At 41.5% G+C, this 72,089-nt stretch overlaps 2 protein-coding genes and 1 long non-coding RNA gene across 4 annotated transcripts; 1 reads left to right on the top strand and 2 right to left on the bottom strand.

Moving 5' to 3' along the window:
- Positions 1–563: 563 nt before the first annotated feature.
- On the bottom strand, positions 564–18,637 carry UBE2QL1 (ubiquitin conjugating enzyme E2 Q family like 1). The gene is made up of 2 exons (XM_053999920.1): positions 17,236–18,637; positions 564–1,896 (listed from the first exon to the last, which is right to left on the bottom strand). The coding sequence occupies exons 1-2, from the start codon at positions 18,022–18,024 to the stop codon at positions 1,765–1,767; spliced, it is 921 nt and encodes a 306-aa protein (XP_053855895.1). The 5' UTR covers positions 18,025–18,637; the 3' UTR covers positions 564–1,764.
- Positions 18,638–30,531: 11,894 nt separating this feature from the next.
- Positions 30,532–35,152, bottom strand: LOC128812424 (uncharacterized). Of its 2 annotated transcripts, none has more exons than XR_008438709.1 (3): positions 35,039–35,152; positions 32,748–32,863; positions 30,532–30,831 (listed from the first exon to the last, which is right to left on the bottom strand). It is a non-coding gene; the product is annotated as an uncharacterized LOC128812424 (long non-coding RNA). The 2 variants fall into 2 exon arrangements; XR_008438708.1 differs by having other exon boundaries at positions 32,748–32,869.
- A 102-nt stretch (positions 35,153–35,254) lies between these two features.
- On the top strand, positions 35,255–38,975 carry MED10 (mediator complex subunit 10). Its single transcript, XM_053996022.1, has 4 exons — positions 35,255–35,420; positions 35,596–35,679; positions 37,013–37,115; positions 38,167–38,975. Exons 1-4 carry the CDS (start codon positions 35,299–35,301, stop codon positions 38,260–38,262), a joined length of 405 nt encoding a protein of 134 aa, XP_053851997.1. The 5' UTR covers positions 35,255–35,298; the 3' UTR covers positions 38,263–38,975.
- Positions 38,976–72,089: the final 33,114 nt, after the last annotated feature.

Here is a 72,089-nt window from a genome sequence, read left to right on the forward strand (position 1 = left end):
CAGAGGAGAAAGAGAAGTGACTACTGATGGAGATCAGAAGCGCAAGAAACGAGGTTCTTGCAGTGCCCACAAAACTGAGTGGCTCTACCTGCATATTCCTTTTGGTGAAGGCTTTGATTATTTTTCTCTCTATCTATCTGACAAAGCTCGACAGCCTCACTGAACAGTGTTTTTGCACCAGCACTGCAAGGATATCTGCTCTGCTGCTTCTTCTCTTGTGTTTGAACTCCATTGTACTCCTTTTGTTCTTCTATGCTGCGTGTAGTTTTAAATCAAACTTCAGACCCCCAAGCTCTCTGTACAGTCTCCAATGTTGCTGTAATACAAACAGAAACTGGTCAACCATTTCGATTTGTTCTTGCATTAGCCGTATAATGGAAAGTGCTTCCAAACACACACTGCTTTCCCCCTCCAAATCAGTCTTACAATCAATACTGTCCTACTTTCAATTAAAATACCACCACGACAGATACATCTAAATGGTGCTTAGAATCTCACAAAAGAAAACCCATTACTTTGAATACAAAAGCTTGCCAAAATGATTGAATTCCTGAGGCAACAGAAACGATACTGGTGATTTTATTCAGCACGTGTCCAATACGATTTTCCATTCGGAATCCACATTTTTAAATGCTTTTCTATACCATTCTTAACATTACCTTCAGCTTTTATGGAGTCCCTTAGAAAGTTGGTTTTTTCAATCTGTTTACCAGAAAACTTAAATTTTAATGATTAAATAATAGGACATTTATATACATCAGTGGGTTTTCTCAGATACTGGGCTCTAAGTACATACAATGTCTATTGAGTAAAAATAAAAAAGAAAAATTCCAGTCATGCAAGTCATCTTACAAACCATGTTCCATTTGTCTTGAAAATTTTTACTCTGTTACTGGCATATCATTTCAAAATTAAACAGATAAAATTTTAAGGTTGCTTTGTCCATTTCCACTCATTTGTTTTGCTGTTTTGAAGAACTGACAGGCCACATGCTACTGCAGAAGGTACCACCAGGGTAATCATTTTTCTGCTACCACCAACCAACCCCTCTGAGCTCTGGTGTGGACATGTTTTAAAAAACCACCTAACCTTCAGCTAACTGCACTGGTTTATTTCTGAACAGCACATCACAATATCAGCACAGAGAGCACATTGTAACCGGTTGGGTGATTCCACTTAATAATTTTTCAACACTAGGACCTTTCAGCATTTTAATTCTGGTCTCATTTATGAATTAAAGGTCATATATAGAGCACAAATGAGGTCTAAATTTAGTCACAGCAGACCACAGTTCCACATAAAGACAAATCTTCAAGTTATGTTGACCTGCTAGGAGACAAAGATAAACAGCACAGCAAACATGTACCTGCAATGCACTGCTTCCCTATTAAATATTAACTGTTTCATTTACATTTAAATGAACTGAGCAGTAATGGATAGACTTTCCAGTACTGCTGTTTGGTGCTGCTGTCATGGAAAGAAGCTGAAGACAATGTGGGCTGTATGGGGGCAAATGACGCAATCTCAGCATCCGCTCAAGTGACTTCAATGATGACCATTCTCCAGTCTTGAAATATAATCCTACACAGCATTTTTTTTTTCTCTCCCTCTGTAAACACATCTGTTCATAAATAACTTAGATGTCTCCTTGACATTCATGGTATGTAACTGAAGCTGAAGTAGAAAAAGATGGGCGGTGTACAGCACTGAGGAGATGTCACAGTACTTTTATTCAGCATTTTTGTCAAGTGCAGGTTGCTAACATCAGCCATCAGAGACGGGCGGGGTGACCCACCCATATTTTTCATGGGTCTTCACCAAACTCTTAAATGTTGCTTCAGCTTCCTTTCGACTGAATGACTTTTTTGATTTGCCAGCTTTTCTGCAGATACGGCCCTGCACCAAACACAAAAAGAAAACCTTCATTAAAGATGTGAACACACATCTGGAAACCACAGCTTAACTTTTCAACTCATCAGGACGAGAGGCATTCATTTACAGGTTCCAGCAAGCATAGTTCCCAAACCTGAACAGACAAATGCATTATCAGAGATGTTTTAAAATGATATTCAGTGAACGGGTAAGAAGATGGAAAAAAAAAAAAAAAAAAACCAAGAAAAAAAAAAAAAAAACCAAGAAAGAAAGAAGGCATCTGGGGGGCTGTTCCTTCCCGGCGAGCCCCTGTGCTGGCACGCTGCCCCGCTTGAAGCAACCCGCGGCTGCTGCTGCGGCCGTGCCTCGGGCTCGCCTCCCTCTCGGCTGCTCCCGGACACCCCCGGCACTCCATGCTTGGCTGAGGCCCCTCCTGCCCACCCCTCCTGCCCCGCCGGGGGCTGGCAGACAGCGACTGCCCGGGCACGGCTGCGCTCAGGGCTGTCCGCGCCTCACCCCCGCTGCCACCGCGCAGGGACACCAAAGGTGCCATCCATCCCGCGGGACACACTCCGTCCTTCTTCCCGCGACCGACTCGTGAGAAACGAACAGCTCTGCCCCTTCTAAACGGAGCGCCTTAAACCAACTTGCCTCCATCTTAAATCGAAAGTTCTAATTTGTTTTTTACCCCTTCATGCCAAGTTTGATAATGAATGAAAACATACCCATTTGCATATACTGCATTTTTATTACCCTGCTGTTATTATATTATTATATTACCTCTAACTGCACAGCTGTATGAAAGTTCAAACCCTTGTTTGGCAGTAGAGACTTTTACTGAGTTATCAATATCTTACCTTATTTTTCACACTGGTCTGTGTCAATTACCAACCAACAGAGATAAAAGAAAGAATTACAGCTGCAGATTAATACCACTCTACAACAATGAATACCTTTAAACAAAATAATTAAAATAAAATAAATACCTTTAAAATATTTATGCCTACTGGATTTGTTACAAAATAGAAGTTTATTAAAGTCACTAGTCTATTAATTTTAGTAATTGTTTGACAGACTGCACTTTTTAATATTGAATTGTATTTGATGAGCGGATACCATATTACAGTGTTACAATTATTAAGAACCAACTTAGTATGTTCTCATTTTTTTATGTTCTTTAGCTCAAAAATCATCTTTTACTTTCCTGATTTTACTGTCAATTTGGAATTTAAACCAAAAATTGGCATTTGCAATAGCATGCAACAAATACTGAGAAAATAGTCAGGTATACGGAGAGAAGAAAAGGGAGGAAATGGGGAAAAAGAAAGCAAAATCTGTCCTCAGAGTATCAAATTTACTTTTACAGACTAAAATGAGTAAGATTAGTCTGCAGTGTGGACAAACAATTTCTATCTAAAAAGCTGTCACAATATTGCACAATATTGTGTTCAGCACTGCTCCTGTTACAGTAAAACTATGGACACATGAAACAAAAAGCTGTTTCCTACTCCTGCTCAACAAATAATTTTTCGGTGCAGTTTGAGCTCTCTCTCACAGCATACCTTAACCAAAGATTACAAATATCCTCCAATTCCCACCTCGATTTACTCACAGTCAATTTATACCCATTTGTTTTTCCCCAAAACATCTGTTTTACCTGTCGATGCTTTTCCTTGCCTTTCTCCCTAGCTGCCATTTACGGACTAGAAATCTATTTCCTCTTTAAATTCCCTTGATAGACCAAACAGCAAGATACCCTCTACATCTCCACACAAATTCAGCAATTAATATGTCCTAAATAAGGATGATCTGAATGGTTCTCAACTGAGTCTCGATCATAAATTTTCTAACTAAAAAATGCTCATTTTTTAGTTGTGACAGATGGAATAATTAAATAAAGCTGGGTAACATATTTTTAAAATCTTATTCCATAATTATAATACATAATTATATCATATATAATTATCAATCATAATTATTCTGCAGGAGTATTTTTGTTGTTACAAAACATTTAGTAATTTCTTCCTAATCTGAGCTTTTGTTGGAAGCACACTCAGAGAAACATAGGAAAAGAAAAAACAAAGTGCAACAGAAGATTAAATCAGCACAGAAAATGCTGTCCTCAAAATCTCATTGATGAAATACTTTTGAAAGAAAATATAAATTTACTCTGCTTCCTAATTTCTGGATTAGATCCATTTGTCATCTCCTGTGTTTTGCACATTATTTCTTATCCTTTAAGTCTTTGATACTTTCTGAATTATATGCATAGCACCTAGGACAGTATGATTCACATCTCACTTAGCTTTTACAAAATAATAATACTAAGTTGTACCTAAAAGTAGGACTTTTGCATTGTGAACAGCTCACGTTTGGTTTCGACTATGCACAGCTTTCAAAGCAGGAACGTAAGAATTCTCTGGTGTCATAATGATGCGGTAAAGATCATCATATCACGTAAAATGTTACTGGAGCCATATCAGATGAAAGAAACATAATTTCATGAGTTTATTCTGAAACCTTTCTGTTATTAATGCAACAGATCATTAAATCGACTTCCACTCTGGTACCATATAGAGGTTGTATGTGAACTGCACCATCAAAGGCCAGCTAATTCTACCCTGCTGCAGTCCATGTATTTCTATGCTTATACAGGAACTATGGGTGGCATGGTCAGCACTGTCTCTTATTAACCAACATCCTGTCAGCTGTTTATAATTTGGATAAAATTTAATGTCCTAGACTGAAAGATTCTCTATTTGCTGCCTCAAGTAAACCTGGGGTAAAAAGAAAGAAGGCTGGAATTTCAGCTGACCAACTTCAGATGTTTTCAAGCATATACTTGGGTGGTATCTACTGTCTTACTGATTTTTAGTTTTTTGCCATTCTCAAAAAATTCTTCCCAAATTTAAGTAAAATGTCATTTTGGACGCAATTATAGAAGAAAGTGTCAAATGTTTTACCAGGCACCGCTACCAGCCCTGACTACAGTTTATTTTCAGCCTGCTACTTAAACATGCAGTCATTTTAACTCTGGACAGGAGCCTGTGAGCTGCTGCATTATGTAAACATGGCAGTGATGGTAAATACAGTATGTAAATATGTGCTGTCCACAGCTCTGTTGGGCACAACTGCATTTTGACCAATCCCCAAACCACATGTGTCACTACTGCTGGGGTAAGGAATACAGATCATTTGCATGGCCAACTTTTTATGTGTCCAGCACCACATCAAGGAAAGATATCAAACTGGTATCTGAACAAGATCAAAACATTCCACAAGAGGTTAAACACAACAGCAAAAACCCAAGAAAGCCTTTCATAAAGACATCACTGTCGACTTCGGCTCTGAGAAGTTGCTCCAGGAGCTTATTTAAATACTCGCAATACTTTCAGACACTCGCAGAGTGCCTTTCATAAAGGAATAACTGAAAACCTAATTAAAGAGTTGGAGAGAACGTTTCAGATTTTACCATCTGCTGTGACTTCATGTACTTATCAAGATATAATTTTAACAAGCTAGAAACATATGAAAGGTGAAAGCAATGCCACAGCACCCAACTGGTTTTTATGCAGCCGCGCTGAAGCGCAGGGGGACGTGTGCTGCGCTCAGCCTCCTCCCTCGCTCGTGCTCCTGCTGTGGCCAGCCTGCGTGGCACAGTGAGCGATCGCATGCCACTCATCCGGGCTTTGCCCAAACTAATGAGCCTGCACAAACAGCTGGTAAGCATCCAGTCTATAACCCTGATAATGGCGGGCAGAAAGACCTCCTGGAACACGATCTGCTGTGGGCAGCCTTCTCAGGACCCCAGCTGTACCGAGGGACCAACCACTCCCTCCTGCCACGTTCAGCAAATGACCCAAGGTGAATCTCATGATTTGTCCCCCTGTCCTGGTTCCAGTTGTAATAGAGTTCATTTTCTTTCTAGTAGAAGTGGTGGTTTGAATTCAGCATGAGAATGATATTGATAACACCCCTATGTTTTAGTTGATGCTGAGCAATGCTCACACTAAGCCAAGGATTTTTCACAGTGCCTTGTGCTCTACCAGTGCGCAGGCACACAAGAAGCCAAGAGGGAATATGGCCAGGACAGCTGAACTGAACGGGCCAAAGGGACGTTCCACATCATAGAACATCATGCCCAGTACATTAACTAGGGAGAGTTGGCTGGGAGGGGCCAATCACTGCTTGGGGATGGGGCTGGGCATCTGTCAGTGGGTGGTGAGTAATGGTATTGTGCATCACTTGGTTTTCTTGTGGGTTTTTTTTGTGTCTCTCTGTCTTTAATTACAGTTGGGGTGTTTGTTATTATTATTAGTATTCTATTTCACTTAGTTTCAGTTATCAAACTCCTTATCTTAACCCACAAGTTTTTACTCATTTTTTCTGATTCTCCTCCCCAGCCAGCCAGGGGATGAGGTGAGGGAGTGACTGTGTAGTATTTGGTTGGCAGCTGAGGTTAAAACATGACGCATTCACATCTATGGACCTCTGTGGGCAAATCTGGCAGCTTCTTTACTTCCAAGTGATGCCACAGTAGTCTCTGTGAACACATCTCCCCTTCATAATGTTCTGTGACACTGAAGCATATCCTCAAAAATATCCAACTCAACAACTATTAGCCCTTTAAAATCTGTCAGTACCACTGTCAGCAATGTGCCATGTCAATTCTTCCCCAGCATCACCAGATCACAAAGTAGTCCGAAGACAGAGTTATGTCCTCTACAGAAACAAAATATAAAGCCTGAAACTCTTGAGCCCACTATGACCATATATTTACCTTACCCACAGCTGGCCTATGGTGTCATGACAATCAATCTTGCCATTTCTTCTGGTCCTTCCCGAGTCAGGACAGCCTCAAGAGGATTTCTCTGGGCAAACGGAGTTCCCTCTCTTGTCAAATAAATGATAGTAACTCCCAGATCCAAACCCAATGACTTTAGGACAGTACCAGGTATGCTTCTGTGTGTGTCCTGTTGGCACTCCCTAGGAGGACAGGGCTATGTAACAGAGGTCAATCTTCCACAGGATCATACAATCACCAAAAGTATGGCTGAAAGGGACATGTGGTGCTCTCCAAGTCCAGCTTAGATGCTTGGAGATGAACTGCCAACACAGGTCACTGTGGCACTGCACAGCCAGGTCCTGAACCCTTCAAGGTTGTGCTCAGTCCACTCCTGATGCTACTCCCTGCTTTATTAGGTCCCAGATTTTCAGAGCTTTAATGTACACAGCCATGAGCCCTTACAGGCCTCATGTTATTGTGGAAACAATGTAAGCTTCTGTGCTGTGGATCTCTGAGGTGTCACAGCAAACCTTCAGTCACATCCAGGCGTTTTACCTGGACCAGCGAACAAAAAGCTGTGTAAATTTCCAGTAGTGCACAGCTAAGAGACTCAGAAGCAGGCAAACCTTCGTGTTGTTAGCACAGCTCTTAATGCAATCTCCTCAGCCCTGTGTACTTTCCTTCGTCCTGGCAATGCAAATAACTCCAGGTTGGTCTCCCAAGGGCAAATCGCACAAGCCTTCTGCACGTGGGGCTAACCTTGGCCCATCATGTAAGCTAGCGTAAGGACACATGGATGGCTGCAATTTCCTTTTCTGTCTCCATCTCTTAACAGATCTCTACAGCAGGTTCTGCTGACCCAACCCTAGGTAAATGTCAAGAGACGGAAAACAAGCAGAGAGAGAGAAGCACACAAAAGACTGCAGAGAGTCACTATGCCAGGCACAGCATCTATGGCGATCCCACCATGGACAGGACCCACAACGATATGCCCATTTTCCAAGTCTGTTGTGCCAGGTTTCTCCATGTATGACACAAAATCCATGAATTTCCTAAACACTGAAGCATGCTATGAGTTTCCAGTATGTAACATGTTCCATAATGTGCCAGTGACTAACAGCTTTGGGCCCCAACTATTCTATACAAACATACTCAAACATTTTCTGATAAGGAACAGAGGCACTCAGTGCTTAAGCCTGAACCAGCCTCATCCTAGAATATTTAAACAAGCTTTCAGAGGAAAATATTTCCACTGGCTTTAGAGACACATTCAAAAGCAGAGTGATGCTGAAGTGAGTACTGTCATGCTCTCAGTGCAGTGATTGCAATGTGTCACAACATCGCTGTTAGAGCGCAATATACACAGTCTCTCCCCCCAATTACACGGTTTATAATTTTTTTCCTTCATCTACTGATGAGGCACAGTTAATCATGTCTCAAAAACTGCACACAATTTATATTGCACTGTATATGATTATTAGCTATAGCTAAAATAAAGCAGTATAGAAAGTGATACAGACAAATACTCATAATGCTGTTGCATAAGTGAATTAAAACAAGGAGGTTTTCCTGCAAATGTGTAATTTACAAAGCAGGAATTCCATGCCTTTTTTGGTCTCCTTTTTAAGAATTATCCATAAGAGAAGTGAAAACATAGCAAGTTCTAACTTTAAAGCATCCTTTAAATTGTGCCTTCTGGGAGCATAACTGTTCTTTGTCCAGGAAAAAGAAATCTGAGTTGCAGCTGAGTAATTATTCATGCTCATTTGTCTGTGCCAGTAGCCTGGTGCCAGTAGCTCTTAATCGATACAAACGCTTACAGCCCCAATCTCTGTCTGACAGCTACAGAGCACTGTGCTGCTCTCCCTCGTCTTTCCCTAAGTCAGCACCGAGCTGGCAGTGTGATTTCAGCACAGATGAGGGTTAAGAAACTCCCTCCCTGCATTTTCTGGGTGGGACAAACTCTGTGCTGGCAAAAGAATAAGAAAATTTGGGTGGCTGGCTACGTTACTGGTGACTCAAGCATCTCCAGGGCTGAAGGTATGACAACATGGTGGGCTTCTGTCAAAAGAGACAGTCCCTGTTCCCTGCCATCAGAAGTGCACTTACTTGTCTAGGTGACAGAGGGATGTTTTCTCTGCTATGTATTCTCAGTCTTTTGCTGAGCTCCCTGGAGTACCCCTCTGTGGAATCAGGCACTGGCAGAGTTCCTGAGGGCCAGTCCAGGTGAGAAGGATGGGAACATGACAGCAACTCTGCATAAGCCCACAGATCCTCCACATCAGGAACCTGAAGCCACCCAAGTCAAACACAGTCATGGGTGTGAACCCAACCAAAGCAAAGCCAACCCAAACATCCTTTGTGACAGGCTGTAAAGGCAAAGGCACCACAACAATGCCTACCTTCACATTCCCCTAAGTTTTACAATGCTAAAAGAAAAAAAACAAGAACAAAACAGAAGTAAAAAGCAGGTTGCCTCTGGGAACATCTAATCGAGTTAAACCCAAACTTAGTAAGATCAGAGTCACAAGTGGATGTGCTTTTCTACTGCTATTTATATGAATGTGCCAATCTCTTGACTGCAGTATGTTTCATACTGATGCACATGGACATCTACTCAGAGAGCCCTCTCAGTGCTTCAAGCACATATCCTCAAATAACCTTTGTGTCATTTATAAATTTGTCTGTACTTTACGTGTGGGAAAGAGGAATATAGTGAAGTTATATGACTTGCCCATGACTACACTTGAAGTCAGTGGCAAAACCTGGAAGATAAACTCAGATCACTGTTTCACAGGCTAAGTGCTCCAACGTCCTCCCACAAATAATTATAGAACACTTCGATGCCAGGTATATTTTAATGGAAATAATACTGTCAAATTTACAGAAAATCTAGTATTTATAAAAATTCATAGAAAATTTGAAAAACTAATTTCAATTTCTTATCTTTCGCGTTGCTTTGGTTTTTTCATGGACATGTATTACGGAAACAACTCCTTCTCACTGCAGCTGGGGGCTTGTTACCATTTGCAGCACAAGCCTAGAAACATGAGAAATACCAAGTCATTCCACAGCTCATAAAGCCTGACTATGACAAGCATCTGAGCTCCGGGCCATTTCATAACACAGGCTTATGTCTTCCTTCCTCGGGTTTATCTTCACTCATCTTTGAAAGCAGGTTTGGGATTATAACTGACTTGTAACTCTATCAAGGAGTCACTGCAGTTCCATGGGTTTCGGAGAGACTGTGCAGCAAAGGATTAAATCGATGAGGATCATCGATTTAAACAAAGAAAATGCACAAGATCGTGAAGCAGATAAAAAGACATTTTCCAAGGGCAGACTCTGCACGTGCATGAGCCAGGCACGCATCTGCCACGCGTGGCTGGGGACAGACATGCCTGATGTATCCTTCCTCAGCGTGACTTTTAATGGGAACGGGGCAAATCAGACTGGCACCTTGATCCTGTTTCAGAAGAGGAATCACCTGAACATCTGTAGTTTGGTGCCTACTTACCTGTTCTGTGCACAGCACTAAAGACTACAAATTCACTTTCATCAAAGCACACCTACGCTTCTCCCTAGCTCAGGTACTTTCCATTCCCAGTGCATTTCACTGTGAGCCGGGTTAGGTAACAGTATCACATTGTTCCTGTAAAGCTTGTCCTGAGACTTCCAGGATCTCAGTTACTGCAGTTTCCAGATGGAGTTAAAGGCCAATGTGTAATGCCCAGCAGCATCCAGAAATGATCTGTGGAGTACAACACAGACCAGACCTCGCACTTTCAAAAAATACAGTGACATCCAAGAGAAACCTGCTATTCCATTTACAAGTGCGACAACTGGATCCTGTGCACCTTACAGTTAAGACACACTTTGAGCCATTCAGCCAGCATAACTACCACAGCATCTGAGGTTCTCCCTGTTTAACTGCAGAGGAACTGCACCCAGCAATCCTCCCACCGCCCATCTCCCTTTGCACTGAATGTCAGCATTACCTTTTTTGGCATTTACAAGAGAAAACTGGAAACTGCATGTGAAGGACTGAATACGTCAAGGAAAAGAAGAGCCCTTCACTGACTCCCACCAGCCCAGAGGAGCTGAGACGGGAAAAAGAAACGCAGTAAATATTATGTTACTTAACCACCGTCCCACTTTGTGAGAGCAGATGCCCACAGGGGGACATGCCACAGATCATGCCTGGCAATCAGACTCCCAGGATATGAGGAGCTGAATTACTGTGGAGTTACCAGTCTTCAGTCTGAAGTATCTGGTCATGCATGGAAATCCATGTGTGGATGCTAGGAAAGCTGCATATTTTCAAGGCTAGCCTGTAAAAGGAAAAGTAAATCCTCCTCACAATAGAAAGTGGGTTATTTAGGTTACTCCTTCAGGACATCACCCTTCGTGATGTCTGCACGGCTTTCTGCATTTGAAAAAATACAATTTTCAAAGAATTATCTGACAAAGCACCCCAATACTACATGGTTCTCTCTGCCTGAACACTCACACTGAAGAAAATGAACACTTCTTATATAATTCAGGGAAGAAGAATCTTGCTCTTTTCAGCAAATTCAATTTTCTCACAAAATCCAAAGCCACAATTCTTTCAAATTTTTATTTAGGAGATCAGCTAAGTATTGCCAAGAAGAATAAAAACATGTTTTAAAATTAGTATTTGGCTTAATTTAGGGATTTCATTTATTTGATAACTATTTTAACAATAATAGGGATAGTTGAAAGTATTTTAAAATTTTCATTTTTATGCTTTGAAGGAGAAAAATGGAGATTATGGTCCCTCTGCTTTTTAAAAGAATTAAACCAACCTCCTATTTCAATGAGTTGGAATCCTGGTGTCTTCATTCCTCTCAGTTGAATATTTACATAATAATAGTGGATGGTCAGAACATCAATTTATCAGAGTACACATTAACAATTATTTTTTCCAGCCTGTTTATCAGGTCCAGCATCTCAATACATATGCTCCCACTTAAACTTCAGCTTCCAATCCTATGTTTCTCTAATGGAATGAAAGAGACATCTTAGAAGGCCAATACATCTGATTTTCCTCTGTAGACAAACAATATTCTGTTATCTCTTTGGCCCAGCATTTATACCTTTTCATGGGAAACAAGTGCCCTAACACAGATTTGGTCTCCTCTGTCATCCTTGTATATGACTCAATGTTTTTCACCCATGGACCTAAAGCAACATTTCCCCTCTTGAGGATAACCATCATAGCTTTCTCAGGCAACTAATCAAAAGCAAAAAGTAAAACAATTCAATTTTTTAAGGTCCTAATAGGACACAATGGCTCCAGATAATTCAGAGACCACTGTGCTCTCTGTACATTTCTGCAGCCTTTGAGATTAGCTAATTTATTCATGGCTACACTGCTCAAACCCAGCATCTGGAGTATGAAAACCCATGGATCTGCAATTAATTTCTGCTATACATATTTGAAAGACCCGGAGTCTGCTGACCTCCTGGACACCGTGCAAGTCCCATCTGCCATCACACTTTTGTTTGGAAGGATGAAGAGGGAGTAATTTAGACTATGATTAACAGCTACCTTCTCTAGCTGTTTGCCATAAAACAAGCCAATTTCTGCTGTTTTAATCTGGTAAAACTCAGCTAGGATATTTGAATCTTTAAAATGGAGAGACAAATCCATTCAATAGTCATACAGGGCACACAGCATTTGAAGCAAACAAAGAGGGTTCCACTGAGGTATTTCTGACGTTACAATGTAGGGATCAAAGACACCAACAACTTTTATTTGAATTCAGGAACTTTTCTGATACAAAAGTAAAGCTTTACTATAAACTATCTTTTGATTTTTATTTAAATCATTATATAGAAGCCCACAACAGCAACAATACTCAGAATTAGGAGTATACTGTTCCTATTGTAATATGTCCTGGCAAAATTTCTATGTTTCTTCTATTCTCTGCAAGAATCCTGAAAAATTTTTATGCTCCTCCTATTCACTGAAAGAACAAGGGAGTGCTTCCCTCAAAACGAGGACCTTTTTTTCATGACAATCTGCAGAGCTGACAGTTACCTGACAGCTGCCTTGTCTGGCAGTCCAGTCCCCAGCCTCCATGGACAGAACAAGGGACTTGTAAAAAAGAGGACAAGGCATCTACTGGTCAGCACTACTGCAAGCTTACATCTGAAGTCCCCAAGACATCAGATGCAGCTCTGTTTGTTGTTCTCAAAAAAAGAAAAAAAAAACCAAAACCTTGATACATTACTTGGACACTGGTGTATATAGCTTTGTCCTCTTTTAAATGTCCATCAAACCATTCTGTCCAGTGAGAAACAACATATCTATTAGAAGACACAAAACCCTCTCTTAGTTCTGGACAAAGTCCGCCCCTTTTCCTTTGGGACCACATCATCTACCATGTTTTCAAATGAGAGAGGTTCCTCCTCCCTGAAACCTGGGCACTGGTCTCATCTGTGTGCATTATCACTCAAGGAGAGCCATGATGAACGTCCTGCTGTGACACCCCTCCCCTACAACCAGTACCATTCCTCCTTCCTTCTTTCCTTCAATTATTGATATTATTATGACAATGACACCATTATCTGGAAGTGGAGAGCAATTGACTAATTTTTAAACCTCTCTCTGAAATGATGAATAAATCATTTTAAAGGGCTAAGAAGGAGTAATGCTCCATGGACCATCTCAATGGCCTGGACAGACACAGAGAGACAGTCAAGGGAAGCTCTGCCTAGACAGACATGTCAAACAGTTGCCTCCAGGATGATAAACAACTGGTATTTAAATTATTTCATTAGCATTACCCCACCTCCCTGGCTGGCACCCCAGCTCTGTGGCGGCTTACGGCGACTGTTTCGCTGGCTCAGCAGGGTCAAGCTCTTGCCTGTGATGACAGGAGCCAGCGAGCAGCTGACTGTGCAGGAAGCAAGTACAAAGTCATCCCTTTAAAAGCAAGGCTACAGTTGAGTTAAGGACAACACCAAGTTTTTTAAAATAGTATTCTGGATCCCAGACAGATAAACAGTCTTTGGCCTTTGATGTACTGAGAATTCCCCTCAAGATACCGACTAGAGCTGTGTGAATAATTGATTTTCTCAGCTGAATAGCTGAAGCAACCAACCAAACAAACCCCAACTTGTTTGTTAATTAACATTTTTTCCTTGAAAACTGGGGGGAAAAAAAAGTTCAATTTGGGGCTGTTGAATTGTTATATTCAAACAAAAGTAATTTCTCTTCCATTTTGAACATTTTTATTTACAGACAAAAAAAATCTAAAAATAAAATGCTAGATTCATGATGGGAAGCTAGAGTGTGAATGCCATAAGGTAGGGCATCTCTCAAGCAAGGTCACCTGAGGCGTATGGTTCCTGCTTGGTGAAATCTAGAGAAACAGCAACCGTGCTTTAAAATCCAAGCCCTGGGAGGCATGCTCAGGTCTGGGAACTTGGACACAGGTTTCGCCATTTACAAGTACAATGCTGAAAAGTAACAGAAAAGTGCTAACTCTTAATTTCTCTGTTGCACGCTTAAGTTTCTGTACAGACACAACTCCTGAGTGACATCCCATGAGATGTCAGAATGACTTATCTCAATTTCTCTTCTACTCTGCTAAAAGATCTGTGAAATCCATGAAAAAACTTTTGAGTTTGTCAAGAATCTTAACTGAGAATGCATTTTCAATGTTAATTTTATCTGCTTTTGGATTGCTTTGTCAAAAAACAGAAGGTCATACATGCTCACAGCTACTACTAGCTCTACCAGGAGACCAAGAAGTGCTGTTTCTCCTCTAAGAACCAGCAGAGAATGACAGTGCCACAGCTAGCTCAGCAAAATGGGACTGATGAGAAATGTCCAACGAAATGAGCCACCTTGGTTCGATCCCCTGAACTGCCCCAGGGAGGAAGGTGTGCCAGCAGAACACTCAGCCCTGCCCACTCACACTGGCACCCGTGCCAGCCAGGCGCACTCTTGGATGCGTCACAGGCTGGAGTATTCATGGTGATTTCATGCTAAATCACTGCTGGGAACCAGTGACATTTCTCTGGAAGGTCCCTTTGACTCACTGGTGGATGCAGTGCCCCATCTCCCCCTGAGCCCAATGGCTGCTTCCATTTGCTCAGGCAGACTCATTCTGAGGCGATGGAGAATGACCCTCACCCTTCCAGTCTTGCTGATGAACCGCACCTTGAATATTTCATGCTATTGCAGGTTGCAGGCTGCTTACAGAACCTACACAATTAACCTGGTGACAGCCATGGCTATTTGTTCAGGATGGCTCCTTGCAGGCACCAAGACTGCCCACGGCATGGCAGGAGTCACCCAAACCTGGCCACACAGCGCTGGGGAATGCAGCACCTCAGCCCTCGATGCTCCGTTGGCTCCATTTTTATTTTTAAAAACTAACTGGTCTAAAGTGGATCACCTGTAAAATGAAACAGGGATAGGGGAGCGCCAGTCGTATTTTGAGCCCTATTATGCAATGGAGTGGGGATTACATAACGAGAGGAGTGCAATTACAGAAACGTGGCTCCCATGACACAGAACCCAGCAACGGTGACAGGTCGGCAAACCCATCACAGGCAAGATCTCTCTAACCCAGAAAATAAATGTATTGGCTGCACTGCCTAATAACCTTTCCACTTGGATTGAACAATCTGAGAGGTTGACATGTGCCATGTTATATCAATTTAACTACTAAGTTACTGTCAGCAGTTTATTTCTGCCTTTTTTTTTTTTTTTAATCCAGTTCTCTTTTTGTCATAATTGACTTTGCAAACTTCTGGAAGAATGTTATTGAAACTCTTGCTTTTTAAATGTGTTTATTAATGATGCACACATGAACATCCTCTGATAATCAAAAACTGCTATGACTTTCTGGAAATCTCATAAGTGATTTAGGGAAGAAAATTGTCAGATTATATAGCTCAGAATTTATTACTAATAAAACAATTCAGTGCTTCTCTTCACTGAGCCATTTTATGATCCCAGTAAATATTCACTGAACCCCTTTAACTTCAACACTGCAGAAAGAGGCTGAATTGTTACAAAATGAGAGAATTTAGAATTGTACTTCTTAATTTTTGTAACAAATAACAAGAACTACGGCCTCTCTAAAAACTGACAGGTTAACAAACAGTGTAATGCAGTAAGAGCAGCTACAGAACTTCAACATATCTCAGCCTCTGTGTTAATTAAAACTTTCTTTTTTTTCTTGGTAGATGTTTTTTTATATCCCAAGGTGACCTAGGAAACTGACCTATTGAAATGAAGTGCAGAGAAAAACACTATCTGATTTTTAAAAAAGGAGCAGTAGGCCCAAATCAAATAGGTTAAAGGGAGGACAAGCCACTTACAAAAGAGCCTGTTGAAAAATCAAAATTTCAGTCTTAAGAAGAAACAAGCCTTTACTTCTGCTCAGGCAAGCAATTCCACAGAAGCAACAGGAGTAACCACATTTTCAAGCAAATAAAAAGTAGGTTATTATTTACTCTTTCCCCACCTCCTTCCGAAGATAGAAATTTAAGAAGTTACTTAGTATAATTTCCTGACAGACACGGAGCTGTGCATGTCCCCCGAGTTCAAGGGCATTCGCGAACAGGAAAACCACCCTGTCACAGCCATTTGTGCACTGCCCACTACAATACAAAGGGTAATATAAGGCATAAAGAGCTACTGCCTACCAGCACTATTTGCCCATTTATTAAAAACTGCTTATGAAATATTTCTTTTCTACGGATATTCTGCAGGAGAAAAAGGGGAAAAAAAAAAAAAAGCAGCATAAAATGCATCGATCCAGGTCAGACTAGATCCTCTGCCGGGAGAACCGATCACCTCCTTTGAAGAGGAGAGTTGGCAGGAGCCGTCTGGCTGCTGCAGCTGCAGCACCTAGCCCAAATGACTTGTTCCTTTCGGGCCGGACGATTTGAAACCTCTACAAGTTTGCCCAGCAGCTCGGGCAGCGACTCGCGGCGTGACCCCGCGGCACACCTCAGCGCAGTGTGCCAAGCCCCAAAGCCGGGCTCGCCCCTCGTCCCCGGAGGGATGCTATGCGGGACAGCACAGACAAAGACCTGGGGGCAGCAGCTCCAGCGTCGCGCCCTCCGCCAGCGGCAGCACTGCACGCAAGGGACCAGCGAGTATGGCCGACTGCTTGGTGAAGGGCAGGAGGCACCAATCCCAAACCCCACTGGAGCCCGGAGAGCCCCTTTTGCTGTGGGGCGAAGGAGGTGCCCATCAGGGGTAACAAGCACGATATCTTGGCGTGCCACAGGCAGCAGAGCCAAGCACAGGGACAAAAGCTGGGCGGGAGGGACACGATGGATGCATGTGCTCCTCGTCCCTCTAAGCTGCCCCGCACCTCTGCCGCACCTACCGGAGAAGGGACCCCGGAGCCAAACTCGTGTGTCCCTGCCTTCGCCCCACCGGTGACACCAGGTACTCGGGGAGGACCGGGCCTGGGGGCGGACAGCCGCGGGCTGGCCGCCTTTGGGGTTCCCACCCGAACACCGCTCAGACCCGCATCCCGAGCGATGGGTGCGTGTGCTCCTCCCCGAGCAGGGAGCCCTACCTGCCCCTTGACCAGGCTGGCGGCGAACTGCCTCATGACGGCCTCCACCGTGTAGGCGCTGGACCAGCCGCGGGGGGTGAGCAGCTCCATGCAGATGGCCCCGCCATCCAGGACGTAGCCGTTCTCCAGGCGGGGGCTAAGCACCCTCATGAAGGGCGGCGAGAAGGGAAAGTTGTCGGGGAAGGTGAGGTTGAGCAGGATGTACTCCGTGTTGGTCTCCTTCATGTCCTGCCACAGCACCGAGTCCTTGTCCACCTGGTGCAGCTTCACGTTCCAGTCGAAGAGGCTCTCGTCCACCAGCTCCACCGAGATGAAGCGGTCGCTGAGCCGCGCGATGTCCTGCAGCTCCTTCATCAGCCGCCGGGTCCGCACCTGCGTGCAGTGCTGCTGCCGGCCCGCGGGCACCAGCGCCGCCGGCCCCGACCCGCACCCCGGGCCGGAGCCGGGGCCGGGCCGCTGCGCCGCCTCCTTGCCGGCGCCGGGCTCCTTTCCCACCTCCCGCGGCTTCTCCCGGCCGACTCCCGAGCGCGCCTGCTGCGGGGGCTGCTTGGCCGGCTCCGGCGCCTTCTTGTTCTTGTGGCCCCCGGGGCTGCCCTCGCTGCTGCTGCTGCTGCAGCCGCCCCCGGGGGGGCCCTGCGGCTGCGGCTTGTTGCTGCTGTTCTTCTGGTTGCCTCTGCCGCGGAGTGAGGAGCCCTGCTGGCTGCTGCTGCGGTGGTGGTGGTGCTTGGGGTCCTCCGTGTCCCGGCTGTGCAGCCGGATCAGCCCGATTTTCCGCAGCAGAGTGGCCATGTTGTGCGCGGCTCTGCGATCCCTCCTGCTTCTGAGCGCCGGTGGGGCTCTAGTGTCGTTATTATCAATTTAAAGCCCGGCTCGGCGGGTGTGCTGTTGGCGGGCGGGCGGCGAAGCGCCTCTCCACCGGTCCGGGCGCGGAGAGGCGGCGGTGCCGCCGCGGTGCCGGAGGATGCGCGGCCGCCGCTCAAACGCCTCCCCTGCCTAGAGCTGCGGCGGGCAGCATTGCCGCAGCGGGGCTGCTCCCGCGGACATCACGGCCCCGCCGCCGTGGCCATGATCCCGTGAAAAGGAAGGAGGGTGGTGGCGGGGGGGAAAGGTAGGAAGGCAAAAAAAAAAAAAAAAATCCCCCAGCCTCCCGCACGGGAGAGCCCCCTCCCTCCCCCCGCACAGCGGCGGCGAAACCGCCTGCGCTGCAGATGGCTTCCCCGGCACCTTCGGATCGCGCTCGGCCGAGCCAATCCCCGGCGGCTCCCGGCGGGCCGGGCCCCGCGCCGCTCCGGGCGCCTCCCCCCGAGGCGGGCGGGGGGGTCGGAGCCCGCCCGCGCAGCCCCCACTGTGTCCGCGCCGGCCCGCAGCGCGCTCGGCCCTTTGTTCGGGGAGAGGGGCCGCCCGCCCGGGCAGCGCCGCCACAGCCCCGCCGCGCTCCCCGCGCTCCTGGCGGCACCGCCGCTGAGGGGCTCGGCGGGGCGGCGGCCGGCGGGCAGCGCGGGGACCGTCCCGTTCCGCTCCGCCCCGCGCTGCGGCAGCGGCCCCGCCGGCCGGGCGGGCCGGGGGCGGTGACGGCGGGGAGGGGCGCCGGGACGGACCCGCGGGTGCGTGGGCAGGTGTTGCACACTTACGTGTGTGTGTGCGCGCGTGTGGGCGCCCACACGGCCGGGAAACGACACCGCGGCAGTTCCGCGCACGTGTGTGCACACGGACAGAGCCCGCACCTAACGCAGAGACACGACAGCTCTGTGGGCATGTGTAAGGACACGATGGCATGTAAGTGCATGTGCGTATATAGTTACACCTACCTGCCTAAATACGTATAATCACATATGTAATGTCTATAAAAATCGATATATAAACATGGTTAAAATAGTTGTAAGTGTATAACGTGTATATATATGTGTGTGTGTGTGTGTGTGTGTGTGCACATTTTGGTGTTTGTTGTGTTGGGAATGACGGGACCATCTTGCTTTCTTCAGTACAGCAGATATACATATCCCATCCCTCCCCTCTAGACCTAGTAGGTCTGCCGTCTTGGGACTCTCTGTAACACAGGAAGGAGCAGCTGCTTCCCAGAATCTCTGTTCCCATCATCTTTACCTTCAGAGACTGGAAAAGAAAAAAAAATTACAAGAAATGTTTTGGATTGAAGAATAGTGAAGGCAGGGCACAAAGTGTGATTACATGTGTTGTACGGAGGATGTAAAGCAATAAGCAGTGTGTGTGCATAGCAGCATTATATTCCATAATACATTTCCCAGTGGAGGATCTGGAGGTGGATCTCCTCTTGCTCCCTGAAGAGTCCGTAGAGCAATGTCAGGAGATAGTGGCAGAGTTGACCTGTGTGTGGTAGCCAGTGCTTCTCCATCAGCCTGCTTTGAACAGAGAGAAAATGAAGGGCTGTGAGCAAACTGTCAGTGATGGCCTGGGAGGCCTAGGTGCCACAACACTGTCCTTGTTTGCTCCTGCCCTCTGTCCTGTTGACCTTGCCAATCCAAGTGTGATAACCCTTTGAGTTGCTCTGATCTTCTCCTGTGTGCAGATACCCAGCTGGGTCTTGCTAAATGCCCTGCCCCTGAGATCTGTATTGTGAAGTACTGTTGACAGAGTGTTTCCCTGGAGATCAGACATCCAGGCGAATGTGAAGTGGGTGGAGGCTGAAGTGTCAAAGATTGTTCTGTTCATCCAATATTCATCTTCTACCTTCTACATTTGCCTGAGCAGTTGAAGAAACCTCCAGTTTATAGGTTATTGAAAACTGTGTCTAAGCCTTCCATTAGTAGCTTTCTGGTGTGGCAGAAATGCCACTCCCCTGAACTATTGATGGCCCATCCATGGAGCTGGGAAATTTCTGAAATGCAGACAAACTGCATCCAGACATCTCGTGGCTTCCAGGAAACAAAGTAATCTGTGCTTCATCAGAAAGTGACTCCAGCAGGACTTGCAGGGGAAGAAGCTAAGGCAGACATGGAAATTCTTATCAGCATATGGAACAGGGCACTGAGAAACCTGATGGGACAGCTTGGAAGACTGTTCCTGCTCTGGTGCAAAAACTGGCAGTCACAGAATCTTCGCCTGCAGCTTCAGTCCCCATGGGCAGTCAGGTGAAACAAGGTGCTCAGTGGTCACCTCTGGATGAATACCTAAGGTAAGGCAGGGTGGTGTGGCACAGATGCAGAACTGAACCACACTGCCAATCAGCAACGTGAGCCTTTTTGTCAGCTACATTAATGTTTTAAACTGAAAGGTCTCTGCATGGTGTTCCTGTGGCAGGTGGCAGCAGGAGCTGTGATCATTAATTTAACATTATGGAAGTTATTTACCTGTCTCTCATAACTGAGGTATCTACCTAGTGGTGAAGCCAAAAGAAAAGAGCAAGGTCTCTGCAAAGGTGGGCCAGAGCCAAGCATCCCCTCTGTGGCCTTCTGAAATGGTACAAGATTAATGAAGAAATTATAAGAAAGTTGTTTCAGTGATGAGGAAGGTGTAATAGCTGTGCCTGGCCAAACAGGGTTCTGCTGCCACAGGGTGCTGCTCTGGTGGTGCTGAAAGTAGTGAAATTCATCACAGTTTGTGCCCATGCTGTCTGCAGGGTTAAAAAGCTGAAGTGATGGAGCAAACTGTTCTTTTTCATACCCAGGCTTCCTCAGCAAGCAAGTTATTTGGTTAGTCCAGTATGGACTCTGGATGCCTTGAAGTCAAGTCTCCTGTAATAAACGAGCTGACACTCCATTTTCTTCATGCAGGAAAATGCCAGATCTTTATTGTACGGGTTGTATTTTACAACATTATCAGAAGGCACTGTGTCAGATCTAATTGGTTAACAATACATTCACATTGGTCAGTACATGACATTTTGCACATCTGTAGTTTACATACTTCTTCTACTGATTCTCCTGGGACAGATCTTATTGCTTATATAGGTGCACTTGTTTTTAACCCGAGGAATAGATTGTTGTTTTAATGAGTTCTCATTCCAAGATTGTTTTTGTGTGGCAACTTGCAAAGTACTTAGCTGCACTTAGAAGAAGTAAGAGGCCAGCTATTAATTTAGCAGAGCAGGCCTGATTTTATGAGGCCTTTCTTTTATAATTTCTCTACCTGTCTGTGACAAAGTCTTGAGGGAAAACAGGTAGTAAAACATCTTGCAGGGGAGACTTCCCCTGTATCTAGACTGTCCTTATCCACATATTCCCTGACTGAAAAAAAAAAAAAAAGATCAAGTTTGATCCATGATCTCCCTTTACACATTCCTAATAAATTTCTGTTCCTTAGTATCTTAAATACTAGAAACATATCTATTAACTTTGTTCATTATTATACCTTCTCACCAGTTGGCCAAGTGCGGGAGTCACACTGAACTTACCTGCCATCTACCAGACAAGGCTCTCCTGTTCTTGTCTTGGAACAGGACTGGTTGATCCACTTACAGGGCATAAAGACATCCTAGACTGATGCAATGACTTTCAAATTAGAGAGGCATCTGGGTATGCAAAACAGACTGAACTCTGGCAGATATTTCTCCTATATATTCAGTTGGAGAGCAGCTTTCAGGCTTATTAGTGACACAGGACAGCAAAGCTCAGGTCTGGCAGCAGCCCTCAGCTCCATGAGGAGCAGGGTGCAGTTGATGAAGAGCATCTCAGTCTCTTCTTGTGGTAGAGAAGCATCTGCCACTAGCTGGAGATTGAACTCCCACTGCAGTACCAATTTGATACTGGGGCTGGCAGGAAGGTTTTTGTCGTTTGTTTATTTTTTCTGGTAGGATAATATTGGCCAGTGGTTTTCTTGGTTTTGCTGATTTGCAAAAAAAGAGTTACCTTTGGTTCAGCAAAAAGTTCATATGTGTATTGTTTACTTCCATTTAAATGCACCAGAATTTTAATGCCTAAATTAAACAAGTGCACAGAAGCATTTCTAGAATGATTAGGGGAACAAAAGTCCTATCTTTGTAGGAGAATTAAAAGATTTTTTCTTGTTTAGTATAGTTCAGCAAAGACTAAATAGGGCTGTGATAACACTTAATAAATATATTTGAGAAGTAAATGTCAGAGAGGGATATTGACTTCATCACATGATCAAATGGCAGTACAGTGAGTAATCCTGAATACAACTGCACTGGAAATCTAAAGGCTTCCAGGTATATGATGAAGGAAGCAATTGAATACTCTCCTGAGCACTGGAAGGAATAGCTTGCAGTCTGGTAGCAAGGAGCTTGAGAAGTTTCTGGGCATAATTGTACAACACAATAGAATAGGAAAATGCCTGAAGAGAGAAAATTAAGCTTATATTATGACTCCCTGGGCATCTGGTGTGTCAGTATCCCCAAGTGTGTGAGAAAATAGATTAGATGACTGTCAATTTGCATTATAATAATTCCATGCCTCAGGGCTTTCAGTGGAGTTGGGAAAGATTTTATTTTATTCTTCCTGATGCATGATTTATCCTCTACTGATCTTTTTTTGCCTTCCTCTGCAGGTCTGAAGATAAATTGTTATAGGTGGCATTAGAATCTTAGGGTTCATTTATCCTGCTGGTATACTCAGGATTAGGTCAGCCTCTAGGCCTGGAATTCTTTTGAAGGAGTTATTTACCTAGGTTGGCTTGGTAGGCTCCATTGATTTCATTTATAGCACAGGACACAGCCTCCTTCCTAGAATCAAATGGACTTATATTTAGCTAATTCTTTGCCACTTTGCAAACACACTTTTTCAACAGGCAAACTATTTATTAATCTCCCCATCTTTTGCCTGAATTGTCCTGATGCTTACTAGTATCTCACTGGGCACATTTGACTGTTCATTTTCTGTTTGCCTCCTTTCATCCTCCAAAGTGACAACACCATTTATTTTTAGAAGGACATTCAGAAGAAAGGCATTTTCAGCAACAAACAGCAAGGATGAAGAAAGACATAAAATTGTTCATTCCTGAAATATTTAAACTTATAAAGGTATATGTGTGATTCCTACGTTCCTGTTAACACATCCTTTGAAATTACCTTCTCCTTGGTGTTGGAAGTCCATCTGGCAATGCTGATCTCTTTTACTGACTTAGATACTAACAACATCCTTGAGGTGACCTCCACTCAACAGACATGATAAGCCCAGCTAAATGCAGAGGATACCTGGGTAAATGAATAGCCATTGTATCACAGTGATAGCTTTTGAGAATGAGTGAGGTAAACAATAGCCATGGAGAATGTGGTTGTCTGTCTGATTTTAAGTCTGCACAGCACTGGACATGCTTAGGAGAAGCTTTTTATGTTCAGGGTGTTCATTTCCATGTATTGCTACTTACTGACTAAAAGACATTTGCATCCAACAAGTATGAATCACAGAACTCTGTGTCAGAGGTGACCTTCTCACATACACACAAAAGTATTTTTAAATTCTTGCACTCATACACAAATTCAAGATGTGGCCAGTACAGGGCAGAAGTCACTTAAAACTTCTTCCCAAATAAAAGTACAATGCATGCTTTACCTTGTTCCACCTTCAGCCTGGACATCTGGCCACATTTTGGTCCTACAATATCATCTTTGAAGTAAATCTGTAACTGCTCAGTGAGGAAGCTGTATTCCATGGAATGGTTGGAGGAATGGCAAATATCTGACGGTCCCTCTACTTTAGATACAAAAATTTTTGTTTGTGTGACTTCTGTCAGTTATGACTAGAATTTTTAAAGGCCTGAGATCATGAACTTTTCTAAGCTTCTACATATAACCTGAGAGCCAGGGCCATTGGTGAGGCCTTGCAACAATCTTGCTTTTAACTGGGGGAAAACAATATGAATCTGAGCCCTAGGTAGCCTCTTTTTTGCAGAGTATCCAGTTCATGGGTGTCTCTTTACCCCTGGAAAAGTCTGAGGGGTCTCCTGCCTCAGCTGCAGTCCATCCCTCATGAAGCTGAAGGCTGCTGCCAGACCTCTCTCACTTGTCAGTGCCCAGCAGCTGAGCCTGAAAGCAGCACATCAGGTGTTCCAGTACTCTGGTTCACAGCACCAAAAGGACACACAAATGTCTCTTGCTACCTGCTCAGAGCACCAGATTAACCTCTGGATCAGCAAAAGCACTGTAGATCATCTAAGCAACAGATGGATGTTGGTGTAAACCACACAAAATTAACAAAGAGACACCAACTTTAGCTAGACTTTAAAGGCAGAATGCTGGAATTTCAGAAACTTAGCCTCAAAAACCTTATGGTGCCGTGAAATAATTTTTGGATCCTGAAGTTTTTAAATAGCATCACAGACCTTTTGCTCTCCTGAAGTGACAGGAACATGATATAGTACAATGTACAAAGTGCTGAGGGACCAATGATAAGGAGTTTTTACATAAATCCAGAGAAGCAGACAAAGAATGAAGAGATAAAAAAAGAAGGATATGTTAGTAGAAGAGATTAAAAATATGTGCTGCCAGAGTGATGCAGCTTTAAAAGAACAGGTTGATGTGACTGAAGATGGCACTCAGTGATGTATTTTGAGTATTTATATTTGTATAAGATGATATAAGATCACACCTGAATCCCAGAACAACACACACTCCTCTTTGATGCCAGCTCAACAGTTTTTCTTTGACTCCAGTCAATCCATTACCTTTACATTCCCTTAATTCTCACCATATTTCATTTTCCTCTTTACAGTGCACAGCCATAAGAAAGGTCACTTGCAATGCATTTATGGGCAATGAACTCTTCCTCCTTTATCCTAAAACCTTAACATCAGCCTGGTCATCACAACAGTGAGAGACATGTTTTAGCTTCTTGTTTCTCAGTGCCAATTACAAACCCCAAACTACTAAGCAAAAAATTCAAAAGGTATCAAAGGATTAGCGAAGGAAAGTTCTTTTAAAAATAGTTAGATTAGTTGCAAGGTTAGTGATAATGGCTCAGTTTCTATAAAATGAGGAGTGTGTATTTGCTTACTTTCATACAGTGTCACCAGGAACTAAGATGAAGTCCTCACATTCTGATCTTGGAGAAGCTGCTGCTGCCACCAGCTGGTAGTTCCCCGGTCCTTGGCTGGAGAGATGAGTACATAGCTTACACAAAAAACTCCCAGGGAGACAGGTGGACCCTGAGGGAGGTCACATCTACAGAATGTTATAGAAACATTGATCTAGTCCAAAATACATTTTGGAATATGAAAAAAATACCTGTATTATGTGTAGATGTGGCACTTAGGGACATGGGTTTGTGGCAGTTCTAGGTTAATGGTTGAACTCAATCATCTTAGAGATTTTTTCCAACCTGATTCTATGATTCTGTGTGAACAGGGCCAACCGATGATAACATTCCCAGTCAGCAGTTATCCACAGGCATGGCTACAACAGCAAGCCTGCTGAATTCACAGCATCAGGCATGCCACACTGGTTCTTTCTATGATTAAATGACATCATGTGCTTCACCACTGAGGTTCAAGAAATAAAGTTTTTGGGTGGCAGCTCCATTTGAAGTAGAAATGACAGTTCCTTGCATGATTCATTGCTGCTTCTACAAAACCTATAAAAGGAGGAATATAGTGAACACTGAATACCATGTTCTTCATTGTATATCATGTGAAGAACAAATGGTTTGTCACCCTGTGGCTGCAGTCATAGGTGTAAAAGAAGGGATTTTGCCACGTGTGGGATCAGTGCAGGTCAGTGGTCCTTTGTACACATTAAGAGGCACATAGAGATGGTGGATTATCAGAATCTGCACACAGTTGTAGATCAGCTGCTGGGTTTATCATTAGCAAGCCAAAAAGATGAAGTCTTTTTTCTGTTAGATTTAGGAACAACAGGCACTTCCTCCTGCAATATCATCTACAAAAGAATGGTAGGAGCAAACCTGTGCTTGAGTCCTGGAAGCACTGGAAGCAGCCTAGCTGCTGGCTTGCTGTGCACTTTAGAGGGGGTTTGTCAGGGTTGGGATGATTGTACTGTAGAGCAAACCTCAGCTGGCTGATTCATATCTAGCTGTTCCTGTGAAAACTAATTTGTTACAATTAACTAAATTAGAAGAAATAAGTAACTTCTTTTGTTTCTAAAGAATACTGCTATATCTGGATTTATGAGACAGAAGATGACCCTGGACATCCTTGTTTCTAGACTGAAATATGGGAAATAGAAACAAAAAATCTTCTTGGGTCTAAGACATGCATTCAAAGTAGGTTAAATTAGGTCTCTTGTAGACTTAGACCACAACTACAGCAGTGGTGATGGGTAGAGTTAAACACAACCTCTCAGCCATAGCTGGCTATTGCAGCAGAATCCCATGCAACAAGATTCATACATATTCTTGAACTGTTAGCCAGTGGTGGCATTTGAAATGCATTTTGTGGTAAATGAAATGTAAAAGCATAAAAATAAGTGAAAACTGGAAAAGCAGGATCTATCCAAGCTTTTAGGTAGAGTGTGTTTATTTTCAGAAGTGTCTCATGAAGCTTGCCCAAGGACTCATCCTACCTGTGGTACTCATCCAAGGAGGCTGTAACCAGATCTGACATTATGGTTCAGAGAGTGGAAAGGCTGCTATTAACCCAGTAGCACCAGGGCCTTGAGCAGGCAGGGGACCAAATACCTCTTGAATCAGTTTAACTTACTTGATTTCCTCCTGTTCTGAGGACAGATGGTCCCTTCCTCTTCCATCAGCCTTTCTCTGGCATCAGGGCAGGCTGCTCCCTACCTATGCATGATCAGTCTTCTCTGCCATTGTCCCTAGGACACACAGTGTCTTCTGTTTCTTCAGTAGATGCCTGCTAAGGTGAAAATCAGGGAAGATATATGAGCCCCAGCAACAACACCATGGTGAACTGTGCTCATATGGATTTTTTTTACCTCCATCTCTAGTCACATTTTGTCCCATTCCAGAAGAACTGCCAGGGCAGGAGGGCCAACTGGCATTCCCTGGAGACGTGCTCTGAGGCTGTGTCTGAAGACCTGTGCTGGGTAGCAGAAAGGAGGCAGTAGGCATGGAAAAGAGCCAAACTATGGGGTCTGTGAGGTGATCATTGTGAGAATGGGCTTCTCCTGCTCTAGCTTTTCATCCTTCACAGTACAGAAAGCAGTCTGACAGCCTGTGCTACTAACTGTTTTGGAAAGTCAGGGACACTGAAGGACCATGAAAATAGTGTTTTTATTATATGATGATATTACATGGCACAGCCTGAGCCAGGGCTTGTGGAGACATGCAGGGACATGAGGCCTGTTGGAATAGCATTGGACTAATGGCCTGAGCATGACAAATCTGAGAAAACTCATCCATACAGTTTGTAAAAAGAGGCCCCTCTGGCAGTCCCTTATGCCAGATTTAACCTGGAATTTGCCTCACATCAGGCTGTTCTAATCATTCCAAATTGAGTTTTGGAAGCAATATGACAGACCAGGTGATCTGTTTACAAGTGTGACTTTATCTGGCAATATTGCCAGCAGAATTCCCAGGGGACTGCTGCTGCCATAATTTAATAGTTGTGTTGATGGTCTGGAGGTAAATAAAACTTGCAAATAAAAGAAAAGCATACAGAAAGGCCATCAAAGTGATAGAGTGTGGAGGCAGACTGAATTGAATAGCTGTGTTTGTGAAATTAATGTATTTTAATAAAAATAATTTGTGAAGTCATCCTTCTAGGAGCAAATCATGCAAGTTTTACATATTCCCTGTAAAAGGAAACATTAAAGGAAATTAGGGGTCACTATGTACCAGATCATCACAATCTGGTGGCATAGAGGAATCTTGTTGAATAGAGGAATTCTGCAGCCCTGTAGTGCGTAAATAGGAAGGGATAGGGAAGAGGCACAAGGCATGGGGGAACAGGGACCAACACCATTGTGGGGACCAATACTAGATTGAAATGTGCAGGTCACTTTCCCTTTTCTGCTGATATTGAAAAAAAATTGAAACACCAAAAAAGCTGAAATTCATTAAAGAAAAAAGGTGTGAAGAATTCAGTGTGTTTAATTTATCATTTAGAAGTCTGAGAGATTATTCAATCATTTGATTAAAGCACAGACTAGATATGTGTATTATCTATATTTAAACTAACTGGGCAATAAAGCATTTCTTCATCTAGTAGACAGAGGTGTGGAAAGAATCAATAGCTATAAATTAGAGTCTTCCTCAGGCAACTTCTGTAAATAAAACCTATTTGAAGACTGGATGCTGGGTATGAATAGTAAAGTATCTTTCACAGCTATGCAGGCAGATTGTGGAAACAGTGGGATATCAACATGCAAGAGTGTGAAGAACAACTTTAAAATTGAAGAGTCACTTGAAGGCCCCTCCCAAATAATAGTACAAAGAGAGTCTTTGGTGTACTGCCTGCCTGTGTCCTAGTGCCTTCCAGGAAGGAATTCCTACTGACATGATAAAGTATACCAGAGAGCCAACAGGCTAGGATTATTGTCCCAAGAGTCCACAGGACAGGATGGACTGGAGGAGCCATCTATTCAAACCTTTTGCTTCATAATGTCCTGAAGTCCCCCAGAGCCTACTGTCACCCACACATTCGTACACAATTATTGGTTTAAACCTGTGCACTTCAGAAGAACTGGTAGTCCCAGTTCTGGAGGCAGCTTGTGGGGATTTCTGTGAGCATGAGACACTTTGTATTGATCAGGCTGAACCCTGTAGTGTTCACTGATTCCAGCCTCTACTACAGGACATCCCCATAAGGCCCAGGATTATAAAAAAGAGGGAGAGCAATTTTTTTACCCAGACAGATAATGATAGGACAAGGGGAAGTGGTTTTAAACTAAAGAGGAGAGATTTAGATTAGATGCTAGGAAGAAATTCTTCACTGTGAGGGTGGTGAGACTCTGGAACAGGTTGCTCAGAGAAACTGCAGGTGCCCCATCCCTAGAAGTGTTCAAAGCCAAACTGGATGGGGCTTTGAGAAACCTGATCTACTAAAAAGTGTCATGCCCATGGAAGGGAAGTTGGAACGAGATGATTTTAAGGTCCTTCCAAACCATTCTATCCTTTTATATTCTATCCTTCTATGATACTCTAGCCCCAAGTAAGTGGTGCCAGTGGCTCCATACCAGCTGTGACCATGGCTGTGCTCAACTTGCTTATCTAAACCTTTTTCAGGGGCATAACCCTGCATGCTAAGTAATTTTTCTGATTTGCTGATTTGTCTCCTGACTTGAGACAGGAGCACAGGCACCACACTGTAGAACAGTGACAAAGGTACACAGTCAGCTTTTTCATCTGGACCACTCATATTCTTCCAGAACTGCTTTCAGGTACATTTCAGGATTTCGAATACAAATAAGGGCTGCTCCATGCCAGCTGGACCCAGTGCTAGAAAATGGTCCTAGGTCTTTTTCATTTGCTAGCACACATGTTGTCTGCAAGTCTTAGAAATTGTCCCTGCCCAGGATATTCCTATACTTTCTTTCCTGTATCATTAGTAATGAAAAAAAGTATCAGTTTTAAATACAGGATGCTACTTATTCTGAGTTACAGGAGAAAAAATAAAAAACAGCAATAAGCAAATCAACCTTACTTGTTCGTGTTGCATAATCAGAGGAGCATTTTTCTAGGAGTATGATTATATATGCATATACATATATGTGTACATATATATTTAAATACTCGTCTTTCTCAGATGTGTGGTAAAAAGAAGCTACTCAAAAACTGTTGAAAGCAACTCTGCATTTCAGAAGAGTACACCTTAGTTTTGCTTTAAATGACATATGTCAGCAATATGAATGTAATATAAACTGAGTCTGATGAATAAGTTTAATATTTCAGGGGAAAAAAACACAGATAATTCCCCTGATTTCTCAGCATATTTTTGAAAAACAAAATTAAGAATTAATTCTTTATGGGATATTAAAGGCACTATGAAATAAAAGGTTTCAGTATTGCAGATCTAGATGAGTTATCACTACACTGTGAAAATAATATTCCTGTCCTGAAACATATATGTAAGTCCTTTGCTGTGTCTTGCTGACCTCCTTGGAGGCAGCATTGTGAGAACAGACTGTCATCCAATGTCCTTTACCATCAATAGAAAGAACCTCATGAGTCTCAGTTATCTTTGGATCAGGTCCCAGAACATTCCCAGATCTGCAGGACTTGGAAGACCACGAAATTATCTTATGGACAAAATCCTGATACTGCTGTTTCTTAGATAAATAAATTTAGATAATCTCAGTAAGACTGAGATCCAGCGATGATAAATAAATGCATCATCCTGCTAATTTGTGGTAAGGCATGTATTATTTCAAGTCATTAATGAACACATTACTAAACACAAAATCTGTATGGAAATTATAATTACAGCTCTCATTCAGCTGCATAATTGATTTTTAAAATTGTTTATTTTATTTTATTGTATCACATTATTTTTATGCAGTAAAATGTGATAGTACCACATGCTTCTGAGTCAGCTGAAAAACATCCTAAACAAAATTGCCATTAGCCTGACATATCAGGAGCAGGTGAATGGTATCCTCTGTGCTGTTCACATCTATCTCCCCTGCTTCTCTTCTGCTTATTTATTACTTGTTGTAATTAAAACAATGAAGGGTAGATGGCTCACACAATGGAATTCTTAGCAGGTGATGCTCCCAGTTAATGCCTGAAATTTCAACCTCCACTTCTTTGTCTGCAGAATGAAGAAGAAGCGATAAAATCATGCAGAAAAAAGAGAGAAAGATAGGAGAGAAAACCTGATCTATTTTACTTTCTTTATTAATTTTCCTCCACTTTACTGGCCAGCAGCAGAACACATGAGCTGGGGGGAGAGTTATAGTTCTAGAAATGGACAAACAGATGAATTATATGTTGCTTTTTGTATTCATGAGAAGTTGACTGTCTCAGCACTTTCGGTAATGAATCTTAAACACCAAGTTGTGTCGTATTATATTGGACAAGTAATTTATCTAGAGTATATGTAAGACTAAATAAGAAAACAGCGAGCTGAGCTTTTTTCCAGACCTAAAGGCTGTATAAACAGTCTCAAATCAATCTTTTTATGTTCTGCTTGGTAAGAAACCATTATGCAATCTGTCTGCATCCTTCACAGCATAGGTCATCATTTGACATTCCAAGCAAGGAGGCCCTCATAGCAGTAACCCCCCAGATTTCAGATGAAGGCTCCATCTGGGTCAGTATCCTGTGTTCAGCACTAACAAGAAGTAAATACTGAAGAGCAAAGACAAGAAAAGCATCTATGAGACCTCTCCTGACTACCCTCCTGGCCTTGGGCTACCTTCAGTTCATGTGATTTCTTGAGCCAGGAGTGGTTTACCTACATTCCCCTGGCTGTTTACTAAGCATTTGTCCTGTATTCCCTTCAACACAGCGAAGCATTTTCTGTCCATAACATTCATTGGCAAATAGTCCCACAGGGCTTATGAACTTTGTATGACAAAAATCACTGTTTTTTGCATGTTCTGAAGTTGTCATTTCTTGGCTTTACTTTGATGGCCCCTGATTTTTGTGCTGAAAGACAGTCTAGGCTCCAGACTGCGTATGGCTCTGTAAACAGTGAAGTATTCACCATAAGTCTCATTAATGGGCTCTCTTTCTCAAGCTGAAGAGTCCCTGTCTGTCCATGTTTTCCTATTACAGAAGCCATTTCATATCTACACTTAACTTGGCAGCCCTGTTCTGACTCCTTTCCAGATCCACTCCAGGGAATGAGAAATGCAATGCACACAGTATTCAAGGTTGGGGCAAACTGTGGATTTATGCAGTAGCATGACATTTTCTGTTTTGTTCTCACATTCCTTTCCTGACAATTCCTAACTCTCCACATGATTTCTGAACACTGCTGAGTGCTGACCTGATGTTTTCAAAGAACTTTCTATTCTGATCCCCAGGTCTTTCTCCTGTATGGTAATGGTCAAGAGGTCATGAATCTTCATGTGAAACTAGGGGATTTTTGCTTGCTATGTGCATCGCTTTACATGATCCATCTAAAGTCTTTTCAGGTCATTCTATAATTTCCTACAAACTGCATTCATCTTTAGTCTTCTAAGTCATTTTGTCATAAGCAAATTTACTCATGGTACCATCTGATCTCTTTTTTGGGTCATCTGTGAACATACTAAATGGCCCAATTTTCAGCCTAGTTCCCCGCTGAACTCTTCTGGGGTCAATTCTCCCCTTGCAAGAATTAAATGTTTGCCCCTGTCCTGCATTTCCTATCTGGAATTCAGTTCTTTATTCAGTCTAGGATTTATCCCCTTATTTCATTCCTTTATTTCCTTAAAAGATTTTTTTTAAGGATTTATCTAAGAGCTGATGAGAAATCAAGTAGATTGTATTGTTTAGATCACTTTTATTTCCATCCTTGCTGACCCCTTGAAAAACTCATTAGGGGTTTGCAAAACAGGATTTTCTTTCATGTAATCTGTGCTACTCTTCCCACATGGGTCATATTGATCCATATGGCCTCTCATTCCATCCTTTATTTCAAACCCTACTTAACTGCCAGTGCAGATGTCCAGCTTACAAGTCTGTAATTGCCCATTCCCTGTATGAAAATCAGGGTACGAGTGCAATATGGTTACTTACATCATGAGCCATGACATTTTCTTTCTAAATTCTTCTGTCTCTACATGCCTATTGATCAATTCAGTTGACAGACTGACTTCCTTTCTTTCTGTTTCTCTCTCTCTCTCTCTCTCTCTCTGTCACTGGAACACAAGTTTCTCACTTTTACATTTTACCCCTGAGCATGAAAATGATGCTCCAGCTGGTGATCATGAGAAAAATTTAACAACTGCTAATATATTTGTAGCAAATTTTAACCTTAAAAGCACTGTATACATTTATCTAACATAATTCATTATACTAACCTAACCAGGCTAGTAAATACAAATTTACAGTGAGCTGAATATCTCTATATTTGATGTTAAATTTCCATTATTTTCTTCTGTTGAATGCATTCCCTGAGTTAGATGTGATCATGGACATCTATAGGATTTATCCCAGGCAAGCTAGAAGTAACATGTGCTCAGTTCCAAGAACCAAAGGCTTTCACCCAAACAGGAAGGAGAGGAAGTTTTAACAGTATCTCAAAACCCTTGTTTGTTACTGAATTTAGTGGAAGTGGTTCTGCTCTCTACTTCCACTGGATGTGGTTGCCCATGTGGAAAAATGGACATAAAGCAACTCTTCTGTTTCAATCCCAGTCTCTTGTGCCTGCAGAGCCACGTCTGACACAATCGTTTGTGTTTACACTGTTCTTTCAAAACTTGATGCCCCATTCCTCATGTTCATATCTAACTTGGTAAGTGCGCCCTATTCTACATTTTTTCCTTCCAAATATTAGAAAATGTTATTCTTTTCCTCATACCAAGATCTCTCATGTGTGAAGTACTTGTGTTAAAATTTCATAATCCTGAGATTTCTGTTGTCCAGACAACATTCTGCCAATGACAGATACAGGATGGTCAGCAACTGCTGATCAATAGACAGTGGGATTGTTTTATCATAGGATGACAATACTTGTCAAGGCCTAGAATTGATAAATTGTTTTCTGCGTCCTAGGATTATGTTTTAATTTCTCATCTGCATAGTCCTATACCTTCCTTAATATTCACTGCTGTTTACAGTTGCTTGCTTTTTAATTTTAGGTTAGCATACTTAATTCTATGAACTCCCAAACAGTGCTTTATATTTTGCAAAAAACTCAACTTCCTGCTACTGGTCTAGCATGGTAACCCAGAACAGAAACCGACCATTTGATGACGTAATTGTCATGAATAGAAAATGGAAAAATAAGATACATCCAAGAAATGAAGATTTGCAGATTTTGATGGTCTCACTGTGCAGCAAAAATCACTGCTAGTTATAAGTACAAAATTGCTAAAATACATTAAATCCCAGTTTGGGATGGAAGGTATAATCCAGTTACAACCCCCTGTCATGGGCAGGGACACCTTCTGCTCAGAGCCCTAATCAGCCTGGTCTTGAACACTTGCAGGGATGGGACATCCACAGCTTCTCTGGGCAACTTCTCCTAGTATCTCACTATGCCCACAGTAAAGAATTTATTTCTAATATCTAATCTAATCCTACTGTCTTTCAGTTTGAAGCCATTCCCCCTCGTCCTGTCACTACACGCTCTTGTAAAAAGTCCCCCTCCATCTTTTTTGTAGACTCCCAACAAGTCCTGGAAGGCTGTAATTAGGTTGCCCATTCCCTTTTCTAGGCTGAAAAATCCCAAGCCTCTCAGCCTTTCCTCACAGAAGAGGTGCTCCATCCTTCTGATCAACCTGGTGGCCTCCTCCGGACTCTCTCCAAGGGTCCACGTCCTTCCCGTGTTGGGGACCCCAGAGCTGGATGAGTTACTCCCTGACATTACTGCACTGATCTGCTCAGGTTCAACCTGAGGAAACAAGCTATTTGTAAAACATAATTATTGTGATATGCCATGAGGGGTCTAAACATGTCAGACAACCTTCCCGCAGGGATCACTGAGAGCTGGATTATTGAATATAGACCGATTCAGAACAGAACAAGAAGTAATGGGCTCAAGCTGAGAGAGGGTGCATTTGGATTGGATACTAGGAATAAATTCTTTAATGTGAGGGTAGTGGGGCACTGGAACAGGCTGCCCATAGAAGCTGTGGATGCCCCATCTCCAGAGGTGTTAAAGGACAGGCTGGAAGGGGCTTTGGGCCCCCTGGTCTAATGGGAGGTTTCTCTGCCTATGGCAGAGAACTGGCACTAGACTGTCCCTTCCATCCCAAACCACTCTGCGATTCCGTGTTTCTACGTTTTGCTATTCCCCAGATGATTCCAGTGTGGGGCTTATTATGAAGCAGAAACCTCTGCCTGTCACCGCTTCTATCTCTTACACAGGCCCGAAGACGCTCGGAGCTGGCAGACACGGGACACGCTCGAACACGCAATGCCGGGGCGCGGCCGCCGGAGCGCCGCTGTCCCGCTTTCCCCTCAGGCGGCGGCGGCGGCAGCCGGGACGGGGCCGCCGGCGGGGGGAGGGGGCGTGGCTTGGGCCAGGGGGCGCGGCCGCCCCGCCTCGCGCCTCCCGCCTTCCCTGCCGCGCAGGCGCCCCTGAGCGGAAGTGGCGCGGCGCGGGCGGGGGGCGGCGGCGGCGATGGCGGAGAAGTTCGACTCCCTGGAGGAGCACCTGGAGAAGTTCGTGGAGAACATCAGGCAGCTCGGCATCATCGTCAGCGATTTCCAGCCCAGCAGCCAGACGGGCCTCAATCAGAAATTGTGAGGGGCCGTTGTCGGCGCCGGGCCGGGCTGCGGGGCCTTTTCCCCCTTCAGGCCCAGGGTGGTGCCTCAGGGCTCTCTCTCTGCCCGGGTATCGCTGGCCTCGCACCGCCCGTCAGGGGCAGCGCAGCGACCCCGAAACCGGCTAAACCTGACCCATTTTTATTCCCAACAGGAATTTCATGGTGACGGGCTTGCAGGATATTGACAAATGCCGGCAGCAGCTTCACGATATCAGCGTGCCCTTGGAAGTTTTTGAGTAAGTCTGTGTCTGCCTTGAAGGGGAGGTGCTGCAGTCGGTGACTGGAGGTAGCTTGGCTTCGCAGCGTGGGTATTTTGGCTGAGGGCTGCTTGTCTCAAACCCAGTCCTTCTGAATGCCTCACGAGAACGTGGGCAGGCAGAAGGAGGTCAGAAATACCTTCTGCCTGTGAGAAGGCAGAAAGGTAGGAGAAGAGAAAAATATACACAATATACACCTGTCTTCATAGAACCACGGGATGCTTTGCATTGGAAAGGACCTTAAAGCTCATCTAGTTCTAACTTCCCCACCGTGGGCAGGGATGCCACCTACTAGATAAATTGCTCAGAGCCCTGCCCAGCCTGGCTTTTCAGACATTTTTTTGACTTCTGCATATGGAGGCAGTAACACGAATTCTGCCAAATTTAGTGATTTTATAACATCACAGAATGTGTTACGTTAGAAGGGACCTTCAAGAACGTCTGTTTCTAACACCTCTGCCGTGGGCAGGGACACCCATTTAGTAAATCAGGTTTCATTTTTAAAAATCGACTTTTACACTAGATTAGGATCAGGATTTAAAGTTGCAAGTGAAAATAAGATAAGTCAGAATATGCTCAGTTTCAGGAGTGGCAGTGTGGCAGAAAATTGCAGCATTAAAATAAAAATGAACATAGAGGAAGAGCTATTCTAGAGAGCTTTTGTGATGTAGCTGACAAGTTAATTTACTGGTGTTTCTTCTAAGTCCAGATGTTACTGGTCTGCTGTACTCCAGTGTGTTACTGGCTGTACACTGCTTTTTTTCAATTGGGCTTTTACTCCAGCTATAAATTTGTGATGACTCTCTGAAATATTCTCTCTGGCGAGTTTCCCTTTGCCAGGACTTGTATTGCAAAACAAAATTGCACATAGGTTTGCTGATACAGTAGTGCTAGTTTTTTACTCTTTACTGTGGTATCATCCTTGATTTGCTGGATGCTTTATTCCTTAATGGTCACCATGTCCTAACTAATCCGCTTCCTGGTTAGTGCCCTTCCAGTTGCTTGGAAAAGGATCATCTTCCTTTGATCATCTGTGCCTGTGAGGATCTGGTAGATATATATCTTTTTTTTTTAAATGTGCCTTTAATACTTCGTTCAAAGCTCTCCAGGCTTTCTGCCGACAGAGATTTGCTGGCCATGGCCTCGTCCTTGAGCTGCCTTTTGGAAGTGGCTGAGTTTAACTGTGGTGGTTTTTAAAATGCACATTTCAGATAATGGTAGAAAGAAAAAGACAGCAAGATGAGTAATTCTGTACCTTGGAGAGCATCCTAGTAGGAATATGATCATTTAATAATATCTTTTTGGCTTTCAGATACATAGATCAAGGCCGCAATCCTCAGCTTTACACTAAAGAGTGTCTGGAGCGAGCTTTGGCTAAAAATGAGCAAGTGAAAGGAAAAATTGACACTATGAAGGTAAACCAGAATTAATGGAAGTATAATTCTCTGTAAATATGTGGGTATTTTTCACTTGTGCAGTTATTAACTTCTGTTATTATATGGTTTGTCTTAGAAATTGCTCTGCATCCCTGTATCTTAATTGATGCCGATACAGACTGTTCAGGAAAGGAAACCTGTAGTTCATCCCGCAGTTGGGGATGCAGGTTTCACTGTGATTTTATATTGGTTAAAGCTTTATGTAGCAGTAGAGATATTTTACTTGGGTTTTTTGCAGGTGTGGAATTTTGCTGTGTGCAAATTTAAAAATAAGCGAAACAGAAGGGGTATTTTTCCACTCTAGAATGGAAAGTAGAGGTTTAAAATGTCAAATATGTTCTATAATCATCTGTCAATCTTTATATAATTAGTGAAAATGCATGCCAGTGCTTAGAGGTTTCTGAATTTGTACTTTCATTTAGTACGAACCTAAGCATTCTGCGATACTATTTAACTCCTGGAACTACTGCAGAAAAACACAATCAGAAAAGGAAGTTAAGTGAATTCTGAGAATGTTCTTTGGCTGAAATTAGTATGGAGGATGACAAGTTGTACTGCAGAATGTAGACTTATGGAGATAAGTCTTGAGCTTCTTTTTCTTTCCTCTGTGCTTGTGAAATTGTGTACTTCTAAGGCAGGTGTGAGTTGCTTTTTGAAAGTGGAGTGGATTCCGTGTCAAATCAGGAGGACATGTCCTTAATCAGCTTTCCTTAATAAGGTCAGGCAGGTATGGGTGCATCAGAGTTTACTAGAGAGGTCCAACTGCTTTGTATTTCTTAGGAGAAAATGCAAGTGAATTTCTGGGAATTCACAGACACTTTACTTTGCCTGGTGCATTCCTTGTGGATTTCACTTGGGCATTTTCTGTGGATTTTGTAAATATAACTTTCTTTCTTTGCGTGGTTTTGGGGTTTTCAGTTCAGTGAGAGGTATGTTGGGTATGAACATTTCTGTTCATCAGGTAATATTGCTTGATGAAATCTAAATAAATTGTCCAGATGATGTATATACATTTTTTTTCTCTTTCCAGAAATTTAAAAGCCTGTTAATTCAAGAACTGACAAAGGTGTTCCCAGAAGATATGGCAAAGTACAAAGCTATTAGAGGAGAAGATCCTCCTCCTTAAGTTGGCCTTTGATAGCTCTAAAAATGTCTCATAAACTGACACCACGTTATAAAAACATTGATTGGAGAGAGAGAGAGAGAGAATCCAAGCCCTCCTAACAACTGTACTAAAAATGGCAGTGGTGACTGTAAAGGAGCTTGATGGTTGTTCATGGTTCTGATCTGAAGCTGCTGAATCTTTCTGAAGACTTCTGCTCAGTGATTGTGGTTGAAACTTCCTATGGTAATCTGCTTTTCTTTCCTGGAGGGTTTGTAATTGGCTACAGGTCATCAATGCAGAGCATTTTCCACAAAGTGCATTTCCATGCAGAAAAACAAGGTTTTTTGTTTTCTGAAAAGTGTGCCTCAGGATTGTGGGCTCATCTGTTTTTTAAGAGAAATGCATTTATTACACTTGATTATTTTTCATTTGTAAACTTCAGGGTTTTTTTACTGCAGTACGAACAGTTGACTGCTTTTGTGTTGCCATATTCTACTGAGCAGGAGCCTGTCAAGGGCTGCAGTTCTCATGTGTCATAATTAGTTGCAGCCAGGAAAATCTTCAGATCTTTTGTTCTGGGAGCTGCAGTGCAGATGGCTAAGGATATAAAAAGTGAACATACCTGGGGACTAGCTCCTCTACAACTTCACTATTTTGTACAGTATTTAATGTAAGCTTTTGTTTTTTCATTTTCTGCAAGCAGGTTGTTGAATAAAAATTTGAAAAAATCTAAATCCTGACATTTTTCTTTTATATGCTTCTCTTTGGAGTGTGAACTGAAAGCTGTGAAAAAACAGCATATTCTTCAGTTCCACACTGATAGAAATAAAATGTGTATCAAAACTTGGCTCTTAAAATTTTATGTCTGAAGATGGTGTCAGCTTGGTTATTTGGTTTTATGATGAAAACTTCCATTTTAGTATCTGAAACAGGAGATTTTGGGAATCAGCAATTGTCACCTGAAGTCCTGGTTAGCTGTGAGCTCATCTATGGGATCTGTAAGTGTTCATGCATAAGAGAGCTCCAGTATGGAACGGGATGGTGGCTCCTCACCCAGAGGTCAGAGGTTTGTGGGATAGATGGGGTTTGCAGTGGGAGCAAGAGGAGCCCTTTTAGTCTTGGGTATTTGTGAAGCTGCAGCCCTTTGTGCTTATGTTTGTTCTCCCAGATCTATCTTGACTTTTTGCACCAGCAAATTATTTTATTGCTTTAACTTTCTTCTGGTTGCTAAATTGAGTGGTTTTGGGCAGGAGCTCCAAAATAGCATTATAAGCATGTGCTCCGTAGCAGGCCTGCCTAGTCTGCTAAAGGCTTAACAGGGATTTAGGCACGTTGAGTTACTGGTGCCATAGTTCGCACATCTGAAGCACCGTCTGTGCTCACTTAGCTGCCTGAAGCACAGCCCACCCGTGATGCCAGGTACCACCAAACTTTGACATAGTGAGAGGAGAAACAAAAACAGAGAACTAGCTGTTCCTTTTAAAATTTGCTACCTACCAGTCTAAGTTAGTCTAATTGCTGCCTGATATTACCCTGCCCTGCACACTTGCTTTTCCTTGTATTTGTTCTACCTCTAATCACTTTCACCTTCACAATTTTAATGTATGAACTTGGAAGAGTGACAAGGAAAAGGTGCTCCATGTTTGTGTTTGGCTCAGCCTGGATTGCCCTGGGTCCCTAGGAGCTGTTGGAGCAAGGCCTGTGACTGCCAAGTGGGATGTATATAGGACACAAGAGGGTAAAGAGGATTTTTCATGTGTGTATAATGTAGTCAGAAAAGGAGCTTAAGAGCAAAACTGTTGACAGCAGGCAGGGGAAACTATCTAAATGATAGTTGAGAGAACATTTAGGAGGCAAGAGGCCTGTAGATACTGGTCTGGATATTGGAGTATTTTGTCACCTAGCACTGACACCAGCTTGTGTGTCAGATTTGGTGGAGTAGCACTGTTTAAAACTGGTGCTTCCGAGAAGTCTTATTTATATCTCATGGATTCATAGAATCACAGAATAGTTTGCATTGGAAGGGATCTTAAAGGTTACCTAGTTTCAACTCCCCTGCCATGGGGGACTTGCTCAAAGCACTCTCCAACCTGGCCTTGAGCCCTTCCAGACATGGGCATTCACAGCTTCTCAGGACAACCCATTCTAGTGTTTCACCACCCTCACAGTGAAGAATTTCTTCCTAATACCTGAACCTGCCCACTTTATTTTGAAGCCATCACCCTTTGTCCTGGGATTAGCTTGGAGTTAGAGGGCCATGAGGGATAAGCAGCTCCAGAGGCCCTGAAAATTTGTGAAATGTCTGCGACTTATTGTCCTTAGTTAATGAACTAGGTACCCAAGGCTGGCCACAGTGAAGATGACTACCCCCATAACACTGACACCCATGCCTGCTGATGAGAAGAAGGTTTCAGGCTTCCCTAGCTCAAGAGAGGTGATTTACAGGCAAAGCATGGATCACATGCTTTCCCTGATACCTAGGTAGTTGTAAACATGATGACTGGGTTAGTTGCTGGAGATGGAGGATAAGGTTTTAATATTAGGTCACATCATCATGAAATCTCAGCTGCCTGTGTTTTGTGAGGGATCTAAGAAAACTTCTTTTTGGGTGGTGGATATATACATTAGAAATAAAAATAAATTTAAAAAACCCAAAAAAACCCTCAGTTAAGTAATCAGGTTTCATGTTCTGCTCATCTTCTGTTCCAACTTTTTGATACTTTCTTATTCTATTATTTTATGCTTGTTTTGCTTATGGTTTCTGGGCTTGCGATTCATAATATTGCTATTGCTGCAACTGCCCATATTTAGCATAATATTGAAGAGAGGTAACTTGTAAATTATGTTTGTCTCAAACAAGAAAAGGTGGCCAGAATGAGTGTATATGAGTTTATAATGTAGAATGAGAATTGCTAGAAGCAATGGTGTTTTCCATTTCCAGTTGCATATGGAACAGAAAAATCCAACCTAATTTTTCTCATTTGTCAATTGGTTGTCTGAATTATCCTAATGTCTGCTTTGTTTGATGATAACCTTCAAGGCATTTGGTAAAGGAGACTGTTAGATCTTTCCTCTTTCCCACTCTCTTACCTGCATGGTTGGAGGTGAGATGGAATTTTATTTAAGTGTAACATTAAAACAATATCAGGCAATCAGCAAAGCTTATAAAATAGATTTTTGTTTCCCTTTAATTATCTCAAAGGAAAGTTTGAAGCCCTTCAGGTTTCAAGTGCATCCTTGAATTTTTAGTAAGATTAATAAGATTTTGGAAATAAAACTGAATATGTAATTACAGGTAATTATTTTTTTAACAATTATCTTTATTACATACATTGTGAGATGAGAAGATGCTGGATAATACTGCTCAGTACACAGTTGTTTAAAATGGAGTGTGTGTTCCTATTTCTATTTTTTATCCTACATTTAGGATAAAGTCAGTGTAAAATTCTTTTGCTCAGGCACAGAAAGAAACGGATCAAGAAGGTGCTGAGGATTTTGCTGCAACCTGTTAAGGCTCGGCATCCTCTCTGTCCCTTCTTTACTGGAAGGAGAAACAGTTGAGTGCCCAGCCTTCCCCTGTCTTTGAAACATTTTTTGCTTAAACCTCCTTGTGAAGAACAAGTAATGAAGAGCTGTGCAGTCTGACAGGGACAGACATAGGTGCTGCAGGAGTTGGATGCTGCTCAGCTGTTGGTTTATCCAACCTATAGCTCTTGTTAATTTGTTTTTTTTTTTCATGCAGATCAAGGCACTGTCATTGTTAGCCAGTTCTCAGCATAAGATGAATCACCAGTGTGCCTGAGACAATCTGTTTCTCTCATACCACTCAGAAAAGAGTCTCTTGATGGCAAAAAATTCGTCCTAGGCAGAGCAGTTTGGGTTTCAGTGATTGACCTTTCTAATTCAGTTGGATGAACTGCTAAGTGCTGGGAATGGTTTGACAATTTCCCAGATATTTCATATTGTGATGTTTTTATAAATTGCTTTCTTGATGAGTGCAGTTCCCAAGTGACTGAAAGTGCTTACTGTGTGATTCTAGCAGCTACCCCAGGTACTATATAATCTCATATCTGACTCTCCTCTGATCACAGAAATAAAGCAGATAAACCCTGCAATCCACTTCTTTTTGCCCTAAGTGATCTTTGAGATTTTAACTAGATCAGTTAGAAACTACTCATTGAACTTGTAGTTTTACTGACACCTTGCTAAATAAATTATTTATTTAGTATATTAATAAATTATTTATGAAGTATTTTAATGGTGAATTTTATAAACGAGGACCTAAAAAACGTGTAAGAAGTGTTCCAAACACTCAGCTTAATGTCAAGTTCATAATAGAGAAATATCCCTGCCAGGAATATTTCTGGATACTCATGTTTCAACACAAAGTCATTTCTTACTCTACTATGATTAATAGCTGCAGCGTTTCTGGGCAGGTGCCAGATGTCCTTCCAGATCTGCAGAGCAGAGAGCCAAGGTGACACGAATATCTGCCCTGCTCTGAGAAAACTGTGCTTGCTGCATGTATTTCAATTACTTCCATATGCTTAAGATCCTTCTGTATATTTTCTTAATTAAAGTAATGGAAAAGCGAGCACACAAGAAAGGATACTTCTGTAACAGTTCTTGCAATGCTCTTAAATCAGGAGTCTGTATTTTCTGTATTGTGACATATTTCATACTGAGAACTATATTATATTTAGTCTCAACAAGATGTAATGCAGACAGTAAAAAGGAAACATCTTTCTGCACAGTATGAAAATTTCCAAAACAATTCTTTCTCCTCTCCTGGAAGAAAAGTCCCTTCATGTGCTATAAGGAATGGCACTTAAAATTTCTTTACCTACAGACCTGACCTGAATCTACGTCACTTGCTGTCTGCAATTTCATTACATTAGACAAATTTTTCCAAATATTCCTTAAAGGAAGACAAACCTGCTTTTATATATAATCTGGGAAAAGGTAATTCAAATTAGTGTCCTGCTGCATTATTTTATAAGTTACCTGGGTGATATTTATATCATTTCTGCAACAAAAAAAAAATAGCATGTTAATAGTTGACATTCATAAACTTTTATTTGGAGTGTTATTAGAGATTCAAAATTCCTGTGTCTATATAATGTAATGGCATATACCAAGCCACTTCTGTACCATCATGGACATTTTCACTCCTTGTCAGTAAACAAACAGAAGCTTGTAATTGTCTCTGAAATCACTGGTAGGTCCCATTTTTACAGAGAAAATATTTTACCCTGAGTCACCTTAGAAAAACACTGCTAAAGTAAGAGATTTTAATTTAAATATATGAGAAATTCCATCTTCAAGCTTATTATTTGTTTTAAAGTATTACTACATTTTCAATAATAGACTATTACCTACTATTTTATTTCATTTGACCTATACTTTTTTGAGACATTCTCTGATTTGGTGAAAGCATAAGACCCAAGAAGTTCCAGCAGATAAAAATGGCTTTGAATAGATCTCTGATCAAACACCAGATGTCACTCGGTCTAAGATTATTTAATAAAATTTCCAATCATCACTTATTAGGTTAGAATACTTAAATGAATAATTGAATAGGCATCTGCTACTCAATAAAACAAAAGATTAATTCAGTGATACAACAAATCCTGTTTAACAGAAGTATGTGAAAGAAACCCAACAACATTTCTTCTTTCAGAGACCTTATGCATAAATGGTGTGACATTGCTTTTTACGCAACCTGGGAATTTCTCTCCTTATGCAGCACACTGCAGAAGACATGTAGCTTCACAGATACACTGTTTCCTTGGACAGGCTTTCTGCTTTTATATAAATGGACTTCCTAAAGTTGCTCTGCTCTGGAGATGACACATAATCTGTATCATCTCTAGAGGTTGATATTCATGGTTGCAGAGCATTATGATTCCAAGAAAAATCTAACTTGCTGCTCAAGTTAGTTTGCAGAGCATTATGATTCCAAGAAAAACCTTGCTTAGATACTCAGATTGAGTGGAGGGGAAAGAGTCCTTAGGAGTACATGTAACTCACTGAGAGCATGGTGAAAGCAAAAGAAAGGAAGTCATTAGTAAACCTCTTTTTTTCCTCTCATCTTTTTGGTTCCAAAATTTATCATAGAATCAGTGACAAAGCTTGCCATCCAAATAGTAGTGTTGCTGTTACCTTATATCATTATCTGAGGAGCACAAACAGCCCAAGATCACAGGCACATGAAAATTATGCCTCAGAACAATGTAGCAGTACACAGCTGACTGACTGACTATGTTTCTCCAGTCTCCACTGATTTAGGATGCTTAGATGCAGCACTTGGGGAAGTGGTTTTGTGGTGAACTTGGCAGTGCTGGGTTAATGGTTGGGATCAATGATCTTGAGGGTCTTTTCCAACCTTAACAATTCTATGATCCTGTGACATCATCATCTTGATGTATATTACCTTTTGAGTTTTATAAGTCTCAATTTTTTTCCTCCACGATTTTTTTGGGCTGCCCTCTGAATGCCTTTAAACTGCAACATCTACAAAATCTCAGAGCAAGGAGTTCCACAGTTCATATTTGCATTATGTGAAGAAGTCTGCTTTCATTTGTTTTGATTCAGTCATCCACTAATTTAATTCTGAGTGCTTGCATTGGAAGATGTATGGAGAACACATCTCCTTCTCTCCACTTATGGTTGTGTAGAATACTGCAATATTCCCTTCCCAGTCATATTTTTCCAGGTTTCAAGCTACTCTGTTTAGCTGTTCCTCATACAGAAACCTTTGTATGCTTCAGATCATACTTGCTACTCTGAACTGTTTCCAACATTCACTTCAGTATTTTAAAACCTGAGATGCTCTAAGATTCTTTATAAGGTATCTTGTTGAAGGCCATCAGGAATCCAAACAGAGCCTGTCTATGCATTTTTGATGTCCAACATTCACAGACACTTTTAGGCAGCTCCAACAGCCCTCCCTGTATATATGTAAAGCCTTCCCTGCACCAAAAGCTGTGTTAGCTTATTTCTAATACATGCTTCCCTTAATATATAATCTTGCTTTTGCTGTTCGTCTATGATCGTTCTTCCTTATTTCAGGATTACAAATGTAGTTGGCAAGTCAGATTCCTGACTTACAAAGATATCTGCACACACTTTTTATCCAGGACCATGCCATTTAAGGCAAAGACAATGTACACAGCTTTTAAGCAAACATTTGCATAAAGTTTATGTCAATTTCGGTTCACGTATTAAACCCTCCAGTATTTTTTCAGAGGATTTGTCTACACTGATAGAATGTTTAGAAATCCTCTTTTCTAAATGATGGCAAAGGAAAAGGACCTTAGCCACATGTGCATTTGCTGATCAGGTACAAGTGCTTTTTTGAGAGTAAATATTAAACTGGGAATTATAGACACATTCTCCTTTGCACAAAGATCCTCCAGCATAAAACCATATTGCTGTGCCTAAGACCTCTTGCCACTGATATAGCATTAAGTTTAATTTCAAAACAGCTTAATAGACTGAGTTTTAATATTGTAGCATGTTAACTCACCCCTGTAAGCCATCTGGGAACTACATCAGATATACATTTTGAAAAGTACAGAAAAAAAGAATTTCTGTCTCACAGCTTTGGCATTTCCTTTTCTTATCTTCTTATCTGCACTCTGGGGGTGGTCAAGTAAACACAGACACATTTAAATGAATATGTAAAAGTTCAAACTATCATAGCCTGCAGTTGTACAATCATTTAAACAGCCACAGACACGTGTTAGTGATTATGCGTAAACAGATATAAAAATGGTATTTAAATGTACAGGTATGCAGTTGTCCAGCCCTGCGCAACTTGGAATTGTGCATCTGTCAGGTTCTAATGGTTCCACACCACCTGTGTATATCATGCAATACTGACATTTTCTCATATAAGAGAGAAAATGTGTCCTTTTTTTACTATAGGGCTGTCCTTTTTTAAACTATAATTCTATATTCTCTACTAACTTGTATTTTTATAAATGACTGTATGTACTCTGTGTAGTAGTATTGAACATTCTCCAGGAAGCCATGGCCATATTTGTGCATTGCTGTCATGTTTGTGCATGGCCAGAGAGCTGCTGCCACACATATTGTAGCTCCATGAGCTGTAACAGCTGCTTTATTTACTCAGTGCTTTAGCAATTTCATACAGATTAAAGTCCCATCACAAGAGAGCTATTAAAAACTGAAAGGAATTATAGCAATTTTGCTGGTCTGTTTTCTCTAAGTGGTCTTGTAAACTGCAGAGCTAGAAAACTGCAGTGCAATTTCCACACAATTTTGTCCAGTTGGCAGTAGAATAAGAGGGGGTTGAAGTGGGTCCTAATAATCAAATACATGGTTAATGGGATGTGTATTTCCCTTCAAAGAAGGCAACCTGAAGACTCATCAATAATTATAAATTGCTGCAAATTATTGAAGCTGGTTTATCTCCTGGGAATAGCAACAGAAAAAAGTATTGCAGAGGCAGCAGTATTTGGGGAGATGTGATGATGAGGCAAAAGTCTATTCTGATCCATTTTTATAGTAGTTGTCTTTGCAACAGTCCTGAGGCAGCCCCAGTAAGGGCAGGAAGATTTAGATTTGCCTGAGGACTAGACAATATTCTCCCATTCTTCCATTGGTCTGAATTGACTCTGTTCACTAGAATAAAAATCTTGTTTAATTTTGCATCTTTTGCAATTACTATGGAACCGAGGGACCCGAAGGCAGGGATCAATTTACTGCCTCTTTAGTGTTTAGTTGCACTGACCAACAAATTGCTTGCTAATTTCAAAGGACTGACGTATTTTAAAGGAAAATGCTGCCCTATTGTTGCAGAGAGAATATGCAAAATTGACTGGATTTTTTCATACAGTTAAAGCTCTTATAAAACAGCAACCTTTAGTACTACTACAACTAAGATAAATAAAAAAAAAAGCAAACCAGAGTGACTGTAAATATTAAACCCAGAGAATTCAAAAGAAGATAAAGAATTTAATAAAATGCTTATGTATAAGGCTGGAAGAGACAAGATCATCTTACCAGCCCTACCACATTCCTGAGAAATTCTTATAATTGGAGAACATAAGGTTTCACTCAGGCATTCTTTGACTTAGTTATAAAAGTTGAGCTAGGCTAAAATGTTTCACTAAAAAGCAGGCAGAGTCCAAAAGTAGGTTTTAGACATGATGGCTCTGATGTACACTAAACCTTTGGACCTCCGAATTTATGAGCAAGCTCTAGCAGTTATGTGCCTGATCTGAGCTATCAAAGTGATGACTCATTGTATCCTTTGTTTTTCTCTCTGCAAGTGAGTTATCCGTGTTGCTCAAGGCAGACAGGAACAAAGCCAAAACCTTAAGAGAGTAAGTCTTGTTAATGGTGTGCTGGGAATAGTCTGTGACAGGCAGACTGGGAATAGTGAGGGACAGAAGTCCATCCTGATGTCCTCATCAACACCTCAGGTAAACACTATCATAGAATTGTTCAGATTGGAAAAGGCCTTTAAGACCATTGAGTCCAGCCATTAATCCAGCACTGCCAAGTCCAACATGAAACCGTATCCTAATTGCCACACCTACACAGCTTTTTAAAACCCCCAGGGCTGCAAATGTTCAGCAGCAAAGTCCTTTCCTTGCAGAGCTGCACAGGTAAAGCTGAGGTGCAGTGTGCAGGTGCGTTAGGCTGCAATTATCTGAGGGGCTCCCAAAGTGCTCTTACAGTCCTGCCTGCAATTTCATGTCCCCACAACATCCCTACCCTGTATCAGGCATCTTCCCTGGTATGGTCTATCACATATAGACCCCGTACAGTTTTTTAAGAGTGAAAGTGCCCTTGGTGCTCATTTATGTGAAGCAGCATTTGAAAACAGAACTCTACTGTGTAAATAAACAACCAGCTCACTGTCATCCAGAAAACAGCAGGAGTGAGGGCGAGGCATTACCAAAGAACAGTGAAAATACTAATTTTCACAATATTCCTTTGGCAAATGTGGTTCAAGTTGCAGAATTATAAGGTGAATGAACAACATAAGCAGAGGCCACAGGTAGAGGAGATGTAGGAACCAGACTCCAGCTGCCTTCAGATCTGTTCCTCAGATAGCCTAGAAATGTTTTACATGTGCAGTACAGATAATCAGAAATCATGCCAGCCTTAAACTGAAGGAGTGCTAAACTGATCAATATGACAAAATGTTTTGAAGCAGCATTAGATTGCAAAGCTGCTCAAATCTGTTTCGTTGAGGCTGTGTTAAAATTAATTTTAATGCATTTTAGCAAGTGTGTCAAAAGAATTCTGAGGAGAGAAGTCTATTGATACAGATCACTCACCAGACCCAGAGTGAACAGTTTTACAGCCTGGCATATAAAAGCAACTTTTGTCTATTTAGCAAGATGCCCTAGGAACCAATTTTCTAGAGCCATTGTAATTGCTCACCATGAAAATTGCAGGTTGTGTTCAAGAAAGGCTAAACACCAGCAGAACCTTTGTGCATTTGCTCCACTTTCTGCTGAGCGGCTTTGGCTGCAGCTTTCTGAGCATCATATCTCATTTACAAGGTGACCCAGAACACAAAACCTTGTAATTAGCCTGAAAACCCAACCTGCTTTCTCTCCCTGCCTGCCAGCCCCCTCGCCTTCTGCTGCCCTTGGTTGCGATGGCAGCGTTTTCCCAGCAAAGGGGGGTCTCATGCAGAAGGAGAACAGCGGAGCCAAGATATTCAGAGCTTTTGCATGCGGCCAGATAAATATTCATGATGCAACTGTGTGCTTAAGAGCTGCTTTTTGAATTAAGTTCTGAGGCTATTGTTCACCCTCAAATAACACCCAGGAGAAACTTTTCCTTATTTAAAAATAAACAAATTCCTAGGTAGATTGCAAATGTGAAATTACCTTCCTTCTCCAAAGAAGCAATAAGGAAGTGCAAGGAGAGGAGGAAGAAGGATGAATCAGGTGCTTGACCAGTGTAAATTGGTCTTTTGAGATCTGTAAAACCTCCTCAGCTTTCACTAGGTGACAATTATCATTTGGCCCATCGTATTCATGGTACTATCAAAAGCAGAATTATTCTAACTGATGAGAAGTTATGCAATGATCTATGTATTACTTCTAAGTATGTGGTACGAATTTCTTACATGGTACAAATCACAAAAGGTCATAAGTAAATACTTACGTCTGCAAATGCATTAAGCTGCTGATCTTCTTTTAAATGATTTCCCATCTTATCCTCTGTGGCTTTCTCTTTTTTCATGTCACTGAAATTTTTCTTTACCATAAGATGGTACAATAACCAAAATGTCTGAATATGCTTTGGCACATATTTCAGCACAAAAAAAAAAAAAAAGGTAAAAACTATAAAGAAAAAACCGTACTCAGGGATGATTTCAACAGCATTTTTTGAAATAGTTAGCATCTATGCTGACTAGGGCTTATTTTAGCTCATAAATCTTATAAGCATCAAAAAAGATGCCATACCTTCAGCAGAACACTGATTACTATAATATGTCTTTCTGCCATGAACTGACAGAGATGCAGATACAAAAAAATGTAAGGACTTGAGTGGTAGAGATGAACTTCAGGTTTGGTGACATTAAAACATCTCAGGGAAAGGGGAAAAACTGAGGAAAGAAGTTTGCTTCTATCTGGGTATCCACATTTGGATTAAGAATTTTATATTTTTTAACCAGTGTATGAGTGTTATATATGTTAGTAGCAGTTTGCTGTAAAGTGAAAGACAGAAGTACTCTATCACTACTAAGTACATTTTGGTTTCTTCTAAATAATACAAAGTAAATTGTAATTCATTCTTGAAATAACAGAATTTACTTAATGTTAAAATTAATAACTTATGTAGTTGCTTATCAACTCAGACAATACATCCTTAGCCAGGTATAGAGTTCCTTTTCTGAATTTCTGACAGTATCTTTCATTTAAAGCTTTGGAATAACTTCCCTGCCTCTTCTGCTCTAAACCCAAAGCTCTCCCCTTCCTTTTCTCTCTGTACAAGAGGTAGCCTTGATTTAGGGGAAGTGATTCCACAGAACTGAAAACTGTGATGTGGCCTTTGAGCAATTTATAAGGAAAGGCAGCTGACTTTTGTTTTCATTAAGTAAGTTGGTTAATTTTAATTGATTTTTTTTAACCTCTTCTTTGTCCTGAACCACAAATGTTGCTGTTTTGATGGGATAAGCAGAAAAGTGGATAGGATACAGGAACAAACTTTCCTTTCATGCTGTAAAAGAGAACTTTGCACCAAACTTGGATCAGATATATGCAGTGAAATGACGAGGAAAATTTTTCAGCAAGAAGGCAGAGCAATAGAACTGCCAGTGATGTGTAAGGAAGGGATTCTTCCATGGTGAGAGTAGTTAAGCACTACTTACTACTCTCAGGTTGACCAAAGAGGTGGTGAATTTCCTTCCTTGGTAGTTCTCAAGACTCACCTGGATGACTTCCAGAAGCCCTTTCCAATCATGTTTTCTGTGATTCCATCTAGGGGACAAGTTATTTGTATTTTTCTGTGAGTTCTGCACCGGGACACATTATGAATTACTTTCTCCACTGAAATACATTATGAAGATGACTAGGCCCCATGGTGAGGCTTAGGTAATGGAACAGAACATGAGAAAATAGGGACCATAACAAGAGAAACTGCCAAACATAACAAACAGCAGAGTGAGCAGCTGGCAAACATTAGAGTGTAACACCATGAAAAACGGCTGGATTTCACAGAGATCACTTCTAGGCTTTTGCAGTAAGACTAGAGTAAGCAGTGGTTGTAGGGAACTGTGTGAGAGAAGGACAAGCTTCCCAGGTAACTGTAAGAGAACTGGAAGGCAATATTGGAGTCTCTGTGAAGAGTGCAATCTTGGGAAAAAAACCCTCAGCATCCAGGTTACCATATCAATAAATCTTGTAGAGGTTTGGGAAAACTTCACAGATAGGGTTGTCAAGCATTGGAACAGGCTGCCCAGGGAAGTGGTAGAGTCACTATCCATGAAGATATTTAAAAAATGTGTAAATGTGGCACTTGGGGACATGGTTTAGAGGTGGACTTGGCAGTGCTGGGTTAACAGCTGGACTGAATGATCTTAGACATGTTTTCCAACCTTAATGGTTCTGTATCATGTAAGGTTGAGATGTAATAGATAAAGGTATCAGAAATGCCAAATTTGGTTATGGATGTAGCAAAACTGGAACTAATGGCGAAAAAGTAACTACAGTTGTTTATTTGGGAGGAGACAAGGGTGGAAAAATAGATGGATCAAGGTGGGGGCAGGAATTAGAAGCATGGGAAAATGGAGAAAAGTGTGGATAGATGAGGACAACCAAGCAAGCTGCTGGTTGATATGGCTGTCTGATCAAGTCCTGCTTCAACTGCAGTTTCTCTTACCTTCTTCCTAAAATATTCTTTTTTCTATTTTTCCTGTGCAGTCTCACTCTCTAGCCTGTGCTTGTGTGGAGAAGTCTCTGTCAGCAACCAGAGAAGGGGCCATGGGTCACAAGGGTTCACAGTGCCAACAATAGAACAGCAGAGGATGTAGACATCCCTCTGTGATGAGGGAAAGGAGGTTAGGGCTGGAGCCTATGAGTTGCCAATATGAAGTGGAAGACTTGTCAGAGCTGCTTCTGGGAAGAGCTGATAGCTGATACCCAGTTGTTACAGCATTCATTCCTTAGTCCCTCCTCGTTCCAGGTGGAACAGGATTGGGCTGAATACCTTCAGCAGGAACAGAACTTTGAAGGGGTGGATATAAAATGTTTTGCCCTGTTCAGAAACTGTTCTCTTAACCTTGACGTTTCTGATCCAAACATCATAGTGCATATTGCTGGCAAATAACAAAAAACAAGAGAGCTGAGGGAAAGAAGTATGCAGCGGCAGATGTTTGCTTATTCTTTTCTTAATTGCTTGGCTACCATGGAGATAAGTGTAGTGCATAGTTCCAGCAGGAACTACCGTAATTTGTGCACATGCAATTCTATAGCTCTGTACGTCTATCAAACCTTAAAAATAAAGTATTTCAGAAGAGATTTGCTTTAGGAATTCCAAACCTCGCATCTACAAACTGTATTGTCTTTCAATGGTCTCTCAAAAACTTGAGTCTAAGGACTGTCTCTCCATATATGAGATTTTGAAATGAGTTTTGAAGAACGAGAATTTTGTCTGTGAGTTGTTGTAATAATTTATTTGACTCTATGAGCTTTGTTCTGTGTTTTTTTTTTCTTGTATTTCAGTAAGGCTTAAGCAGCTGAGCAAAAAAGGGGAGATGGTGGCAAACTATTGACATTTAATTTGATATTTGATTCATCTTTCCATAGGCAACTCTTCCAGAAGGAGAATTTCTACACTTGACATCTCTGATCTGCTTCCATAGCTGGGACGAGTATATCTGCATGTATAGACCGCTGCACTTGTTTAAGTTAGTGCCTCTGGAAGGCTTAATAGGAATATACTCATTCTCCCCATGCATTCTGATGCCTGCCAATAAGAGAGAAGAAAGCCCAGCACCTTGAGAGTCTCTCCTGCTCATAAAAGAGGTTGAAGCAAGGCATGTGCTTTAAGCCTTGCTCTCAAAATCTGTCATGCCTTCAACCAGGCTGGAGGAAAAGAACAGAAATACACAGACTGAGATGACAGCATGAACAGAAACTGATCTACATGAAAGCACCCCAAGAAGCACTAGAGCACAGGTTGGAAGAATGGCCAGCATCAATGGCCAATGGTGTATGTGACAGAAATGAAATCAGTAGCAGCTGAGGAAGGTGCTGCTTGCAGCAAGGTAGCAGGACAGCTGCCTCAGCAGTGGAAGACTGACTCTCTGACAACAAGAGAATGGCTGCACAGCTTTATCATGTGGGTTGTGCCCCTCTCATCCTGGAATTCCAGCAGGAAGACAGACTGTACCACAAGACACCCAAAATGAAGAAATAACAGAAAATGGGCTAACATTTTTGGAGGCTGTTGTAAGTGAATTCCTGAGGCAAAAGATTATGCTTCAGTGACTGGGGACTCCTGAGGGGTACAAAATAATTGGCCCAATATATCTACAAGCAAAGAGATTTCAGAATACATAGCAAGGATTCAGCGGCTGACACATCACATTCTTCATGTTAAGCAGAAGTGATCCATCCCATAGTACCAGTGTATATGTTTATATGAGTAAAACTGAGGAAAGAATGATAGGATGGGTGGAGAATAAATTTTGTTTAAAATTAATATCACCTTTCTTTCTCATAGGGATATTGATTTTCATTACTTTAATTTGAAAGGGTTACAGTCCTTGTTTTTCGAATATATCACTGTCATATTGGGTATTCAGCAGCTTCTAGGCAAAGAAACTTGTTCTAAAACTTGAGCTATAGTTGCCATAAGTTTCTGATTCAATAATCAATAATTATTCCATACAAAGTAGGACAGGTTGGGATACTGAGGGCTTTTCATCTCAGACTTCCTAGCATCAAGAATGTTCCACCCTTTTATTTGTGGGGGTGAGATCTGACTAATTAAAGGGAGGTGAATATGCACATTCAAAGGGTTGGATTGAGGAAGCAAGGATTGAGCAGTAGTATGCTTACTCTAGTCTTACTGCAAAAGCCTACAAGTGATCTCTGGCCCTTCCCTTGCTCACACACACTTATCACATCCTGTGAAGTCTGGTGCAGAGAAAGACTCCTGCTATCAGCAGGATACTTGTTGGTTGCTTGCAGTTCAAATTAGCCTGTGAAGTGCCACTTGAGAAACTGCAATGAAGTTTCATGGAGTGAGTGTTCAAAAAGAGCTTTAGATTCTGATTTCAACAGGCAGAGAAACACTGTCTCAGCAGCATTGTCTCTGATGTCAACCTCAGGGTTCTTTTATAAAAGAGATGACAGCACTGCTTCCTCTACTCACTGTGTTCTCTTTCCTCCTTAGTTCCTGTCTGTGTACTGGGTGAGACCATCCTCTACAGGACTTTAAAGAATGTGAATTGTTAGCATGTAAACATTGACACTTCTAGCCAGATTTTTAAGGGCTTAGGCATCAAGCAAAAGGGAACTTCTGAGTACCTAAAATTTGAGGGATAACTGGACAACAGTTGAGTGCATAACTTCTTGCCTTGCTAGAATTATTAATACCACTTCTTTCTTCCTTCACTTTGACCTTCTCAGAAGGTCATCTGGTTATTCCCAGACCAGTTCCACTTCTGAAACAAAGAGAAGCCAAGGCGATATATATGTTCATGCTTAACACAAATGCAGTGCTACTAACCCTGTAAATCAGAATACAGGTGGAAATTATTTGATTCCCTCCTTCTAATGAAATAACTCATTCTTTTACTTGAACACGAAGCTTAAACAGAAGCTGTAGCTCCAATAATCACCTATTTAATTACACTTTCACTATGTAAGTCAGAATGCAAAGGGGACGCCATAGGCTGTAGCTGTAGAAATCACTGAATGGAACACAGTAACTTATTCTAGTGCTAAATATTTATAACTTTATGAATCCCTATCTCACCTTTGTGACACTCACCAATTTTGTTGTAAATAATAGTTTGCTGGGAGCGTGTCTCTGCTTTGTGATAGAAGACAAATGTGGATTATAATCATAAGCATTGTAATTAAATGTGTATAGAAACAGTAAAAGAATCCAAGCAAGGAGTATTATATACAGACAAGCAAATACACAAGCAACAATACAAACATGTAACAAGCAACACGTGGACAAATATCAATGATTGTAATGGAAACTGCTAAAGATCCCAGATCAAAAGCTATCAGTGGAGGCTCTCAATACAGACAGATTCAAACCCACTCATGTGATGTTGCTTTCAAGTCTATGTGCAAAGAGGAAGCACACCTTCTGTACAAAGGCCAAGAAGTTATTGTTAGCAAAGGTAAAATCTTAAGTCTAATTCAGAAATCATTATTGGTCTAGATGTAATTATTTCAGAAAAAAATGCAGGTAGAATATTTATGTACAGATAAAAAGCCATAGTAATAGCAGTAATACAAATGTAATTGTAAAGCACACATCTTTTAGTTTCTGCCATTTTCTTCGTGTTATCCTCACCCTTCCATTGCTCTTCTGTGTCTGAAGGTCAGCAGTTTCATGCTGGTGTCAGCAGGGGAGGGAATATTATGGCAAGTGGACAACTTGTGGAATCCTTTACCAGGAGAAATATGATGTTCATTTTGACAGTATGGTACACATAATACCGTGTACACACAAACTGTATGTTTGCTAACATGCCTGTACACCTTTCTCTTTCATCCTTGGTGCAGGTTACTCAGCACCATTTACATAAAATTTAGATTTACCTATGTTATATACTATTTCTTTGTTCTTCCTGGCCCAAACCCCAGTTTTGCCCAGCTCCAGGTCTGCAGATTAATTGATCATGACTGATCTTTTTATAGCGTGGGATGTCCAGTGCCAATCCTGTGCCCCATCTCTTCTCATTCCATAGCTGTAATCCTGTCTGCCACATCTTGTGGTTTTCACTGCAGACCTGTATTTCTCTACTCAATAGCATTTTATTTGAGTTGTAAAATTCTTGGTCTACTTGGAACAACTGCTTGTTACTGCTACCTATAGCAAACAATGCTTCTATCAAGCAAAGATAAAGCAAACAGATCTGGTATAGATACGGCATTTACAAAAATTGCTGCCACATCCAAACCACATCAAATAAAGCTGCAGACAGGTCACAAGAAACTGAGACAGAGCAGACAAGCCTCAGTCCTGAGTCCTTGCAGACTCAATACCAGGCTTATGGCATGTCACTAGCAGTGACAATATCACATTACAGGGCTACAGTTACACTGGCATGGTGCCCAAGGGAAAAAGCAAGTAGGCAAAAGCACCACAAAGGCACTACCTGAACTCCTGTCACAGCTGTGAAGCTTCATGCCCATGGCAGGAGGATGCCCTTGTGCCACAGGGAGCAAGAAGTGTGAAGGAGCTAAGGACCCATGTGCTAACTGGTAGAAATACTACGGAACTTTATTGGTTGTAATTTTTATTTTTAAGTTGAGAGAAGAAGAGTGTTTTAAAAAGGGCTGAGAAGTGCTAAAGACAAGGTCAAAGTCATCCATTGCTCTCCCTTTGTCCACAAGTCCAGTCATTTTATCATAGAGAGCAATCAGATTGTTCAGGCATGACTGACACTTGGTAAACCCATGATGATTCTTCCTAATCACTTTCGTCTGCATGGGCCCAGAAATGTGCTCCAAGGGGCCTTGGTCCAGGATTTTTGCAGGCTGGCCAGCCTATAATTCCTCATCTTTGCTCTCAGATCCTTGTAGGCACTCTTGACCCCACTGATCTCCTCTGGCAGTGTTATTGGCCCCCATGTGGATAAGCAGCAGGAAGTGATAGTCTAAGATCCTTGGTAGTACCTCTGCTTCTTCTTGGATCTGAGCCCCTGGCAAGCCATGAATCAATCTAGATAGCAAGCCAAGGAGGCAGATGGGGGCTTCTGTCCACCACAAATGGAAACCTACCACTACTGTCCCCTTCCATTGCCTCCTGTCACTAATATGTGGTTTATGCATGGACAACTTGGATGCTTCCACAGGTGCAACATTCTGCTTCCCTCCTGCTACCAGGTCACCAAACCTATCCTGCATCTGTCCTGCAAGTGGAGAAGGAGCCACCTTCCACATGCCTGAAGTCAGGTTAGACAAATCAATTGTATTTAATTCAGTAAAAATTGTTTCTTAATTATCTTTCCATTTGATGTGTCATATGGCAAAGACTAAGCTCATGCAGTAATGCCTCGCTGCTACTTGTGGCCAGTCTTGATTCTTTGGTTAAAAAATAACAGAGAAGGCAGTCTATGGTTTCCAAAAATGCATGCAGATCCTTGAATACCTGAATGTTTTATTGTCTCCAGCATTAAAATGGAGGAAGAAGAGGAGGGTTATTACAGATAACACAGGGTCTAAACCTGATGGTTTAGACCATCAGATCATCTCCTGCAGTAAGAAAGCTCTGAATACTTGTCAGAATGCAGGGTTAGTAAACAGAATATGCTAAGAATACTGCAAAGCATGTTTCAAATTTGGATGCTCTTACAACAGTATTTTTCCATTCAAATGAGTTTGTGAAGTTTGGCGATTATTTTTGTTGCTTACCTGCTTCTAATTTAGCTGCTATATGCTAACTGCATAATATTCTCCATATTGAAATATTTGTGGATTATTGCATTCATTTTCTATGTTATACCTGCTTTTAGGGGCTTTTCACACATCTATGTTCTTCACTAAATGATTAAGATGGGAAGAATTTAATTTGGATCCCAGGATGTGGGACTGGCCATGAATAAGTCTTGCAAGAAAATCTTTTGAAACTGTAAAAACAAGGGAGAAACTTACAGCAAATAGATTTGTTCTTGAAATTTCCTGGCTTGTTACACAAATCTTCCCATTTTGTAATACCACTTGAACAAAAACCCCCAACCCTATGCTGCATAGCTTATACAGAGTGTTGTACTATTTTTTAAACCACAAGACCAGATTCATGGACCTTAAGCGTAATTAATGCCTGATTGTAAAAACAAAGCATATGAAACCCCAAACACTCTCTCCCCACTGGAGCAGGCAGGCTTTTTTGTGAAGGGAGTGGGGCTGGTGCAATCATGCCTCATGCACAGCAGCCATATCCAGCTCTGTTCCTGGCAACCTACAGATGCAGCAGCTACCATTTTAATTACTTTTTTTTCCAAGAGACCTGAGCTAGCAAACAAAGGTTTTGTGAAAAAGCCATGACCAGTGCCTCACCAGTGCAGTCCATCCTGTCTTCCCCTGAAATTTTGTTTCTCTTTTCCTGATTGTGGGGCTCCCTGTTCCCTGTGTGTTTGTGGGGTTCTGTGTGCAGCAGCTGGGGAGCAGCCGTGGGTCACAGGGGCTCCAGCGTGCTTGAGGCACCATCCAGAGCAAGTGAGAGCATGTGTCGGTGTTCTCCCTTCCAGCTGCCTTCCAGGCAGTCTGCAGTTCCTTTGCAAACAGCTCATGGTGCCAAAAGGTAAAGAGAGGATGTGGCCCTTCTAATCCAAACCTTTTCTCTTTGTCCCTGTCTCCCAGCTGCTATGTCCCAAACAGCCCATGGCCTAATGACTAGGAAACTTTTCAAAGAGATAAGAAGATACAGTCCCCATTCTTGCACTCTAAGGCAGCAGAAAGAATGAGCCTGAGTGCTGAATTATGAGGGAAATTTTCTACCCACTGTTACAGAAGGATGATGGAACACTTCTCAGCAGCTGAAGATCTGCCCTGGAAGCCTCCAGAGAAGACTTAAGAGTCTTATGTGTACTGAATGTTCTCCATCAGCTTACTTTAGGCAGACTGTAGCTGTTCCAGGTAACATTCATTTGATTAAAATAAAAGGTTTACAATTTACATATTTACATCCAAGCAAATCACACCTGGCTCCATGTGTAACCAGCAAAGAGATGGGTTCATGTTAGCTTGAAGCAAATATTCACAACAGGTTGTCTGTCTGAACTGGCTCTTTAGAGTCAGCATTTGAATGCATCTTAACTCTCTTCATGTTCTATGTAGGGAACTCATACAACTCAAAACATGTTCCTCAGCTCTGCTCTGGAAATTAGATCGTTTTACTTGACTTACTCAACTGCTTTGGGGAATTTACCCATGCTTTCGTGTTCTGAAATCAGGCTGGTGTCACTTGTGCTCTCTTTGGGAAGATGGAATGTGTGAAAATATTCAAAGCTGTGAAGAACTCAAATGTTACAGTTGTGTTTTAAATAGCAGACTAGAGAATCACTCTTTGGCCTATACAATTCAAGTAATTCTTGTCTAACAACTAGAAAAATGTAGCATCATCCTGTTGTAGTAATTTTTCTTCCATCTCCTCTTTTTCTATTGCCTCTTCCCCTTACCCACCCCCAAAATAATTCAATTTCTAACTGGAAATGCTTTTCAGTATTGAAGGAGGTGAATAGATCAAATCTATATATGTCTGTGTTGTTTTCTGGTATATATGTAGCTGTGGAAGAAGCTGTTCTGCTGCTTCTTCAGAAATGTCCTTGTCTTTATGATTTATCTGCTTCTACATTAGAAGGCAAGAAAACAAATTCTTTTTAATTAAGGTTTCAAAATATTATGCCATAAGATGGTTTGCAACAGGGTGAATAATTGGACTATGAGACCCTGTATCTTTAACCTTGTGTTTCAAGAGAATGTAATGATTCAGAAGTGTGAAGAAAATGTAAATACAAAGATTATGAACAACTTCCAATTTTTAATAACAGATGTGGAACAGAGGCATTGGCTGAGAAGGTTACCTCTAAAATCATAATGAAATATAAAACTGGCTTCTTTCCATACAGTTCAGGTTCCTGTCTTCTTGCATCTATCTCCGTCTCTGTACTGTGGTTGCATATTGCTGTAACTTTCACTCTACAAACTCTATAAGCTCTTCCAAGAAGACGTCACCCCCAATTGCTTGAGCAATAAATGTGCTTAAATAATGCTGCTCTGCTGAAGAAGATTTGCATTTCTGGAGAAAGCTAATTCTGCAGTGGAATAATTATTTTTTGAATTGCTGCTGAGAGGAAATGAACCTGCAGAGAGACAGCTGAGTCGTAAATTTCTTGTCTAAGGTTACTTAAGGTCTCAATGTTCATTCCATACAACTCACTTGTATTGGACACATCAATATTTACTTAACTGAGAATGCACTATTACTATAAATTAGCTAAATTACTATTATTTTACTAAACTGGCAATGCATTATTTAGCACAATAACCAAATTCAGGTGAAAATTTAAATTTGATCCATAAATCAGCAATTTCAGTTAAGAGTAAATGATACAAATGCAGTAAACTCAAACTCTGAACCACAGAGACTGCAGTGTAATTGTCTTGGGTAATTGTAGATAGATTTGTTTCAGTGCTGAGACACAGGGTCTTGGTTGACTTATGCTAGTAAATAGCTGTGCTACTATCAAAAGAGTGTGGCTCACCTCAGAAATAATGCTATGTATAGAGTTTAATCATAGAGCAGCCTATTGAGTTCATGAGTTCAATCACAGAATGGTTTAGGTTGGAAGGGACCTTTTGAGCTCATCTAGTTCAATATTCCTGCAATGAGCAGGGATACCTTCCACTATAACAGGTTTCTCAAAGCTCCATCCAACCTGACCTTAGCTGTTTCCAGGGATGGAGCATCTACCATCTCTCTGGGCAATCTGTTCTATATTCTAATCTATTCACTATCCTCATTGTTAAAAATGTCACCCTTACAGCTAGCTAAATCTCCCTTCTTCTAGTTTAAAGTGACTGACCCTCATCCTACTGCTGCATGTGCTTGTAAAAATTCTGTTCCCATCTTTCTTATAGGCCCCCTTTAAGTACTGAAAAACTGCTCTAAGGTCTCTCTGGAGCCTTCTCTTCTCCAGGATGAACAACCTTTGCTCTCTCAGCCTGTAGGAGAGTGCTTCAGCCCTCTGATCTTCTTCACGTCCTTATCATCATGGCCCTTCACTTATAGCACTGACCTTCAAGAAATGTTAGTGTCTTCACACACGACCTAGGTATAATCTACTGAAACGGCTTTCAAATAGAACTGCTTTTGAATCAATGGCTACAGTGACTTTTTAAACATCTTTAGACTCATCTTTAGAAAATTGCTAAATTCTATGCCATTCCTCTACTTTTAATTCATTACTTCAGCAAGTAGAAAGTGCTTCATCACAGCCTGTAAGGGTATCAGGGTGCTCTGCCCCACTAAGCTTCTGTCTGTTGAAGTGGGTCTATCCAATAAATAAAGTCTTTCATTTAATCTTTCTTCTCCAGACTTTCACAGGCAGAGAAAGATTTGGGACTTCATAGGTCTGTGCAGAAGAGAAAGAAAGCTACTTCTTTTCTGCAGGATCTTTGTTTCTTCTTTGAGTGCCAATGTTTGTTTTCATAAAGGAGTGACACCTCTCTGCAAATGGTATTAGAAATATAACTTTTTATTTCAATACTGCAATATACTACCTCACCTTTTTAACCTTAAAAAATGGGCTTAGAGTACTCTTACCTCTCAATACTTCTTTTCAGCTTGAGTTCTGTTCATCTCAGATTGCCTTTTCTCAGAGTTTTAATTTGTTTTCCACTCTCTCTCTCTGGATGCCTTTGCAAGCAATCTCTATGAATGCTTTACTTCAGTTTTAAGTCAGCCTTTTAACCTGTGTGTTGCTGATATGGCTCCAGTCTTCCCACCTGCTTTTAGACTGCTTACAACTAGATCATGTGGGGCAGGTTGGATAAGAAAACAATCTGTGCTGGTTTGGGCTGGGGCAGATTTGATTTTCTTCACAGTGGCTGGTATGGGGCTGTGTTTTGGATTTGCGCTGAACACAGGGTTGATAATATGGAGATGTTTTTGTTATTGCTGAGCAGGGCTCACACAGAGCCTTTTCTGCTTCGATGGTGAGAGGGGTGGAGGTGCATGGGAAGATGGAAGGAGACACAGCCAGGATAGCTGACCACAGCTGATGAAGGGGATGTTGCAGACCATATGACATCATGCTCAGTACATAAAGCTGGGGGAAGAGGAACGAATAGAGAGATATTTGGAATGATGGCATTTGTCTTCCCAAATCAGTGTATAAGCATCCCCTGCTTTTCTGGGGATGATTGAATGCCTGGCTGACCACAGGAGGGGATGAATGAATTCCTTGTTTTGCTTTACTTGTGTGTGTGTGGCTTTTGCTTTACCTTTAAACCATTCTTTACCCCATGAGTTTTCTCACTTTTGCCCTTCCAATTATTTCTCTGATCTTGCTGGGGAAGTGAGCAAGTGGATGTGTGGTACTTTGTTGCCAGCTGGTTTTAAATCCTGAGACCATCCTAAAACTGTAAAAAATGTTGTTTGGCAGGGAATTCTTGGGGTCTCTACTCCAGCCTTCTGGTTGAAACAGGGCTGTTGCTGCAGCAGATTAAGTAAGTCATGTTTATGTTTAAGAAGTCTTGAAAACCTCCAAAATCATAGATTCTGGCTGCCCCATGAATAACCCGTTTCAGTGCTGCACTACCTTCCTGGTGAATGTATCTTTTCCTAATGTCCACCTTAGGCCTCCCAAACTGCAACTCAAGTCTGTCTTGAGCTTCTGCAGAGATGAGTGACGCCATCAGCTTTTAGCTGCCATTTGCACAGACTTAGGCTGATGACCCCTCTGAAAGCCCAGCTCCTCTTCACAAGACCAAAGTCCAGCTCCTCACGGACATTCTGTGTCCCATCCTAGCTTTTATCTGCTGAAACCTCTCCAGTTTCTCCATGGCCCTATTGAACTTAAGGACCCCTATCTGCACATACATGGGGATTCATCAATAATACTGAGAGAAGGAAGCTAAGAACTTCCCTCAGTCTGCTTGCCATGATCCCAACGTGGGGCAGTCCATAACCTGCCCTATGTACAGTAGTACCACACTGTCAGCTTGTACTCAGCCTGCCATTCCCTGTTGTCTCTGGGTTCTCCTCAGCAGGACTGCTGTTCATGCAGCCAGTTTCAATGCTGAGTTTTGCACTTCTTATTGAACTTCCTGTCTCTGTTCTCCCTAATGATTAGCTCAGCTTTGGATTGCTAGATGTTTGTCACAGTCAGCAAAAGTCTGCTTTTATAAAAATATCTAATGACTTGCCGAACACATTCACTTTATTATGCCCTCTTTCATAACATGCATACAAGCATTGCTCAGCTTTCTGGACTTCTAGCAATACAGCTTTTGGGATGCTAATAGAAATTCATGACTTGTCCTATTGGCTTGTATCTAAAAGACCCTGGACAGCCCTACTTTTATATTCTGTCAGAATAAATCCTATGTACAATAACATCACTGTTTGCCTTGATCTACATCAAATCTGTGCTCCTGACTGAACACAGTCTTCCCTGCTTTATTTTATTCTCATGAAACACAGTGTTTCTGTTCATCTCAAAAAGCAGTGGACTGCACAGAAAAAACTGTGATGTACTGTACCTGTACTGATACACTTCCAAAGAACCAACTAAATGGCTCCCTATTGACCCTTGCAGACAGCAGCAGTTTTCTGATGGTTACCAAAGACTTTCTGTCCTCGGCTCCAAGTGTGTCTTTGTGACACAACTGCATTTCAAACACATTAAGTTTATTTTGAGCCCCATCTGCTGCTTGGTTAGATGTGTCTGTAGGGGTTGCAGAAGTGTCTCCCTGTGACAGTTTAGGAATATCTACTTTGTTCTCTTTAGCAGATGGTCATGTGAGTGTCAAAAGTTTTATTAAAGTGATGTCACATAAACTACTCACTTCATCATAGCAAACTGGTATGAAAGTTTTTATTTAGTAGAGATGAACAAAACCTGCTCTTCAGAAGTCCAGCAATTATGCAAGAATTCTGGTTTGTAAAAGCAGTTGTGAATGTAAATACGTTATTAAACTCTGATTGTGGCTATTTAATGAATTGCAAATATTTAGCGACAGCATAAACAGAAAACAGGTGTTCTCCGCTGCCAGGACTGCATTTCCCACTTTCCTGAATCCTGTTTTATTTGCTTTATGGTTATTATAATGTCTGCCACCAAGCGCTGCCACTTCAGTGTGCTAACCGTGACTCACAGAAGTGCCTCATAAATTACATCAATGGGAAAGCAGATGAGCACATGAAGAGGAGGTGCAAAACTCATTAGTCATGCAGTCTCCTTTTCTGGGGACTGAATTGCCTGACAGAAAAGCATTGTGAGCACCTCGTGCATCTGTCAAGTCCACCAGATGCCAATCTTCCTCTTGCAGTTTTTTTTGAAAGCTATGAATCGATATGCATTATTCAGTATTGTAAAACAGGACCTCAATTAAGCGGCTGACTAAAGCAGAAGGGAAGAGGTAATCACCCAATACACAGTGACTTTCTTCAGACAAAGGGAATAACACAGGTTTTGCTACTTGAAGCAATATCTAGATCTCAGTCCTTTTATTTCTTTTTCATATATTATCTTGCACAGTGATCCAGGTATTCTGGAACAACAGAATGAAATGAAAAATCTGTGAGCTAGACATTGATTTTGATCAATCTGCATGAAATGAAGTGCATCAGTGTACTAGATCAAAATCAGAAAAGGACACAGTATCACACTCTGTATTTTTGGGGATGAGCCAATGTCTTCATTATAACCTGTGTGATTTCGGGGATTTATAGCATACCTATAATACTTCACCTAAGGTTGAAACTGTGTAAGACCTTCAAAAGCTTTCCAGGATTTTTTTTTTTCTCAGTTTATTTTCACAGAAGGATCCTAGTACATTTACACAGAAGCACAACATATTTTAAAAAAAAGAGGTACAATTTTTTTTAATCTTAGCAACTGCAAAGGTTTTTTCTTTGTAAAAGGGTCTCACTAAGCTTGACAGCAGAAAGGACTGCAATCTACTACAGCCTTTTTTATGGACTGATCTGTCGGTCAGATCAAGCTCCCATTTAGTGATCGAGTAAAAATGAAACTTGAAGGCTTTACCAACAGCAGCAAATGTCAAAATGAATCCACATTATCCCTTAGCCTGAAAAAAAAGGACTTAAGAGACCACTTACAACAACCTGAAGAAATAAAATAATGACCATAAAAGCTTTAAAAGAGCAGTAGATAGAATACAGAAAAAATCCTCACAAACAGAGCTAAGCCCCATAAGGAGGCACAACACAGAGGTTTGTCTATCCTGAAAATATTTGTCTCTCTGAACAGCGTGCAGTGCAGGATTTTGATCCCAGAAAAAGACTAAAAATTATGACCTTTTTTTCTGTATGAGGATGCACTGAGTCAGAACTGTGCTTAATATGTCCAAATCATCGTATATTATAATCCAATATAAACCTGCCGCTCCTTCTCCAACTTCTTTTCTGCGTTCAGAACAAACACAAATATAAACATGCTGAAGCTGGTACCTGCAGCAAGTCCCCTGCAGAAGCTTCAGGACTTCTCTGGTACCAATTTATCCAGTTGTCTGACTCTGGTGTGTGTCTGGCAAGTTTGTCTTGTTTACAGCTAACAGGCATATGTCAGCGTTTCTTGGCAATGGGGCAGATGTACCCAAAAGGACAAAGCCATTTGAGTCTACTTTTATTCATTGTTTAGGTGAAGCTCTAGACAGCTTAAATGGACTGCAGCACTTGGACAGAGCAAGAAAAGGGGGAATTAATCAGTAAGTGGTGTTTGCTTCTGGCACTTTTTGATTCTCCCCAGTTTTTACTTTACTCCGTTTTTGCCTCTTGTGCGCTAATATATTCTTCAGTTTGTTTCTGTAATTCAAGAACAGAATGTGCACAGAAACTTTTGCATGTCAATATGCTTCTATGTAAACCAGCCTATTCTTGCATTCATTCAACTTTTTTTATTTTTTTCTCCAATGAGGATAGCAATTTATCTCCAAAAATTTGCCATTATTCTACTCTTCATTATAAAAAAAATAAGTGGTTGACCTGCACACATCTGATTGCACCATTAGGAGCACTCAAGAGAAATGTACCAGTAAAATAGAGCATTGATCAAGGTAATTTTACTATCACAATAATAATGATGCAGGGGACTTCCTTATTAATAGTCCACATGCTATATGCATATTCTGCATTATGAGACTGCTTTTGCCAAATTGGTATGCTGACTGCTTTATATGCCACAACAATTAATAATATACAGATTTACAACTGCCATCTTTAGGAGCTAAAACTGTAAAGTAAACTTAGCTGCCAGCTAAAATGCTGTCTTGGGAGGTGGGATGTGTTGCTGTGAAAATGTTCACATTATATGTTGTTTACAGCCCTTTTATGAAAAAATACTCCTCCTTGTGGTAACTGAAACTTGTAAGGAATTTTCAATGACTAAAGCAAGCTGCAGAAGGAGCACTGCTGTGAATGGACAAATTTCTGCTTTCAAAGCATTAAACAATGTGAAAGCTTGATAAACACATGCACTTTAGGAGAGCTCAAATCTGGGAGAGTTGGGAGAGAAGTGAGGAGCTGGGGCCTGCCAAGTCCAAAAGCATCTTGGACTGCTTTAGGAGCAGCAGTCAAGAGAGATGACTCTTCACCTCTGCTTGGCACTGGTGAGACATATCTGGACTGCTGTATTCAGCTCCAGGCTCCTGAGGTCAAAAAGAGATGTGAACTTACTGGAGAAAGTCCAGCACAAGGTCACGGAGATGATGAAACATCTTCAGCATGAGGGAAGGCTGAGAGAGCTAGGGCTGCTCATCCTGGAGAAGAGAAGGCTCTGGGGAGTCCTTTGAGCAGCCTCCCAGTAGCTGGAAATGCTTAAATGACTTGGCGTTCATCCATGACGTTGTCCTTCACGTATGCTTCAAATTTCCGTTCATTTCCCCTCCCTGACTGACCTGGCTTGGGGAAGTGGAATTGAGCAAGGCTGGCTCCATGCAGCTGAGAGCAAGAGGACTGGCTGCCTGAACCACACTGTCGTTGTAGACCAGAGGAGGCTTGAGCCTCAGGCCAAGACCTTGGCCCCAGGATACAGCTATTAGGTGTTGTGGGCTTTTCATTCAAAGCCTTTGGGACACCATGAAAGACTCTGTCACAGCCCACCAGAAGGTGTGTTTCTGTAACATTGGTATAATGTGTGCTCATGTGCTCTGTGCCATGGGTCCTTGTGCCAAGACGGTTGAGTTTGGCAGAAAGAGCCAGGTCTGCCATGAACTTACCCATATTTCCCATTTCAGTTGGTGAGGCAGTGGAACTGCATTTGCATTTTTTGCAGAGAAAACTAGTTGGACTTACTCTGAGGTGGTGCTCAGAAACCAATAAACCTACATGTGTGTATGTATTTTGAACAACCAGGAAACTGGCATGGGGCAAACCCTTAAATTACTTGATAGGACAGATGTTCCCAGAAAATATTTTGGATTATCTAGAGTCATAATTTGACATATACTGGATCAGAGATTTGGATTCAGGAGCAAAAGAAATTCCTGGAACAATATGAAAGTGGTTGATAATTTTGCTGATAGAACTAATCTATTTAGCACAGTGTATTTGACCAATGGGTAGGTAGCACATTTGCCTCAGTGAAGTTGTCATTTATGACAGTCTTTCCATGGCTGATGTATAGAGAGAAGCAGCAAAGTAAATATTTAAATGCACGTGAGAAGTCAGCCACTTTTTACCAAATGTGAAAGAAAATCTCAGACTGTGCCCTGCATGCAAGTCAAGCATAGGGTCCCTCAGATCTATTAAGAAAAGCACAAACTAAGTCTAAAGCTGTTCAGATTTCTCTTTGGCTGTAGATTTCTGCCTCCATGCTGTCACTTATTTCTCCTGCATGCCGCACCATAAGCACACCCAGTTCTTCCCTAGGGAAGGAATCTTCTCCAGCTCCTACCAGGAGATCCTTGCACTTTAAGATGATAGTCAAAAACCAAGGTCACACTAAAAATCTAGACATTGTTGTCATATCTTCTCCAAAAGGACAATCCAGGTATGCACACAGCTCATTTAATGCGTTACAAAACGTGTCTGAAACGTACTTAGAGTAATTTGTTTTTCTCAGGACTTTGGACTATTTTTGCTTAGAATCAGAAAACTACTTTTTGAAAATTGGTTTGGGTTTGTTTTGTTTTGGGTTGGTTTTGGTGTGGTTTTCCTTTTTTCCCCCTTGATTGTTTTCCTGAAGAAAGGAGCAGTGAGTACTGCACTGGGCTTTGCACACATTTTCAGTGAGGTATTTGTTATAACTGTGATATCTGGCGTAACTTTGCCTGGACAATCAGCACAGGTAAAGTTGTTTACAAAAGTTGTTTATGGTTGTTCTGAATTATCTCTCCCCACATAAATGAATTTTCATTGTCAGCAAAATAACCACAATCCAGTTTGTGTTCTCACGAGACCTAACTTTAGAGTTAGAAAGATCTTCAGATATTTTTGGTAGGGTTTATTGTTGAAAAGGTGCAACAGATCTACCCCAAGGTTCTGACCAATTCATCACTAAAGGAAATTTCTCATAACCGGAGCTCAGAGACCAGGGCATGCAAAGAAAACCAGACTAGATATGCATCCAGGGGCTGGTGAATGAGTTCTAAGAGGAAGGATATGAGCACTTTAGAAAGAATGACATGCAGAGAGGGACTGGGAAAATAAGTTAGGCCAGGAAAAAATGGAAAAATACTGATTATTTATTCATTGTAAAAGAAAAGCAATGATTACTGCAATAGATCAAAGCAAGTGGATAAAATTGTTTGGTTTTCTGTGTTAAAAAAGCAAGAAATAGAAAAGCTTAGCAAGACAGAAATGTAAAACCAGTAGATGCCATCCTTGATGATAACAATTATGGCAAACAACTGTATTCCATGGATATTTTTATAAAATAATTCTGGATACCTATAGTAGTCTGAGCTTCCTATTTTGTTGTCTAAGCATTAGCTGTCCATCAGCAAATCTATGTAAGGAGAAGAAAACGAGTTTGGAAGGTGATACCCAAGTAGATGGTTCTGTGGCTTTACCCAGTTTAGTTTTCATTTACTGAATGAATAACAAGGCACTTGCTGTACCTGCAGCACTAAATTAAAGTTATAATCATTCCAAGCTGTTAACCTACCCTGTATTTCTACGCTGTTAACCTCACACAAGTTCACAGTCCTGAGTAACTTTCACTCTTTGCAGAAGTCTGAGATCCTTGTGGTGATCCTGGAAACCAAAAGGTTCAATATGGACTCCTATATGGAGGTTATTCACCAAATATATGTGTATATATATATATATATATATATAACCTCCAAAGCATGAACCACTGTTTTTCACCTATGTCCTGCCTTGCAGTCTAGCCACTGCTATTCCCATTTTGTTGCCAGATGTTAGAGATTTCAAGTGTTTTCCAGGTTTGTGTCAGTCATTTGAATCAAGATGCAAAACGTGTGTGTTTTCTTTCCAGCTTGTGGCCTCTTATCGCAATCAGCAAAGAGCATGTGCAATATAGGATCCTACCAGAAGTTAGGAAAACCAGCAGGAATTTTTGTCCATGTACTTCCTGTGTCTAATTGCAGCACACAAACAAGTAACCTACACTCACATCAGGAAAGGTGAAGGGAAGATGCTCACACACCAGAATACTAGAGCAGCCTGACAGCTTCCAGTGGCTGACCAGAGAGAGTCACTGAAGGCAGCCAGCAAGTGTAGTTTTCATTTGCAGAGTAGATACAGACTACATTTCACACTCTTGTGCATGAACAATTATAGGTTATTAATATCAAAAGTGAGAAGAAAATTATGGTTAGTTTCATAAAAAGCCCTGTTATGGAGGTAAAACAAAGTTCTGAGGTATTAAGAGATTGTGACACACTGAAGTTGTAGCAATAACATGAAATAAATCAACAGTTTTTGATAAACTCAAACTGAATTGCTAGAATGTGGACCCATCTCATATTCTTCCTGTTTATTAAATCTTTTCTTTAAAGAAATAATGCCAGGATAATGCCAGCCTTAAACAGTTCCCTTTCATCAATGTCATTTGCAGTCAGAAAGGACCTGGGGATTTTCCGGAGCACAACATGATGAGTCAACTGTGCAGCCCTGTGATAAAGCTCAAAGAATACTGAAACTGCAGAAGCAAGAGTGAGGCCAGCAGGTAGGGAAGTGTTTTCCCCTTTCTGTATAAAACTGCTGAAATTGTATCGACTGTGCCCAGTTTTGCCACTCCATTACTATTTACGGGAAGGAGAAGAGAAGGATCTTATTGCTTTCTTCAGCTACTAAAGGAGAAGGTTTAGAAAAGATAGAGACAGATGCTTTTTAGGGATAAAAATGATAGGGTGAGAGGAAATGGGCAGACATTGCAAAGTGTGAAATTCTAATTAATTGTTAGGGGAAAAAAATTAATGAGATTGCTGAGAGACTTCATTAAATGTCAAGCTTCAGAATTATTTAAAATGTAACTGCTCAATGCCCTGAATAATGTGATCTAAGTTGGTTCTGTTAAGAGGTAGAGTTTGAGCCAAGATGATCCTTATGGGTCCTTTCCAACCTGTAAAGTTCTGTAATCCTATGATCCAGTTGATGCCTGCAGAAAAATAAAATCCTTTCTCTTCTCAACAGAGCCAGAGTATTTAGAATTTTTTTTTTAAACAGTAGGTTAAATTCACCAGTGATATGGCTGCATCAAAGAATGGAATTGCACTGAATGTTCCTAATTTCTATGTAAACCAAGTATCAATTTTAAAAGAAGGTAAATTTTATATTGAAAGAGTATCTGTCCATAACAGTATGACATGACACAGTTTCTTATTTAGATACAGTGTTTAAATTCTAGATATTTTAAATCCTGTGGGTTTTTTTTTTTTTTTTTGGGCCAACCAATGTTTAAATATATTTACAAAGTTGTGTTTAACCTGATTTTGAATATAATTTTTATGTTATTGCATTAAGTCTGGGTTGTGATATCTCAGGGAATGCTTTCAGAATTCACGATTCATGGAGCCCTAATCTTCAACTCAGCCTTAAGCTCTGAAACAATCATATGCACATTTTTATTTCAATTGTTCTTCCATAATTTATAGGGAATGTAATTGGACTGAGACTCTCATAATAATGTGAACAGATGTCTTCACTTGTAATATGTTGTTCCATATTAGATTCTATTTTTATTACAGTTGAAATGGGCCTTTAATGCACATCTCCTTCCTGTGAAGTACAAAACAATTTAGAAGTCCAGGAGCAGTGTCTAACTGATAAAGCAGATACAGATGGGAAACAAAAATTTTGTATCACCCATCAGAGAGAAAAGCCATAACTTTATGAATGAAGTTTTTTACACTGGAGAGTGAAGATACTGCCTCAACATTTCTTGGACATTCCTAATACAAAATTAACAGCATACTATAAGATAAAACAACCAAGACAACAAGGGTTATTATTGTCCACTGGGTATTTCCCATTGTCTGTCATAGATGCTTTAGTGAAAAGGACCAGACAAACAGTCATTCAAACATTTTAATTAGACTTGGTCACACACCTAAACAAACTCAAAATTGCTCATATCTATAGAGGAATACCTTAGGAATACCTTAGTCTATTTTAGAAAATGTCTGCAAAAGAGAAGGGCAAAGAAGTACCTTCAGACTCTGCCTTCTGTAGCGAGTAATGGATTTGCCTAAACCAGGCAGGATTTGGTACCAGCTCCCCACTTCATAACTGCAGTTCATCTCAGTGTAATTAGACTTCACTTGACATGCCCACAGAGGTGTTCCATAGGCATTCTACATCAGGTAGAATGAGAACCCTGGATGCAGATGTATCATAGAATCATTGAGTAGAATATATTGAGTCAGAAGGAACCCATCAGGATCATTAAATCCAACTCCTGGCCCTGCACAGGACCCCCCAAGAAGAATCACACTGTGTGCCTGAGAGTGCTGTCCAAAGTAGATCCTTTCCAGAGCAACACCACATCAGTGCTGAATGCACTCCTCAGCTGTCCATAGCACTGCCAAAAAACTGCACTCTTCATCAGTGTACATCATTCTAGCACAGCTGGCAAACTCTGCCTTGCAATGCTTTGCAAGAGGAGGAATTCACTGGCACACAGTGAGCTGCTGCCAGAAGGAAGGTCGTAAAACCATTATTAGGTTATTCATAAGGAAACCCTTTAGGTATTGTTTGCAGGGAGATACGAAGTTCAATTTAATGACTTAAATTGCTTGTCCAAAACATGCTCCTACTTGTAGCACAGCAGAACTTTTTCACTTCACTCCAGTGGATTGGATTGGTCAGTCTCCCTGCTCTCCATTCCTGTACTTACTATACATCCCCAAAGGTACCACAACAAATTGACATTGAAGAGATTGGGGCAGTTTGGAAGGAGAGTGAGAGGCCTGGAAGGAAGGCTGTTTGGAAAGGTACCCTAACTA

This window comes from Vidua macroura, chromosome 1, assembly GCF_024509145.1.
Source record: "Vidua macroura isolate BioBank_ID:100142 chromosome 1, ASM2450914v1, whole genome shotgun sequence".
NCBI lineage: Eukaryota > Metazoa > Chordata > Aves > Passeriformes > Viduidae > Vidua > Vidua macroura.

Bases quoted from the DNA above. Each gene is read 5' to 3' on its own strand.
- UBE2QL1 (XM_053999920.1), bottom strand. From the start codon at position 18,024: ATGGCCACTCTGCTGCGGAAAATCGGGCTGATCCGGCTGCACAGCCGG. The intron at 1,897-17,235 runs GTAGGGCTCCCT...TGTTTGGTGCAG, and splicing joins CCAGCCTGGTCAAGGGGCAG to GGCCGTATCTGCAGAAAAGC.
- MED10 (XM_053996022.1), top strand. From the start codon at position 35,299: ATGGCGGAGAAGTTCGACTCCCTGGAGGAGCACCTGGAGAAGTTCGTG. The intron at 35,680-37,012 runs GTAAGTCTGTGT...TTTGGCTTTCAG, and splicing joins GTGCCCTTGGAAGTTTTTGA to ATACATAGATCAAGGCCGCA. The intron at 37,116-38,166 runs GTAAACCAGAAT...TTCTCTTTCCAG, and splicing joins GAAAAATTGACACTATGAAG to AAATTTAAAAGCCTGTTAAT.